Source organism: Lathyrus oleraceus, chromosome 5, assembly GCF_024323335.1.
Source record: "Lathyrus oleraceus cultivar Zhongwan6 chromosome 5, CAAS_Psat_ZW6_1.0, whole genome shotgun sequence".
NCBI classification, from domain to species: domain Eukaryota; kingdom Viridiplantae; phylum Streptophyta; class Magnoliopsida; order Fabales; family Fabaceae; genus Lathyrus; species Lathyrus oleraceus.
The window spans coordinates 54,011,394-54,083,482 of NC_066583.1; the positions used below are offsets into that span (position 1 = coordinate 54,011,394).

At 37.2% G+C, this 72,089-nt stretch overlaps 1 protein-coding gene across 2 annotated transcripts; it reads left to right on the forward strand.

The window, feature by feature from the left end:
• Positions 1 to 20,620: 20,620 nt before the first annotated feature.
• Positions 20,621 to 35,431, forward strand: LOC127084042 (uncharacterized). Of its 2 annotated transcripts, none has more exons than XM_051024413.1 (22): positions 20,621 to 21,832; positions 22,746 to 22,861; positions 23,494 to 23,702; positions 24,129 to 24,248; positions 24,431 to 24,559; positions 24,635 to 24,760; positions 26,147 to 26,202; positions 26,292 to 26,391; positions 26,483 to 26,600; positions 26,694 to 26,903; positions 26,996 to 27,332; positions 29,559 to 29,652; positions 31,519 to 31,627; positions 31,885 to 32,156; positions 32,300 to 32,427; positions 32,559 to 32,793; positions 33,362 to 33,550; positions 33,676 to 33,965; positions 34,129 to 34,336; positions 34,434 to 34,676; positions 34,818 to 34,906; positions 34,994 to 35,431. In XM_051024413.1, exons 1-22 carry the CDS (start codon positions 20,991 to 20,993, stop codon positions 35,139 to 35,141), a joined length of 4,368 nt encoding a protein of 1,455 aa, XP_050880370.1. In that variant the 5' UTR covers positions 20,621 to 20,990; the 3' UTR covers positions 35,142 to 35,431. The 2 variants fall into 2 exon arrangements, with proteins under 2 accessions (XP_050880370.1, XP_050880371.1); XM_051024414.1 differs by having other exon boundaries at positions 21,692 to 21,832; positions 22,741 to 22,861.
• The last annotated feature ends 36,658 nt before the right edge of the window (positions 35,432 to 72,089 follow it).

Genomic DNA, 72,089 nt, shown 5'->3' on the forward strand with positions numbered 1-72,089 from the left:
AAGCTTATGAGTGCTTAACAATTCTTACAACCAGTTAACACAATCCTACTCATAAATCAAGATGATATTTGAGAGGCTCACAAACAACACGTATACTCAAACCTTAATATAATCAACTATCTTCTTTTCTACGTGCTCAATTAGGTTTCAAGACATTCTATATATATCCATAGAATGAACTGGTTTTGGGCCTTGTACTCTACATGAACTAGCTGCACAACATTAGGTTATCAATCAAAAGTTTCCTAAAATGTCTTAACATTTAGAAAACATAATCTGTTAACCATAATTAGAATCTCTGATTCCTCAATCACAAATGTCACATGGGAATGATTAATATTCCTCGAATATTCTGAAATCAGTTAAACACACATGTTACTAAAAGTAAAACCTGTTTCAAACAAAATGTCACAACCACATGTTAGGACATCTTGTATAACATGTTTCAGCTAAGTTAGTTTTACCAAAATGTCTGCCAATAAAAAATACAAGGAATTAACACATTGTAACACCCCAACGATATTTGTCTAGAATAATATCATTATAGTGTTAAAATTTGGTATTGAGTACAAGCACACGCGTCAAAGTGACTTTGCAAAATATAAAACCGATAAGAATAACACAGTACTAATACATGTAATGTGAATGTCGATATAAAACTAATGTAGAAGCACAACGAATAACATCGAGAATGAGACATCGAAGCCAACGAGAATTCAAACCATCATAACTTTTTCCTTTAGCTATTGTCGAACTAGCTGAAAATATATAACATGAATGGTGTGGGATGATACATATCAGTGAAGCTCTTATTAAACCATAAGCCCACTCGGCTGTATAGAGTTCTCTATCCTTATTTCACTATTACTAACACTATACTCACACGCTATTTCGCAACACTAAGGAACAAAGCTTGTATAAGCTTCCCACAACACGTGAAATATGTTTTCCTAGTCACATTTGTTATGCATAATAATGAGAGTTACGTATATCAAAAGTTGAAGTCTTAATGAACCTTTGTCCTAACAAGTGTTTTGAATGTCCTTGACAAACGACTACTCGCTGCCCACTAAGGTAAGGTCTTCCGGATTTACCTGTCTTCCTATTTATGGGAACACATCCCCTAATGTAAGGTCTTTCAGGTTTACCTGTCTTATTTCTCTCGGGGTCTTACTCTCTCACGTATCGAACTACACTTCCAATAATGTGTAGGAAATAAATCCTTTCACATACTAATGTCAACATAAATAGAGTTTACAAATGGTTTTCCCCCTTCATGTCCACTAAGGTGGTATTCGTAACTTACCCCCCCCCCCTCTTATATTGGTATCATGTTAAATAAGGCGGTATCCAAAATCATCCTACCTATCCCTTATCGGGTATTTCCTCACGTACTCACCGCCCATATAGACAGGGTTTACAAATGACTTTCCACCTCCATGTCCATTAAGGTGGTATCCAAAATTACCATTCCCCCTTATATTGGGATCTTGTTAAACAAAGCAATCTAAAATCTTCCTACCCATCCCTTATCGGGTATTTCCTTACCGTCAAATTCTATATTTAATCATAGGGTTTCCTCACTTACTATTTATTATCCTTTAGGTAAGAACATACATATCATATAGATTTAACATCTTTATCCTACATGGCTTAACCTAGAGACCAGCTATATTATCATTATCAATCGAATGATCGACTCCTCATAATTCTCCTATAATGCTAAGCATCACTTACCCCGTACGCGTATCATGAGTTTCTGAATCTTTCGACCGGACTTGATCACTCATATTCTTTACATCCACAATCTTATCACACTTAGTTAATAAAATAGGTACGCACCTATATGGTTTCACTCATATCAACTTAGTCAACTTGGACAAGTTTTAGGCTAGCCTTACTTATCCATCAACACACACTACCAACAATACCTTTTATTGCTTATAATATTGCCAAGCTCGTAAGTTACGCATTCTATCATCATCACAATAGATTATGCCTATGAAATAAATACAAGGTAGTTCAGTTTCAATAATGATTAAACATGGCATGTAAAATCCCTACTAGCACAAACTATGGTGTTTCAACCCTAATTAAAACATAACATATCCTAGGATAAAGTATACTCAAGCATTTTCGCCATTCTGATCTCGTACTTTCCAAGTCGGCTCAAATTCCAAAAATAAAAGGAAACAAGGAAAATATATAGAGTACACATATCAAGGCATGCAATTAAGGCAAAAAGGAAATAAATTGGGCGATTGTTGTAGCTTGTTATAGCCGCCTACAAAACCTGTCATGGCCCGTAGTTATTTGATACCTTGTCACTATGCAGAATATAACTTGAGCTTCAAGAATCGGATTGATGCGTTATGATATGCGTTAGAAAGCTAAGAGAAAACGCTACAAGTTTCATGTTGATGTCAAAATCTGATTCGGAGTGAAGGATGATAGAATAATTCATTGAAGTTCCAGACTTAGTTAAAATAGTTAGTTTGGGTCGGTTTTTGTAATTTTCGGGTCGGATCCCATAAGGGCCCAAATTTCCCTTTTATTTTATAAGGATTTCCGCTGATACAGTAATTCTATTATGCATTTATAAAAATTAGAAGCTTTAGACGAATTCATGAAGAACTAATCACCTACGGTTGATCTACTGTAATCATACCTCCATCATACTTTGAGGTTTTCATATTTCCCAATTAAATCTATTTTCCTTTCAATTCTTCTCTTTGATAATCAAATGCTTAATTAGATTTCTCTTAGGGTTGATTGATTTATTTTGATGATTGTATGTTCATTTACCTTAATTCGCATTTGTGTTATCACGTTTGCTTAATTCACGATTGTTTTAACTCGTCTGCTTAATAAGGAAATTATGAATATATATCTTGTGGTGTCAATTGCGTTTGTTTGATTGATACTATAATCGAAGAGGAATAGAGACAACTTAGGAATTGAGAATTATTTTGATCGATGATAAGTTAGGAGACCGAACAGTAGATCAGTTTATTTCATAATCACTTTTTATAATCACTTGTTCTAAATCGAATCAAAACCCCTCTTATTTTGTTTTCTTATTTGGTTAATTTTCCAAGAGTCTTTGCGATATGATACTTGAGTATCTCTTATCGTTCTTAATTACTCGTTTTTGACTCATGTGTGACAACATATCAAATTGGTGTTGTTGCCGGGGACTCTTGTCGTTTTTAAGCAATATTAAAGTCTTAGGTGTTTCCCCTTACGTTTTGGCCCCTCTATTCTTGTAGTTTTGGCCAAATCGCGTGTATCCGTCAAACCCGGTTCGAAAACCCGGTTTCAGGATTTTTTTTCCATTTTGATATTTTCCCATGCCATTTCAGTAGAAAAAAAGCAGGCTTTGAAGTCCTTTACTCTTGGAAAGAGTTACGAGACACCACCCTTAAAACCTCAAATTTATTGTTTTTCTATTTTTATTGAATTCTTTTACTGTTTTCATAGTTTCAAAAAAATCTAAAAAAAATCTCAAAATTGTTAATTAATTTCATTAGATTAAATTTCGTGTTTTTGTATATATTTTTATATTTATTTTAATCGTTTTCTGTGTTTTCCAACTACTTTGCTATATAGGGACATTGTTGGTATTTTCACATTTGTTGTTGCATTGTTGAATTAGTTCCAGCTACTAGGTCTGGTTGTTATGACTTGTTTGATTTTGATCCTGAAGTTGAAAGATCCTTGCACACACGTTGTATAGCAATTCGGGCTACCATTAGTTCACCACTTGTTAACGATTCTGATTTTGACTCTTTGGTTGTGCATAACTTATATGATTCTCACCTTGCTTTTGATAATAACATGGCTGAACAAAGGACGTTAAAAGAGTTTGTTGCTCCTGATGTTAATTATAATGGTTTATGTATCGAATATGCTGATGTTGTCGTTCCTTTTAAATTGAAATCGGTTTAGTACACTTGTTGCCAAGGTTTAATGGTTTTGTAGGTGATGATCCGCATAAGCATCTAAAGGAATTCTAGGTTATTTTCTCTACACCTTTGAGACCTGAACGAATAACAGAAGATCATACCAAACTCAAAGCCTTTCCATTCTCACTACAAGGTGCTGCAAGAGACTCGTTGTACTATCTTGAGCCTAATTTTGTTACAACATGGGATGATTTAAACAAATTCTTCCTAGAAAGATACTTTCCTGCCTCCAAAGCTGCATCAATCAGAAATGATATATGTGGTATTAGATAGAGCAATGAATCATTAGTAGAATACTGGGGAAGATTCAAACAGTTAGTGTCCAATTGTCCTCAATACCAAATTACCGAACATTTACTTATCCAATACTTTTATGAGAGATTGCTACCAATGGATAAAAACATTTTACATGCTGCTAGTGGTGGAGCACTTGTTGATAAGACTTCAATTGCTGTCAAATCCTTGATTGAGAACATGTCACTAAACTTCCAACAGTCCACAACTAGGGATAATTATATGGTCCAAGCAAAAGATGTGAATGAGATTCAGGTTTCTTCTTCTAACAAAGCTCTAGAAACCAGAATTGATGAACTTACCTCTTTAGTGAAATAATTAATAGTAAGTAAAGCCCACACAACAAAGTTATGTGGTATTTATACTTCTACCAAAAATCCGACCGATACATGTCCCTTTCTGCAAGATGAGTTGGTCATTGAGTTGCCTTAAGCATTTGCATCAACCCTTTACAATCAAGGCAACAATCAGAACATGTACACCACTCCTGGCCTATCCACTAATATGTATCATCTCAACTTGAGAAACCACCCAAACCTTCGGTATGGGAATCCATAACCTATCCAACAAAAGTTGATGTTACCCCTGCCACCACCATATAACCCTTCCAAGTAACCACCTATGCATCTTCCGGACCTTCACTTAAGGATCTTGTCAAGCAAATGGTTGTGAATAATCTTTGGTTTCAACAACGAACAAATTCTAGTATTTAAACTTTACAAACACAAATTGGACAGTTTGCCACTTCAATGAATGCATGCAGCAAGCTCAAGGATTAAACCAACTACCTGCCCAAACAATAGTGAATCCAAAGGGCCTTAATGTGAGTGCAATTTCCTTGAGATCCTGAAAAGTTGCAGAACCAGCCCCAGAAAAAAATAGAAAAACTGTTAGTGCAACACCTGAAAATAAACCTGAACCTTCTGTTGTTGTTGAGGCTGAAAAAAGAGTATGTACCACCGATCCCTTTCCCACAAAGAGTTATGAAAAATAATAAAATTGATAAGGAAGACAAAGAGATATATATTTCAGATGTATTCAAAAAGGTGGCAGTGAATATTCCATTACTTGATGTGATTAAGCAAGTTCCTAAATACGCAAAATTTATGAAAGATTTGTGCACACACAAGATGAGGCTTACCGAAAATGAGAGAGTGAATTTGGGATGAAATGTTTCGACCCTTATTCAACCTAAACCTTCACCTACCAGTTCAACCCTCAATCAGGCCATGCCACAAAAATGCAAGGACCCATAAACTTTTGCTATCCCATGTACCATTTAAAATAGTAAATTCAAAAATTGCATGTTAGATTTAGGAGCTTCTATTAATGTTATGTATACTTCTATTTTTAGTAATATTGATCTTGGTCCTTTGCAGAATACATGTTTAATGATTCAGTTGACAAACAGAAGCAATACCCGTCCTGCTGGAGTAGTAGAAGATGTACTTATTCAAGTTAATGACTTGATTTTTTTTTGTAGATTTCTACATTCTTGACACGGAAGGAGACACTAAGTCAAGCAAGGCACCCATCATTTTAGGCAGACCATCCATGAAAATAACAAAAACAAAAATTAATGTTAATGATGGCACAATGGCTATGGAGTTTGGTGATACCATTGCTAAATTTAACATTTTTGATGTTATGAAACATTCCATGGAGGAACATTCTGTTTTTCACATTGGATTGCTTTTTGAGTTTGTTGTTCATACTTATTCTGACTTGTTTTCAACTTATTTCCCATCATTGTCTGACTTTGATAATACTTACTATTGTGATTCATGTACCGATATTAACCTTTCTTCTATTTGTGCTGAGATTGAGGTTGACTTGTAGGTTGACATTTTTCTTATAGATGAAGTTGTTTATGCAGCTGAATCTCTCGACATCCGGGATGCCCCAACCAAACCATCCATTGAACAACCACCTTCTCTTGAACCTAAACCACTTCATGAGGATTTATATTATTCATCAAAGCTTCAATTTGAGCAGTAAGAGAAATTATTGCAGGAACATAAGAAGGAGATTGGGTGGACCTTGATTGACATTCATGATATTAGCCCATAAATGAGTATGCATAGGGTCTCACTTGAATATGGAACAAAAGTAATGAGGCAACCTCTTAATCCTTTGATTCTTTATGTTATAAAAAATGAGATCACTTTCACGTGCCCATTCGACACTTTTACTTATCCAAGATCATTCTTTGATCCTGGAATAAAAGACGAAGACACTACTAAAAATTTCAAGAATAATGGACACTACCCAAAGCTACTACATAAGATCCCCACTTTGAAAGAAGAGACTGTAGAAAAGCTCTCTTTAGGAAAGGCTACTTATGTGACCATCTATCCACCTTGACTCCCTGATGCGTTCTTTTTTATCTCTCATTTCTCTTGTTTTATAATTATGTTCTTTCATTAAGGACAATGTGTGTTTTAAGTGTGGGGGAGGGAACATTTTACTTTATTTTATTTCATTAAGTTTCTTTGTTTTTATTTTTTTTCTTACATGATTTTTTTTCTTCATGTTTTTTGTATATGATTTTCGAGTTACAATTGTGAGTATTTTCTCCGTTCTCTTAACTAAAGACTTGTGGTGTGATGTAATTGATTCTTTTTATGCATTCTTAGTATGATATGTAGGACTAAACTTTAAATTATACGTTATTTGTGGTAGATCATTTAACCTTGTGAGAATTTGAGTCTTTTAATGGATAACATTAAAAAAATCCATCTTTTCTTTCTTGTGTGTTTCACTCATGTATGTTAGGCTCTAGAACTTGAATTGACTCTTGTTGAAACTTTTTGTTTACTTGTGTACATTGATATGATAAAGAAAACTTGTTTTTGTTTTGTTTATTTTTTTAGCCAGTTAGCCAAAAAGCCAACCCTGAATATATCATCCCTTGTTTAAAAATCCTTTGAGCCTATTATTCAATTCTTTGTTTAAAACTCATTACAAGTCAAAAAGTAAAAAACAATGGTATCACCCTATCCAAATGGTCGAAGGAGCCTTGTTTAAAATTTTGTGGGGTTGAATTATTATAGTCGTAATACTTCAAAGGTTGGCAGAAAAGAAAAATAGAAAAAGAAAAAGAAAAAAGAAAAGAAAAGAAGGATGTCAATACATATTCCTTCTAAAAATGAAAAAATGAGAAAAGAAAAGAGAAGTAACTGCAATGTTGTTGTGTGAAAATGAATGAAGTTTTTATTAATTCAACTCCCACAGTTTCTTTCAATTTTCTTTTGATATTTTGAATTTTAACCTTTACCCCTTAGGATTTACCTCACCCTTACCTTGACCAAATTACAACCCGAATAAAAGTCCTTTTGATCTTTGTGTGCATGTATTTCATCAAGTGTGGATGTTAGAGTCTTTTTAAGTTTATGGTAGTACTAATTTTCATGATATGTTTTAAGTGTAAAAAGTCAACCTAAACACTTGAGAGTTGAGTGAATTTATCTTGTGAGGATCTTACTACTTTTGATGTACTCTTTGGTAATTTGTTTACGTATTTGTTTTGAATGTTACAAAAAGTTACTTACTAATGTTATTTTCTTGAAACTTAGATTTAGAATTTTGCTTGCACTTTGTATCACGAGAACCTTTGGAATCACATGTTTTTTTTGCTCTTGTGTTTTTTCTTTTCTGTTTTGAGTTTTGAATTTATAATTTTGCTCGGAGTGCAAAAGTTCAAGTGTGGGGGAATTTGATCAGTGCATTTTAATGCATATTCTTCTACTATTGTACTTAGACAACTATATAGTTTATTATATTATTTTTACCCTTTTACTGTGTTTTTATATTTAAGTTTATTTCTGACTTTATTTTATTTTCGTACTTTATTTCCAGCTTAAACAATTATTTGATATCTTGTCACTGTGGATACCATAACTTGAGCTTCGAGAATCAGATTAATACATTCTGATATGCGTTGAAAAGTTAAGAGAAATAGCTATAAGTTTTGTGTTGAAGTCAAAAGATGATTCGGAGTGAAGGAGAGTCAAATAATTCGTTGAAGTTCCATACTTAACTAAAATAGTTAGTTTGAGCCGGTTTTTGTAATTTTCGGGTTAGATTCCATAAGAGCCCGAATTTTCCTTTTATTTTATAAGGATTCTGCTACAACCACACATATCAGCTTCTAGTCCGATATCAGTGCCCAAAAACCTCCCCAAATTCATCCCTACCACGGATTTTTCTCGAGGAGATCATTCCCAAGTGGCTATTACCAATTCCTATTGATGCTAATATGTTTGAATCAACTCACAACCATAACACACAATAGCTTTTCATACAACTCATAAACAAGAAGCAATCGAGTATGTAACATACACACAAGCAACAATTAATGAAATAATCCCCAATCCCAATCATGCATCACACCCTAATTGGTTATAATCCTAAATTGAAGCCTATAATGGAACCCCATCTTTAATTCAAACATGAGTTCTCTAAATTCTGCAGGTGAACATATTGATGATGCCTTGAAAGTCAACCCTAATGCTCAAAACTCTTCACATGTAATGAGTTTCCAAGCTTGCTCTAATTTGTGAGCAAAGTCCTTACCTTGAATAAAGTTTTGAATGATAGCAAATTGTGTGATCATTGACCAATTGTTGGCATGTGCATCAGTTTGCATGATTCATTTGTGTTTTTATCTCATACTAGTGTCTCATATCTATACATAAAGATCCACAGTGATACATCTATTAAAAGAACTCATAAAAACTATTTTGTATCAGTATGGATCAATACATGATCTTATGCATCGATCCATGAAATATATTGTAAACCACAAAACATTTTTGCTTCAGCATGCATCGATCCATACGAGTCATGTATCGATACATGGACAGGCAAATTGCTTTATGGATCGATCCACACGCATCTTGTATCGATACAAGCTTAGTTGAAATGCTTCATGTATCGATACATACGAGCCTTGCATCGATACATGCCTTCATTAATTCTCTAAAAAATTTCAATGTTACAGTATGAATCGATACATAACATCATGCATCAATACATAAGTCTGTTTTTAACCAACTAACAGCTTCTGTCCTTGTATATAAGAAATATTTTGGACAGCAGTGAAGGAAACGAATTCACAAGAGAAAAACAGTTGAACACAAGATTAAAGCAGTGTAAGAGCAATTGTTTTTGGAGCACATAGAAACCTGAAAGATACTTCATCTTCTTCATCTTCTCAATCACTTTTCTTCAAGAACATCAACACATAATCATTCTTGTTCTTCGGATTAAAGGATCATCGAGATAACGTTCAGTGGTACGATCAAGGATCTAGCTGAGGTGTTCAGTGGAACGATCGAGGATCTAGCTGAGTTGAAGATTGAAGGGGGTTTCGAGGAAAAACCAATTGGTTTGTCCTTCAAGAACTAGAGTGTTCTTGAGGGTTTGTCAGTCATGTTTGCAGAACAGATTCAGCCGCAGCGTTGCGTTTGGAGATCGGGGGATTTCGCAAACAGGTCGTGGAATCGGTGAATTGTTTGCAATTTCTTGCAGGAAATTCTTGATCGAGCTCAGATCAAGTGGAGGTTTCATACAAGAAGAAGTTCTTGGGATTTAGAATTCTGTCTTTGTATTGTAACCTTGTATCAACGAATTCGGCATTAATTGATAATCACAGTTCTCAATTTCATTTGAAATTGAGAGGGAGACGTACCCACACGCGAGGACGACGTGGGGAACTTCCTTACCAAATCTCTGCGTATCATATTCTCTCCTTATCTCTCTTTACGTTTTCAATAGTTTTGAAATTTCAGTTAGTGTGTTGTGGCTGTGTTCTTCGCGATACAATAGTGGCAAGAAAACTTTGTTAAATAAAGTCCACCATTGTTCATCACAAAATGCATACACACCAACTGTTTGACAAAACTATTTGCAGTGTTTCTTCCATTGGAAATAGGATCTAGTAATAAGTGCATTCAATTTAATTAGTTTCTGGTGTTGATTATCTTTGTCATTCTAATTCAAGTCCAGCATTATATTCGCGTGTCCGGTTTTCCAGCAGCGGTTCAGAATAGACGGAAGTCGATTCAGGACCGAATTTTTCCGCTAAGTTTCAATAACTCTGTTAAAACTTTAAATCCGTTAATTTTAAAGAGGTGATCTATTCACCCCCCCTCTTGATCACTAGCCACACCGTCTAACAAGTGGTATCAGAGCGCCGGTTCGCTGGTGCTCTGTGGCTGCCTGTAATAGTATGGATTCTGAACCAAAGGGGGCGTATAATAGAGTGCCTATTTTCAACGATGAAAATTACGGCTACTGGAAAGACTGCATGCGAGTTCATATAAATTCTGTGCATAGGCTAGTATGGGCTGCCATTGAAAATGGTCCTTTTCAAATTACAATGACAAATGCGGTTGGCGCCATAGTTCCTAAACCAGAAGCTGATTGGAATGAGAAAGATGAGAAAAAGTGGTCGTGTGATTGGAAAGCTCGAAATATACTAATTTCAGCACTTGGTGTTAATGAGTATTATCGAGTATCCCATTGCACGACAGCTAAAGAAATGTGGGATGCTTTAGAAGTTGCCCATGAGGGTACTACTGAAGTAAAACAGTCCCGCATTAACACTCTAAATCAAGAGTTTGAGCTCTTTCGCATGAAACAAGGAGAAACTATCTCCGACATGCAAAAGAGATTCACTCATCTCACTAATAGGTTGAATGCACTTGGAAAACCTATTTCCAATGAAATCGCTACTAATAAAATTCACAGGTGTCTTAGCAGGGAATGGCAACCTAAAGTAACAGCAATTAAGGAAGCCAACGATCTAACAAGACTTACGATTACAACTCTGTTTGGAAAGCTGGAAGAACATCAGCAAGCATTGGAAAGTCTTGAAAAATATGAGAACAAAAGTAAGAAGGAAAAGGAGAAGAAAAGAGACAAAGAGGGAGAGAAGAAGCCAATAGCTCTTGTGGCCTCTAGCTCTAAGTCCTCACGAAAAGAGCAAAGTGACAATGATTCTAGTAGTGGCAAAGATTCGGATGATGAAGAAATGAGACTGTTTGTAAGGAGATATAATAGATTCATTCGAAAGAATGGAGTCAAGCATTCCGACAAAAACCTCATGAAGTTTCGAAGACAATCTACAGATGCGAAACAGGAAGAGAATAAGAAGAGTAGAGAAAGAGGATCCTGTTTTAATTGTGGTAAATCTGGACATTATAAAACAGACTGTCCTATGAAATATAAGGATCAAAGAAAAGCCTCACCAAAAGGGTACAGCAAACAAAGAAGAGCTTACATTGCATGGGAAAGTGATAGTGACTCATCAAGCACACAAGTCTCAAGTGATAGTGATGAAACCGCAAATCTGTGCCTTATGGCTCACACCAAAAATCTGTCCTACCACAAGAAGAAAAGCAATGACAAAAAGGTAAAACAAGCGTATTACAATAGTTTCTCTTCTATGTCTTTTTCCGAACTGAAAATAGCTTTTGAAAAACTGCATAACGAAGCTGTAGATGCTTTTAAAAGACTATCTTTCGATAAACAAATTTTTTCATTTTTGGAAGGTAAAGTATACAAAGCTGAAAATGATTTAGAAGCGTTAAAAGCTAGTATCGCAGAAAATTCAAAAGATATTGACATTGATGGATATAGTAAAGTTAGGTATTGTGACGCTTGTCATATTTGGCAAAAAGAGGTAAACACTCTCAAGGTCAAATTAGAAAAAGCGTTACAACCTAAGGTTACTTACGCCGTTGACTCTAGGTTGTTTAAGAAGTCGTTAAATCCACCATATGCAAAATACTCTTTCATTCCAAAGGATTTAATGAACAAGAATAAACAACCACATCATCATGGTTTATGTCATTATTGTTGTCGTGCTGGCCATACCATTGAGAAATGCAAGTTTAGGAGATTTCTTGTCCCTAAAGGTATTTATCAATGGAAGCCAAAAGGCAACCATGTTAACACTTACCCACTTGGACCCAATGAAAATTGGGTACCAACTTCTCTCTTTTGATATTGTAGGATGAGTGCCTTGCTTCCGTAGATAGAAGATGGTTTCTTGACAGCGGCTGCTCAAGGCACATGACCGGTGACATATCGCTTTTCATAGACTTCAAAGCAAAGAAGAAGGGATATGTTACTTATGGAGACAATAACAAAGGAGCTATACTCGGCAAAGGTTGTGTAGGTAATCCCTCCACCACTACTATTTCTAATGTCCATCTAGTAGAGGGACTTAAACACAATTTGTTAAGCATAAGTCAATTATGTGACATGGGCTATAAAGTTTCCTTCACAAAAACTTGTTGCATAATTGAACATGCTGAACAGAACGTTGTGTTTAAGGGTGTAAGAGTAAACAACACCTATATGCTTGACCTTTTTGATGTATCTTTAACAAGTACTAAATGTCTAGTTACCTTGAATGATGATTCTTGGCTTTGGCATAGACGTTTAGCACATGTTAATTTCAATTTGCTTAATAAGGTTGTATCTAAGGATCTAGTAGTCGGTCTTCCAAAAATAAAATTTTCAAAAGACCACCTATGTGACGCGTGCCAAATGGGAAAACAAACAAGGGTCTCTTTCAAATCTAAAAATGTAATTTCAACTTCAAGACCCCTTGAGCTTCTCCATATGGATCTCTTTGGACCTTCTAGGACAAAGAGCTTAGGTGGAAATTATTATGGTTTTGTAATTGTTGACGACTACTCTAGATTTACTTGGACTATATTCCTTCATAGCAAAGATGAAACTTTTTCTGCTTTTAAGAATTTTGCAAATCTGTCCCAAAACAAAATGAATTCCAAAATAGTTACAATCCGTAGCGATCATGGTGGTGAATTTCAAAACTACCACTTTGATAAGTACTGTGACAAGTATGGTATTGAGCATAACTTTTCAGCTCCTCGAACTCCACAACAAAATGGCGTTGTGGAGCATAAAAATCGTGTTTTAGAGGAGTTGGCAAGAACAATGCTAAATGAGGGTGGATTACCAAAATACTTTTGGGCTGATGCAGTTAACACAGCCTGTTATGTTTTAGACAGGATCCTAATCCGTCCTATTCTAAATAAAACCCCTTATGAGCTTTTGAAAGGGAGAAAGCCAAACTTGTCACATCTTCACGTATTCGGTTGTAAGTGTTTTGTTTTGAATAATGGTAAAGAAAATATTGGGAAGTTTGATGCAAAAGCAGATGAAGGTATCTTTCTTGGATACTCACAATCAAGTAAAGCATATAGAGTGTATAATAAGCGTTTACTTACTGTTGAAGAATCTGTTCATGTTTCTTTTGATGAGTCTTATCCGAAAAATGTCGGAAAAGGTATTTCTTTTGATAATGCAGGTGTATCTACAGAAGACATACTCAAGGAAGCTGCTACGGAAACTGATCAGTCTAGAACAGCTGCCCATGAAAAGGATGAAGATACTAGTCATGAAGAAGATGAGGAAGAAAGGACAGCTGAAGTGAACGACCTTCCACCAGCTTGGAAATCCTCAAAAGACCATCCTATCGACAACATCTTGGGAGACATTTCAAAGGGAGTAATGACTCGTTCTAAGATAAGTAACTTTTGTTCTCACTTCGCTTTTGTATCCCAAGTAGAACCTAAAAATGCCAAAGAGGCCTTGATTGATGAATTTTGGCTAATGGCCATGCAAGAAGAGCTTAATCAATTTAAAAGAAATGACGTTTGGGAACTTGTCCCTCGTCCGCGAGATCATCATATCATAGGTACTAAATGGGTTTTTAGAAATAAACTTGATGAAAGCGGAGTGATAACTAGGAACAAGGCACGTTTAGTAGCACAAGGGTATAACCAAGAGGAGGGCATAGATTATGAGGAAACTTATGCTCCAGTTGCTCGCCTTGAAGCTATACGTCTCTTGCTTTCCTATGCGTGTTCTAATGATTTTAAGCTTTACCAAATGGACGTAAAGAGTGCGTTTCTAAATGGTGTCATAAATGAAGAGGTATATGTTTCACAACCTCCTGGTTTTGAGAATGCTGAAAATCCAGATCATGTTTACAAATTAAAACGAGCTTTGTATGGTCTTAAACAAGCCCCTCGGGTTTGGTATGAAAGGCTTAGCAAATTTCTAATTAATCATGGATATTCAAGAGGTAAAGTGGATAATACACTGTTCATTAAACACAAAGGAAAGCACATTCTTTTAGTTCAGGTTTATGTAGACGATATAATTTTTGGTTCAACTAACATACACTTGGTCGAAGAATTTTCAAAGGTTATGCAGGGTGAACTTGAGATGAGTCTTATGGGGGAGCTGACCTACTTCCTAGGACTTCAGATAAAGCAACTTGATGAAGGTACAGCAGTATGTCAAACAAAATACTGCAGAGAACTACTCAAGCGCTTTGGAATGAATGACTCAAAATCAATTGACACCCCTATGCCTACCAACGGGAACTTAGATAAAGATGAGCATGGTAAGAGTGTAGATGTCAAAAAGTTCAGAGGTATGATTGGATCTCTTCTGTATCTTTCTGCTTCTAGACCTGACATCTTGTTTAGTGTTTGTATGTGTGCACGGTATCAATCAAATCCTAAGGAATCGCACCTAAAAGCGGTTAAGCGTATATTTAGATACCTTCATGGCACATCTAAATATGGGCTTTGGTACTCCAAAGGAAGTGATTGTAGTTTAGTAGGTTTCTCCGATTCTGATTTTGATGGCTGCAAATCAGATAGGAAAAGCACAAGTGGTACGTGTCACCTGTTTTCAAACTCCTTGGTAAGTTGGCATAGCAAAAAGCAGGTATTTGTGGCTTTGTCAACTGCAGAGGCTGAATACGTTGCAGCCGGTAGTTGTTGCGCTCAGATTTTGTGGCTAAAACAACAACTACAAGACTTTAACATTCAACTCAAACGTATTCCAATAAAATGTGACAACACTAGTGCCATAAACCTTACTAAAAACCCTGTTTTACACTCTCGCACTAAACATATAGAGATTAGACATCACTTTCTTCGCGATCATGTTGAAAAAGAAGACGTTGTATTTGAGCATGTTGATTCTAAAAATCAGCTTGCTGATATTTTCACTAAACCCTTGGCAACGGAACCATTCTTCAACATTCGTCGCGAATTAGGGATATTAGATCTATCTCCACTGGTGTCTTAAGCTTGGTTGAATTTATTTATATTATGCTTCACCTTGGTTTATGAGACTTGCTTTAGATTCTACCTACTCCTCTCAAGGTTACACCAACAGAGGTAATATCACTCCTCTCTATATCTCATTTCGAACTATGTAATTATGTATGTTACAACAAAATTCTTACTATCGTTTATGTAAATATCTTTGCATATACTGTTTGAACATTCAAATCTGATTTGTGAATCATAATTGAGCATATTGCATAAAACTTGGTTAAAATGTGGTTTAGCATCATTATGCATCGATCCAAAACATGTATGCATCGATTCATGTCCTCAGGATTACAAATATTTCAAAATGGGTTCAGTATGCATCGATCCAACCATCGTATGTATCGATACATAGATCCTATACAAACGAAAATTCGTGATATGGATCGATCCATGGCAATATGCATCGATACATACTGTCTGCTACTTGAATTAAATGCATTTTTCTCTCTCTCATGGATCGACACATCAGCCACTTTATCACATCCTGTCACAAAACTTCATCTCAACCGTCACCACTCCTCCCAAAACCAGCGGCTAACCCTAATTTCCTTCCTCCTCACTCTCTCCAAAACCCTAAATTCAGTCCACCTTCCTTCAAACCCTCATCACCATGCCTCCAAGAACAATCCCAGCTAGAGCAAAGGGAAAAGGAAAAGCAAAGGAACCGGTTGGTACTTCTCAGCAGCTACCCAACATTCCTCCTAACGCCTTAGACTTGCTTCATCCCGCCATTGCTACTGAGTTTGAAGATTCTTTCAAGACAAGGTTAGTTATGAAACCCCATGTCTTTGATAAGAATGATGCTATTCATCTGCATCTCAGTGATGTGGTTGAACTCTTAAATGCACAAAGACTTGGGTCATTTATGTCTTCAAAGGATGACTATCATGAGGACTTCATCCGGGCATTTTATGCTGGTTTACACTCTGGTAGGGGATACATATTTAAGTGCTCCATCGGGGTCAGAACGTATACATTTGAAGCTGCTGATTGGGAAACAGTGTTTCAAATTCCGCTGCCGTCACTTAACTTCAAGTCCTGGCATGATCTGCATTTTGACACTGATTTTGACCTGAGGGAGTTTGCTTCATCTATCTTGAAACTGGACAGACCGCTGGGTGAGGATGAACATGTTACATCTGGCATGATAAAGAAAACTCCTCGCATACTCCATTGGATTATCTCGCACATTTTACGTCCGGCAACCAGCAGACACTCGAGGTTAGACAGGGCAAGTATTCATCTTCTACACATTCTTCAAAATAAGGTTCCGTTGAATTGGGCAAACTACTTTGTCAAGCGCCTCTTCTTGGTGCGTAACAGTACCAAAAATGTCGCTCTTGGTTATGCATCTCAAATCATGAGAATTCTTAAGTTTTGGAAAGTTGCAATACCATTAGTTCCCCTCCTATCTCCATCTGCTGCTCAAGAGTTTGACTCTTCCACCTTAGCTCATATGGGATATCGATGGGACAAGGACCGACAATGCTTCTATCTCTTCGAAAGGAAATCCAAAACTAGAATCTACAATTTTGATGTGCCCTCTGAACGCATTCATATCGTGGAAGATCAACATGATGAAGAAATGCCTGATGCACAAGAAGTAGATGCGCCGGCAGCTGGTGACAATGCTGGATGGGGCGATTGGGTGCCACAGAGATGGTCTCCAACAAACTATGTACCTGAACCAACGGCTCCTCCGTTATCCGGTGGTTCTTCATCCTCAACATCCACTGCACATCTCACTCAAATGCTTCAACAGATGGAGATTGCTAACAAAGAACGTCATGACGAGGCAAGATCCTGGCATGTACAACAAAGTGAGTGGCATAAGGAGCATCGTGAATGGCATGACGATCACACACGGATGTATCATAACCAACACTCCTGGCACACGGACTTGGTGAAATGGCACCAAGTCTTCTATAATGAAATGTCTGGTTTTATGGATGACTGCCGTGCAAATCCGGGTATCATGGACAGATTCCGAAGTGTTGAAGTTCAGAACCGATTCCGACACTACACATTCATGGGCCATAATCCAGATGAAATGCCTCCTCCTCCTCCTCCTCCGCCTAGCTTCAGAGATCCTGATAGAGATGATGAGGAGTCATGTGGTGGATATAATCCACATTGAACCATCCCCATTTCATCTCATTACATTTCATTGCATATTGCTCTAGTTTTGTTTCTCTGTCGATTTGGTTGTACTTTATATGTTTTGGTTTCTGTGTATCTTAAAACATCTTCTCCTAGTAACATGCCTATTACTTTCTGTTTACTTTCCGCCTTCGGTGTCTTTACCCCTATTTGTCATTCTTTGTGAGTGACTTGTTACAATTAAGCTTCCTTCTCTGTGATTGTTAGCTTTATTATCAATTTTGCTGTGTCTTGCTACTTACATATTGCCTTGATGAAACTGGTTCTTCTTTTTGATGTTGACAAAGGGGGAGAAAGCAGATGTTGACACAGCTGACAAAAATGCACAAACTCAGGGGGAGTATCACACATCTGGTCAAAAATTTGCCATCATCAAAAAGGGGGAGTTTGTGAGCAAAGTCCTTACCTTGAATAAAGTTTTGAATGATAGCAAATTGTGTGATCATTGACCAATTGTTGGCATGTGCATTAGTTTGCATGATTCATTTGTGTTTTTATCTCATACTAGTGTCTCATATCTATACATAAAGATCCACAGTGATACATCTATTAAAAGAACTCATAAAAACTATTTTGTATCAGTATGGATCAATACATGATCTTATGCATCGATCCATGAAATATATTATAAACCACAAAACATTTTTGCTTCAGCATGCATCGATCCATACGAGTCATGTATCGATACATGGACAGGCAAATTGCTCTATGGATCGATCCACACGCATCTTGTATCGATACAAGCTTAGTTGAAATGCTTCATGTATCGATACACACGAGCCTTGCATCGATACATGCCTTCATTAATTCTCTAAAAATTTTCAATGTTACAGTATGAATCGATACATAACATCATGCATCAATACATAAGTCTGTTTTTAACCAACTAACAGCTTCTGTCCTTGTATATAAGAAATATTTTGGACAGCAGTGAAGGAAACGAATTCACAAGAGAAAAATAGTTGAACACAAGATTAAAGCAGTGTAAGAGCAATTGTTTTTGGAGCACATAGAAACCTGAAAGATACTTCATCTTCTTCATCTTCTCAATCACTTTTCTTCAAGAACATCAACACATAATCATTCTTGTTCTTCGGATTAAAGGATCATCGAGATAACGTTTAGTGGTACGATCAAGGATCTAGCTGAGGTGTTCAGTGGAACGATCGAGGATCTAGCTGAGTTGAAGATTGAAGGGGGTTTCGAGGAAAAACCAATTGGTTTGTCCTTCAAGAACTGGAGTGTTCTTGAGGGTTTGTCAGTCACGTTTGCAGAACAGATTCAGCCGCAGCGTTGCGTTTGGAGATCGGGGGATTTCGCAAACAGGTCGTGGAACCGGTGAATTGTTTGCAATTTCTTGCAGGAAATTCTTGATCGAGCTCAGATCAAGTGGAGGTTTCATACAAGAAGAAGTTCTTGGGATTTAGAATTCTGTCTTTGTATTGTAACCTTGTATCAACGAATTCGGCATTAATTGATAATCACAGTTCTCAATTTCATTTGAAATTAAGAGGGAGACGTACCCACACGCGAGGACGACGTGGGGAACTTCCTTACCAAATCTCTGCGTATCATATTCTCTCCTTATCTCTCTTTACGTTTTCAATAGTTTTGAAATTTCAGTTAGTGTGTTGTGGCTGTGTTCTTCGCGATACAATAGTGGCAAGAAAACTTTGTTAAATGAAGTCCACCATTGTTCATCACAAAGTGCATACACACCAACTGTTTGACAAAACTATTTGCAGTGTTTCTTCCATTGGAAATAGGATCTAGTAATAAGTGCATTCAATTTAATTAGTTTCTGGTGTTGATTATCTTTGTCATTCTAATTCAAATCCAGCATTATATTCGCGTGTCCGGTTTTCCAGCAGCGGTTCAGAATAGACGGAAGTCGATTCAGGACCGAATTTTTCCGCTAAGTTTCAATAACTCTGTTAAAACTTTAAATCCGTTAATTTTAAAGAGGTGATCTATTCACCCCCCTCTCGATCACTAGCCACACCGTCTAACATAATTCCCTTTCTCTTAATCATGGATTCTGATATTAATGACGAGGAGATGATGATAATCTAAGTTGCCTCAATGCCTTTCTTCAAGAATGCAAGATAAATTCACACATGCAAGATGAGAGTGTGGTGATTGCTCCATTCTTCTTCCTCTCCTTCTTTCTTATGCGCTAACCCTTCTTTCCTCATCCCCACTCTTTATTTTATGGTTTCTACATAAGAGAAATTAGGAGAAATGAAATTTTTATTCTCCAATTTTGCCTTATATGCTTTCCTTCGAAATTACATCAATACCGTTGTTTTATTTAATTATTTACTAACCACGCCATTAAGAAAATTTGTCTAAAATTTTGGTTTAACTCTGCATTAGTATTCTCATTTAGTCTTAATTAAGTCCATCAATCCACATTAGTTCATTACTAGGTCAATGTAAAGTGATATACGTGATTAGAAAAATTAAAATATTAGAGATATGGTTGCGTAATTTGACAGAGATGACATTTGAGATTTCTAAGCATGGTTAGACCTTGTGAAAAAAAGCAATTCCGCATACTTTCAAGCCATACTTTCAAGCACATATTAAGATTTATTTATTAATATCTAAACTTTGAACAATTAAATACACATTTTTTTAAAAAATATTACTAATATTTTGGATTTAGCATTACAACACCGCTTCCAAAATTTTCGCAGATAAATCAAACACAACATCCGTCACGGCTGTCGACACCTTATTCGTCAGGTCAGGTGACGGTGGCTCATTCCATGCTTCTTGTCTTTTTCTGACACGCGCCTTACCCTGACCGCGGGCAGAGCGTAAAGTCCACGCAACGAATAACCTACCATTCATACCCTTACTCACTTTCACATTCCACATGTACTGTTTCGTAACTTTCATTCATTAATTATTTTGGTTAATTAGAAATGTGTGTCTCTGACGCTCCTTTAAAGCGGCGTGAGGTTCGGTAATTCTACAAGATAATTATCCCCTACGGTGAACTCCTCAGTAATTCTTACGATTCACCCAATCAAAATCATGAAACCAAGATCAAAATAGAAAAATGCCGAAGCTCACGTGAACCTTTCCGTATACGAGAAATCCCTTTTCTCCTTTAGCACCAGAATTAAATAAAGCTTACTCTACGAACATCGTGGTTCTTTCTTCTCTCTGATTCAATTCGATCTTTCTCCTCGTGCGTTTCTGAGATTGTAGATTTCTAGGGTTTTCAGTGAGATTGAATTTCCGTACGTATACAGAGATTAGGGTTTTTCATCCTCTTGGTTCTTCATGGTGACCGCGAGGTTTGTTGCATTGGTTTCTGAATCGAATTTCACTTCTGACATCCGAATCTCAGTTCCCTCAGTGTAATGACTTCTATTGCCGCCGGTGAATGGCTCGATTTTGTTTCCGGGGCCTCCGTTTCTTTGCTGTCTTCGCAGTTGCGGTTTTCGTCTTCGCGAGAGACTGTGTTTGCGATGAATCGAAGAGCAACGAGTTGGAGCGTGACTTTTCTATAACTGATTTCGATTGGAACCTTTTTCATCAGGATTACTCTCCGCCGGCTCCGCCTCCGCCACCGCCTCATCCACCATCGGTGTCGTGCGTGGACGATCTCGGCGGGGTTGGTTCTCTGGACACGACGTGTAATATTGCGAACGATGCAAACCTCACTCGCGACGTGTATGTAGCAGGGAAGGGAAATTTTAACATCCTACCTGGGGTGCGGTTTCATTGTGAGATTCCTGGGTGCATGATTACCGTCAATGTTACTGGTAATTTTAGTTTAGGTGACAACTCGTCTATTCTCGCCGGAGCTTTTGGGTTGGGAGCAGAGAATGCTGTTTTTGGGAATTTTTCCGTGGTGAACACGACGGCTATGGCCGGGCCGCCTCCGCCTCAGACGAGTGGAACTCCTCACGGGGCTACCGGTGGTGGTGGGGGCCATGGAGGGAGGGGTGCCAGCTGTCTGGTGGACACAACAAAGCTCCCTGAGGATTTTTGGGGAGGGGACGCCTATTCTTGGGCTTCGCTGCAGCAACCAGATAGTTTTGGGAGCAGCGGTGCGTCCACAAGCAAGGAGAGTGACTATGGTGGGTTGGGTGGGGGGATTGTGAGCATGGTTGTTTATAAAGTTATTGAGATGAATGCAACTCTTTTGGCTGATGGGGGTGATGGAGGGACCAAGGGTGGAGGTGGCTCCGGTGGCAGCATCTACATCAAGGGTTATAGAATGTAATAGTTATTTTTTTTGTGTGGCTCTTATTTGGTTATATCAAGCATAGTATTGATTACTATGAATTAGTTAATCATCTTTCTATTCTAGTAGTTACTATTGCTATATGATCTCTTGTTTGCAGTTTGGATATTCAATTTGGATTCGTCATCCTCGGCTCTTAGACGATTCCTCCGAACTTTTTACTTTTTAGCTTATTCTCATTCCATATATGTTTCTTTCTTATTTTAATCACGGTTTCAATTGCAGTTTTTCTTTTTGAAGTTAAGACACACGATCAGCGCTTTTGTTAACTTTTTGAATGCCATCACTGGATTTTGTGTGGTTAACCAGTGTTCTCGATGGCGGAGAGCCAAAATCCCGCCATACAGGCTGCTTTGTGAGCTGTTATAGCGGATATTATGGCGGAAAACCCACAATCGGCTGATATTTACTATTGCGGCGAGCCCCAAAACCGCCATGTATATCCGCCATTGCAGCCATGGCACCACTATTTGATAACACTGATTAACTGAGGGGACATAACTGATACAAATTACTGCATCTGTTTTCTTTGAAATCTTGTTTCCGAGCCTTTTTTCTTCTTGTTACCAATGGTATATGTAGTTTGCTCACTGCCATGTTCCATGATGCAGTTGTCTATGTATTACCTCAACTACTCATCATCACTGTTTTGATAAATTAGTACTAGCATATGCATTTTAACGTGTTGCCAGAGGCCTAAAACCATATCATGGTTTATGAATTTTCATTTCAAAGGACTTGATTTCTCTCTGTATTTTTGTGCCTAGATTTATTTAGCCAGCAATCAAATGTTTTAAATATTCTTGTGTTTGATTGCAATTAAAGCGACTTCTCATGAATCTAGACTTCATGATTTATCACTTATCTGTTTTTTATTTTAAAGAACAGGACTGGTAGTGGGATGATAAGTGCTTGTGGAGGTAATGGTTATGCAGGTGGAGGCGGTGGCAGAGTTTCAGTCGAAGTTTTCAGTAGGCATGATGAGCCCACAATTTATGTCCACGGTGAGGTTTTATGCTTTTGCACTAGTTAGATGTATCTAAACACACTTTGCAGAAGGTATTCCATCTAATTAAATTCTCACATATGCCAACTTTCTAATATATTAGGTGATAGAGTGCTTTGGCACCTCGTATGTGTGTTGGGGGGGGGGGGGGATCCTTATATTTGCATAACTAAGCGGGCTCACAGATGCCAAGTGATTATGCAGTTTGAATTATCAGAGAATTGTATTAGTTCTAATTAGTCAACCACAGGATCTAGTAGACTTTTTGCGAATGAATTGCTCTTTTGGTTGAATAATATAGTAAAGAATCATAATTTAGGAACTTCCACTATTTTATGATAAGACAAATGGTTATGATGAAAGATGAATCATTAACTTGGCATTGCAGAAGAAAGCATATATTGCTCTCTAGATTCTAGAACTAACTAGGATTTGGATATATCATCCAGTATCCTACTTTTTGGACAACTCTTGTAGGCAGGACAATAGATGAGTCCAGTTCTCTGGGCCTCTGGCCTCAGATTGGATGATTTTGAAGTTTTCACACGACTTTATTTTTGTGTTTTTCTATGATTTGGCTTCAAATTCATCATCAGTTATGTTGACCGCCAATTAATTTCCTTAATTCAGGTGGTAGTAGCTTTGCCTGTCCTGAAAATGCAGGGGCAGCCGGGACTCTTTATGATGCAGTTCCTCGAAGTCTTATAGTCGATAACTATAACATGACAACTGACACAGAGACACTTCTCTTGGATTTTCCTTATCAACCCCTTTTGACTAATGTTTATGTCCGTAACAAGGCTAGGGCTACCGTTCCATTGCTTTGGAGTCGTGTTCAGGTTTGTGTAATGCAGATTTATAAATTTTGAAATTCCTTTGTAAAATCAAGATGCGAGTACATGAACGTATATGATTACCTCCCCTATGAAAATTTTTAGCGAAGAAAAACAAGAATTCAGGCATTTGAATTAGTTGATTGAGGTGGAAAGCTTTGAAAAGGAGAATTTAATGCTCTTCTTTTCACTAGTTATGTCCTAAATTTTTTTCACTCCTGTCTCATCCAAATTGTTGAAGATTTGATGAGTTTTGTTTTTGTACTTCGTGTCCTTTCTTGCAAATACTTTCAGAAAACCGTAAACTTCCCGTCTTCCCTCCATATTTTGATGCATCATGCATATCTTATTTTTCATCAGTATTGAAGTTTTCTTTTGGGACGTGTGGGCATCAATTAAACTATTGCTTCCTTTTTATCCTTTGTTATATAGGTTCAAGGACAGATAAGTATATTGCAGGGTGGGGTACTGAGCTTTGGGCTGCCACACTATGCTTCTTCAGAGTTTGAGTTATTAGCTGAAGAGCTGTTGATGAGTGATTCTGTGATGAAGGTAGCTGGAATTTCCGAACGTTTGTTTAATAGATCTTGTTGATACATTTTTGAGCTCTAGTACAGCTATCCACAACATCTTTAAATTGCGATGTAAAACTAAGCATAAATGCCGATGATATCAAACATAGGTGGACTGTTTTCTTATATTACTTTAACCTTACACTTAATTTGCGTACAAAGGTATATGGAGCTTTACGCATGTCTGTAAAAATGTTCTTGATGTGGAACTCAAAAATGCTCATAGAATGTGGGGAAGATATAACAGTGGCAACATCTTTGCTTGAGGCTAGTAATTTGATTGTTCTCAGGGTATGTAACAACTCCTCCCCTATGCATTATATTCCATTTGTTACAGGTATATGTGACACAAAGTTTTGTTAACAGGGGTCTTCTGTGATACATTCTAATGCTAACCTTGGAGTTCATGGACAAGGTTTACTGAATTTATCAGGCCCAGGAGACTGGATTGAAGCACAGCGTTTGGTTTTATCCCTATTTTATAGTATTCATGTGAGACGATATTTTGTTTATGTTTGATCTTTTTAATAGTACACCCGCATAATTTCCTGCTTTATTCATCTGTTTAATGAATTAAGGGAACTCATTTATTTTCATTACACTTTCATTTCACCCAGCACACAGGTGCAACTCTACAGGGGCCTGAACCTCTGCTGATTTATTTTAAAAAATTCATACATACTACATATAATAGAGCATGGCTTGATAGCACTTTTCATGGTCTATGCAGTGGTCAATCTTTGCAATTAATGCCTATGAAAATAGTGTTTTGGGACATGTGATTCTATTACCGGACAAAGAAATCAAAGATAGAGAACCTGTCATTCTAATGCAGTCACAATGGTGTTATAAGGATGTGTTTAAAATACTACATAGAACTGAACATATATCACATCATTTGAGGTTGATTTTTTATAAAAAAACTGGTGCAAATCTGTTGTATATTTGAGTTTTTTTCACTTAGTTCATTCTTTATCAGCATTATATGTGCTTTCTCCTCTCCTCTGCAATTTTACCTCCTCAACCACATCCTATATCACTAATCCCAAGCCAACGGTGCTATTACTCACTAGTCTCCCCCCAGCTATTAAATCCTGGCTCTGCCCCTGTTGTCACCAATCTGGTTCTATAGATTTAAAGTTCATTGAATGTTATTTCTCGTTTTCTTCAGTTATTATTAGTTCAGATAGGCAAATGTTAGTATATTAGTAGATATGTTAGTATTTTTCTCCTTCACCAGAGTTTAAATCCCAGTCATTTAACTCTTGGCTCAAATCAGTTGATTAATTTAGTAGCATGACATGATACAAGGGAGTTTTTCTTCTGGTTAGAAACAAGTTCTGTAAAACTTAGCAGTTGGAGACAATCTTATCACACAGATAAATCGCCAGAAACCTTGATCTGAACACCAAACAGAAGCTATCGAGACAATCCTCTCACATACAGATCTAAGGTCAACAAACCACTACAAAGTTTTCAACCATCATGCTACAAATTTTTTCCCAAACCAATGGACACAAAGCTCATCATTATTAAATGTTTTTCCTCTCTATGCCTCCCAGAACATGTGTATAAATAATTCCTAGAAACGGCTAATTTGTTGTGCTTAAAGACCAATGAAAGAAGAAACTGTCAGAAAAATATCATACTGAGTTTTGGCCCCCTTGTTCCACACTCTGTACCCGGTGGACTGTTTTCCGTTTCTTTTGTACTCTTCCTAATGTTTTCCGTTCTCACTTCTCATGAATTTTGATTTGATTATTCTCAATTTTCTCTTCGCCATTATGATTTGTGGTAATTATATATGTTCTTGTATTTGGGTTGAGTTTTATTTGTTCTTACCTTTAAATTGAGTTTGCTTTTGACATTTCGTTATAGGTTGGGCCTGGATCTGTCTTGCGCGGTCCATTGGAGAATGCAACAACTGATGATGTGTATGTTTGGTTCTTGTCAAATCATTATTTGGTGACCTCTCATCTTAGTTTCTAGTTCTGCTGAATTTCTATGCTCTTATGATTGACAGTACTCCAAAACTTCACTGTGACAACAAAGAATGCCCGTATGAATTACTTCACCCTCCTGAAGATTGCAATGTGAACTCATCCTTGTCTTTTACACTTCAGGTACATGTTGAAGTTTTGATCACTTAAATTTTTTCGTTATGCTTGCACATATATTGTTTGAACTTAAGCATTCTCCATGTTGCTTTTCTAGATCTGCCGCGTTGAGGATGTCCTTGTTGAAGGCCTTATAAAAGGTTCTGTTGTTCATTTTCATAGGGCAAGGACAATAAGTATCGAATCTTCTGGAACAATATCTGCCTCTGGAATGGGTATGCTTCCTGGTTGGCAAAGTGGTTGTTGTCACTTTTTTCTCGACTATACATTTCTTACACTGATTTTGTTTAAAAATAATATTTTTGCAGGTTGTACTGGTGGTCTGGGTCATGGAAATATTCTAAGTAATGGTATTTGCAGTGGTGGTGGGCATGGCGGTAAAGGTGGAAAAGCATGTTCCAGCGACTATTGTGTTAAGGGTGGCATCTCATATGGAAATCCAGACTTGCCCTGTGAACTTGGTAGTGGAAGTGGAAATGGAAGCTCAACTGGTACCACAGCTGGGGGTGGTATCATAGGTAAGCTTATGTTTGAGCCAACACATTATTTTTTTAATAACAGATGTTAATTACTGTTATTCCCCTTAATTTTCTTTCCTGTGTCATATCAGTAATTGGATCATTAGAACACCCTTTGTCAAGTTTGTCAATCAAAGGTTCTGTAAATGCCGATGGAGAGGATTTTGATCCAGCAATTAGAAGGGGAAAATTTGTTATTTTTGATAATTTTACTGGAAGCCCTGGAGGTGGATCTGGTGGCACTATTCTATTGTTTCTCCATAGCCTTGCCATTGATGAATCAGCTATTCTTTCTAGCATTGGGGGATATAGCGGTATTAGTGGAGGTGGCGGTGGAGGCGGAGGAAGAATTCATTTTCATTGGTCTAACATTCCTACTGGAGATGTTTATCAGCCCATTGCTACTGTGAAAGGAGACATTCAGTCTGGGTATGTCTACAATAATCTTTTGTTGTAATTATAAGATTTATTTGAAGCTAAAAATGCTTTATATACCTGGCTGCGAGTAAGCCTGCAAAAAGACCTTTGTTGTGGTGCCTTAATAACGGTTCCTACTTACTTCCTATTTACTAGAGTATGATCTTGTAGAATGTTTTTTTTTTGTTTCTTTTTCCCCCTACCACTGTAGCTGCCTTCATTTTTCAAAAATAAATGGCCGCCAGCGTTTGTTGATATATTTGCTAGATTTTTGAAGCCAACAGTTTTAGTTGCCACTGAATTAGTTTTCTTTTGTTTTCTGTTTTGTATTTATCCTCTGCCTGTGCATATCCGAAGCAATAGATTTTCATTACTTGCCTTACCACGAAACAACATCTTAGATAGGCATCCTTCCAGAGCATGGTTGTCAAGATCGGATCTTGATAAAGATCGTTAGGATATGGAAAAAGTGTAAATCATAGGATCGTTAGGATATTTGCTATTGAATATTTCCTAGTTAACTCATTAACTTAATTATCAATAGCAAATATTCAATCCAAAAAAACATAATTTCCTCGAGCATAATATTCTAAACAACAAAAACATAATTGTCTCAAACATATTCTAATAAACATCATCTAAAACACCATCTTAACTCATATATTATCCAAAATATATCATTTAGCAGTGATAGGAAAGATGAGAAAAATAGAAGGATTTGATTTAAATTTATAGAAAAGATAGATGAAGGTTCATTCATGGTATAATTTATCGATACAGAATTTGTTCTCAGAGTTCCAATGGCTTTTGTGGCTGTGCAGCTTTCATGATCAGTATTTTTGCTCTTCTCAAAAACTCATTTAAAACATTCCAAGTCCCCAAACCCTAAAATATGTGAGCGCAGCCGTCAGGGTTTAATTACTGGGTCAGATTTTGGGCCATATCCAATTATTAATGACCGGGTTGAAATGGGTAAAAATAAAAAATGGATAGTTAGGACCTCACGATCCCATGATTTAACGATCTTCCTCTACGCTCTCAACGCTCCATCCAAATCCATGGTCTTTGTGTCACTTAAAGCGATGGATGGTTTCCGGCTCGTAAGATGTACGACCTTGGGAGTGCGATCACGACAACCATGTTCCAGAGGAATAATAGTTTTATGGGAAGGCTGCTAGTAAACGTTCTTTTTCCTGTCAGTAAAAGAAGTAAAATAATAATTTTTACAACCAGAACAATGATAAGACATCCTTAACTGCTGGAAATGCAAAAGTAAAGAAAGAAACTGGGAAGCAGCGTGGCTGACGATTATCTTTGCATATCAGAGATGGATGTTTCCTTTAAAACAACCATGGGAAGAACTTGTAAGTGAGAGTCAAATTATAACTGTTCTTGATAAAGATGTGTACATCCTGCTCCAGCCACACATGATAATGGCTCAGTTAGTAAGTACCTTTGACCTTTCTATTTTGCTAGGCCCTTTAAACCAAACCATAAAATACTGTGCTCTACTAAAAAAATCCTGAAATGTTCAAGTTAGGTAAATCTCAGCTTATTTTGTATTTATCGTTTTGAGTGTTAACATTTTATCTTGTTCTTGGGGGTCAGAGTTCAGTAAGATACCTTGTTTTTTCTTCACTTTGTTGAAAAGTTGAAACTTTTAGCTTTTATATATTTATCCCAAAAAAGTAATTTGTATACGATAATGATAATGTCTGGTAGAACTTGAGTTATTAGGGATTTGAAGAGTTAAACAAGAACAAGGAGGAGAGAAAGAAAGAACAAGAAAAGAGAAAGAACCAATGAATAACAGAGTTTTCTATTATTCTCTCAAAGGGAAACCCTTTTTCAATTGTAATAACAGTTTGTTACACTTTACAAAATGAGTGAATGAATATCAGTGCTGTCAATTCTTATTTATACCCTGCCTAGCCTTTCTAACATACACATTCTTATTGGGTAGCCTATATGGGCAATGTGGGATCCTAACAGTCTGTCTCCTGTCATGATCACAAATGCTTCTGGTGAGGAGTGGAATGCAACTATGTTCAGCCCCACGGGGTGATTGCTGCCCCCAAACTCCTGTGACTATAGCAAATCTCCTATTTTGCACATAACTATCATCATATTTCCTTGAAGTTTTTTATTTTGACCCTCTGGGTTTCATTTGCAGTTCTACACTTTTCATATATGTATAATGGTAATTTCTGAACTTCATTTTTTATCTGATTATTATAGGGGAGGGAAGGGTAAAGGCTTGGGTGGCTCTGGAGCAGATGGAACAATATCTGGGAAGGCTTGTCCCAAAGGACTCTACGGTACATTTTGTGAGGTATACAAATATATTTTCAAACTCCCCAATTATGTTATAATTCCATATTTAATTAATGTTCTAGCCAGTTTCTGTTCACGAGTTCTTTTGTGAATATGACCTTTATGAATGGTACCAAGTATAAAGTATTAGCCATTAGGGGCAGCACAATGTATATAACTACTTTCTAAATGTATAACGCTTGCACTAGAAATGACCACTCGGCTATATGCAAATGAACAGCCTACCCTTTTCTGAATTCCTTGCTAACCTTAAATATTCGTTACTCTCTTGTTACACTAACCAACGACTTCCCACTAAGTTCTTTAACTGTCTACGTATTTGATCCGTGCCATTGAGATTCGACAAAGTTTTATGTTGGTTGTCGACTGCCTAACACAAAATAACCCTCTCCTGTTACCGGGGCTTGGGACCGACTATGTTGAAAAACTAATATAGGCATGATTTAATCTTATGCTAATAACTTAAGGTGGTCAAGATCTCGATCTCGATCTTAAAATTGTATTATTCTGCGATCTCAGTCACCCCCAGCAATCTGAATCGAATGCAAAATCGTGTACTGTAGCAAGATTAAGCAAGATTGCTGCAAAATCGTAACCAAGTTGTTGAAAGAGCATGTAATAACTGATTCTGTGTGATCCAGGTCGTTTCTAACCACGATCTTCTGTTTTCTGGTTACCACCATCACAAGGCGTGAAGAAATGAGTAAAAAGAATTAAGAAATGAAGGATAAGGATGACAAGGTGCAGAGGCACACCAATTACGGTTTGATGGCGGTGACGGTATGCCTTTTGGAATGATGAAGTGTTAGATTTAGGGTTTAGAGAGTAGACATCTCGGCCTTAGGGTTTGTTTCAAATAATAGAATCTTACTACCTTTGTTATGGTCTTATGTTTTCCGATCTTGCTAGCCCCTCTCGATCTTACTACCCGCTCCCGTTCTTATGCAAGATCTCAATCCTAACAACTTTATAACTCCTCTTTTCATTGTCTCGACTTCCTCCTAGAGTATACTGTCCATTATTTTTCTGTTGACTGCACCCTGTTCCAAACATATAACAGTATGGCATTCCTAGTTGTCGTCGTCCAAGCAATGCATTGGCATACAACTGGTTAAACTAAACGACTAGTTAAAGCTGTACTTCAAAAATGTCTGTGCATGCTAGCAAGATTGGAAACAAGCTTAAAGATGTTGTGGCAGAAGGTTCCTTATGTGTGACTAATCAATTATAAACCAAATGCATGCCTAGGAACTAGTAACATGCTAGTAGTGATTGAAGTTGGGGGTTCTGGGTTTGACTGCAGATGACTAAGAAAGAAGTGGACTGCTGATTCTTGGGTGGAGAAAGATAAGATGGGAGGAGGAATGCTTAAAAAAGCCAAAGATCTATAATCACACACCTAGTTCCTAGCCAGCAACCTGTCTTTGCTTAGACCTCTTGTCACACTCACACATACTTTACACTTTGCAAACAAAGATATATCTTGTTTGACTTGTTTAGCTTTGATTTTGGAAGTTCAACGAGCCTTACTGTGATTTGTTTTATTTATTTATTATTTGCATAGTGTATTGGCAATACGTGTTTAAAAGACAAAAACTTGATTTATTTATTTTCGTGCACACATGTTGCAGTAGCCTATTCTGATTTGACTACTTTAAACTCACATTGTTAAGGGTACCCCCTACCCTGATTTGTTGCTGGTGAGCAACCTGATTGGCATCCCTTCATCCTGAGTGTCGTGGGTTACTATTAGGAGCTTTCTTTTCCCTCTGTCTGTGCTATATTCTTTTTCCATTTTTTTTGGCGACTATTAATGTTTCTGCTTATTTTATTTTACTCGGACTTTATTTTTGCATGGCTCCAGGAATGTCCAGCAGGCACTTACAAGAATGCTACTGGATCTGATAGTTCACTTTGTCAAGTTTGTCCGGTTCACGAGCTTCCTCATCGTGCTGTTTATATTTCGGTTAGAGGTAGATTTTAGAAATTAATAAATGATTAGTTAAGCACGCATGCCAGAGTCTTCAATATAATGCAATTTAAAAGTTATATTATGAAAGCTGAAGGATTGAGCCATAATTCTTGCATATTTTATGATTGTGGATTTGTATAATTTAATTGCTTATTATTTTCTTTTTTGAGTGGAGATGGGTAGTTGTGTGATTCTGATCCCGATTATAGTATATCTGGTATAACTATGCATAAATTGTATTCATGTCCTTATGTGCAGGCGGCATTACTGAAACCCCTTGCCCTTACCAATGCGTTTCAGACCGATATCACATGCCAGACTGTTTTACAGCTCTTGAAGAGTTAATTTACACATTTGGTGGACCTTGGTTATTTGGTCTTTTACTTACGGGTCTCTTGGTCCTCTTAGCTTTGGTGCTTAGTGTTGCAAGGATGAAATTTGTTGGTGTTGATGAACTACCAGGCCCAGCACCCACGCAACATGGTTCTCAAATAGATCATTCCTTCCCTTTCTTGGAGTCGCTGAATGAGGTTTCTGACTTTTAGTTCCTTTTTGGTTTCCTTGTTTTGATTTGTTAATAATCATGATGATCAGGCCCCTTACCGGTGGATATTTTGTTTTCTTTGAGGAATAAGTGTCAATGGCATAACCATGTTTGTTGTGCAATGACCAGGTCTTAGAGACAAATAGAGTTGAGGAGTCTCAGAGTCATGTTCATAGAATGTACTTCATTGGACCTAATACTTTCAGTGAACCCTGGCATCTGCCACATACACCTTCAGAACAAATACATGATATTGTGTAAGTAAATTTTTTTTGTTTGATCATTTGTGGATTCCTTGGTTGAAATTTATAGCTGTTATTTTTTTTATTTGATTAACTTATTTGATCATGATATTGAGGTGGAAATCTTTTATTATTTGATGTGGCAGCTATGAGAGTGCATTCAATACATTTGTGGATGAGATTAATGCTATAGCAGCTTATCAATGGTGGGAGGGAGTGATATTTAGCGCTCTCTCTGTTATTGGATATCCACTTGCATGCTCATGGCAACATTGGCGCAGGAGATTGAAGTTGCAACGATTGCGTGAATTTGTTCGATCAGAGTATGACCATGCTTGCCTTCGTTCTTGCCGATCACGAGCTCTCTATGAAGGGATAAAGGTTTGACATGTTGACATGCATGTTTAGCCTGTGGACAATGAAATATTTGAAATTCAATTTTTTCGTTTTTTTAGTTAGTTGTGTTGGTTTAGATGCATCTCTTGATCTGAATCTAAAGCGCGTATATGGTCAAATATAAACACCGCGTTTATTAAGTGTGGGTCACCGGATTCATGTTGAGTGAAGGGTTTGCTTTAAATCAATATCATGCAGCGTTGGTGGTATGATTACCATATCCAATGCCATTTATTTTATTGCATCACTGTTTTTGATAAAATGATATCACTTCTTGCTTAGACAGACAAGATTTATCATCGATACAAATCTATCAGGGCATGCTGATAGCCGATGCCATATTAACATTTTATTATTCTTTTTTGCCCTGCCTTATCTATTGATATCATATACAATCTTCAGGTTTTTGTTGTAATTTTGAATTCAAGAGTTTTTTTTATTATTAATAAAACTTCCTTTAGATAGCTATGCAGTTTTTAATATCAACTGAAGTCAAAGTAGATTAGGGTTTTTAATGTGTGTAGAATCTTAATTGACTCGTAAAATTATGTAGGTAAATGCGACTTCTGACTTGATGCTTGCGTATGTGGACTTCTTTCTTGGTGGGGATGAAAAGAGAACAGACCTGCCTCCTCGATTATATGAAAGGCTCCCAATGACATTGCTTTTTGGTGGTGATGGAAGTTATATGGCTCCATTTACCCTTCACAATGATAATATCCTTACTAGCCTTATGAGTCAGGTTTGTTTGTTTGATTTTGTGATCACAATGTTATGTATACAGACACACTTAGATACATGTATAACATGTTATGATTTGTTCCACTGTTGGGGAACTCATCCATACATGTTTAATCTTTTTCGCAGTCAGTTCAGCCTACGACATGGTATCGATTGGTTGCTGGGCTGAATGCACAATTGCGGTTAGTGCGCCATGGACGGCTAAGGGTAACATTACGACCCGTTGTCAGATGGCTTGAGACTCATGCCAATCCTGCTTTGAGCGTCCATGGTGTACGTGTTGATCTTGCATGGTTTGAGGCTACCAGTATTCGCTATGGCCAGTATGGGCTTGTGGTTTATGCTCTCGAAGAAGGAGTTTATCAGGACACTAGAGGAAGTATTGATGGAGCATTAAGAACTGAGGAAACATCACGGTAATTAATCCCTTATACTTATGACATGTTACCAAATTGTTTTCCAACAATCTTAATGAGAAACAGTGAACATGATGTGCTGATAAATGACTTAGAGATTTGTGGTCTGGCTTTCTGTATGATACATGATTTTTTTAATGCTTTGGTTTATATTGGTTTTCAGAGTTCCGACTGTTAAAAGGGAACATCACTCGGGGCTTGCAAGTAGAGCTGACTTAAGTCCTGGTGGAAGAATTGAGAACAATTGTTTGAGGCGAAAGATACAAGGAGTTTCTTTAGATGTAAACAATTTGCAAATGCTTGACGAGAAGAGAGATATCTTTTATCTTCTCTCTTTTATACTTCAGAATACAAAACCTGTTGGGCATCAGGTATATCTTGTAATGATGATTTTGCAGACTAAGCTGTTTTGGTGCTTGCATTATTTGAGAACTGACTTTCCCCTTTCCTTTATTATGGTGACTGCAGGATCTTGTTGGTTTAGTGATCTCAATGTTGCTTCTAGGAGATTTTAGTTTAGTATTACTTACCCTGCTTCAGTTGTACTCAATTTCTTTGGTGGATGTATTTCTTGTATTGTTTATATTACCTTTTGGCATTCTTCTCCCATTTCCTGTTGGAATCAATGCTCTATTTAGTCATGGACCAAGGCGTTCTGCAGGCCTTGCACGTCTCTATGCTCTGTGGAACCTTACGTCCTTTATAAATGTTGTGAGTTTTCTATCAAATTTTAACTGATTGGTATTTTTTTCCCCGTCAGACAAATGGATTTTTCCGCTTACTAGGGTGAAATACAATTATATGGGTTTTATTTTTTTAATTTGTGACTTTGTGTTACTTTCTTATCACCAGGTGGTTGCATTTCTATGTGGATATATTCATTACAACTCTCAATCCTCTTCCAGCAAAAGACAACCCAGCATTCAGCCTTGGAATATCATGTAAGGGTATTCCTAGCTTCAATAAGATATGCTTTATTTGGGAATATCTGCCTAGTTATTTATTTATTTAACTGATTTGGTGTGCAGGGATGACAATGAATGGTGGATTTTTCCAGCCGGACTGGTTTTGTGTAAGTTATTCCAATCTCAACTCATTAATTGGCATGTTGCCAATCTGGAAATTCAAGACCGTTCCTTGTATAGTAACGATTTTGAGCTGTTCTGGCAGTCATGATGGTATGTTCACAGCATATATTCAACATTAACTTTTCCCCCATTCCTCTTTTTGATCCATCATATGTTCGATTTGAGTACGTCTAGAATAGGTCAAAGATTGACACATAGAGATGATAGAAAAACTTGAGGTGGGGCAAAATAGAACTACAAAACCCAAAGTAGATGTTGTAGAGGTAATTGTTACTGTAACACCTAAAGATCAATAGTTTTTCTAAAAATTAAACCATTTTCGCCTTGAATTATCTAATTTGTAAGTATCAATCAAGCAATTAAGTACTCTTCAGAATATATTTTGCACTAGTGAGGATTTGGGCGTAGGCTTATTATTTTGATTCAAATTACGTTTTTGTAATTTATGTTTCCGTTAAAATAATATTGGAAATGATAAAAGGATGTAGGGCTGATATAATTTAGCGGTCGTGTCTCTGTCTCGAATCTGTATTTAAAAAGGCCTCGGTTAATTGCTTTGTTTATTTTCTGTGCTATCAGCTTTTAATCTATTTAAGTTACTACAATGTTCACGAATCTTGTGTTATAATTATGAGATGATAATGCATGCTAATTGGTATAAATTTTGTTAAATTCCAAGAAAAGTCAGGATATTTTGTTTACATTTTTGTCGCAACTAATAGTTGAGTTGAAACAAGGTGTTAGCATTTGACTGAACAAAATCTCATCTCAGAAAAATAATGATAGATTGATAGTATCTTTGATATGAATTGTAGTAGTTTTCTGGCCATGCTACTGATTTCCGTATTTTGTTGCACGTCAAGTAAGACAACAATAGCCGAGTGAATCTTTATACTATTAGTACTTTGTTTTATGAATAAACATGTATTATTTATACATTATAAGTATAAATTGATACACAGCTTTTGTAATGTATAATACCTGTAATGTATAAATAATCAAAACATAATGTCGTAACTTTTATACCATCAATTTTAAAAAGTTGTCAAAAAACAGTTATTTGTTAATGGTTTACCTAAGCAGTTCCTGACTTTGATCAAGGTCTTTTCTTAAAAAGTAGACATTTTCAATATCATAAGTTACTTTTGTAAGTAGGCAATAAGGAAAATATTATTTTTAAACTAAAAATATGAGTAGGCAACATACTAGGGTGAGGTATATAATCTATGGACCCTGTTGGTTTTGAGAATTCAGACATCTCCAGATTAAACCTGGCACCCTTATAGTTTAATAATTCTAAAACTGTTCCTAAAAAAATTTGAAACAATTTCTTGTACGAAATTTTTATAAGGAATATCGGAATTTCTGGTACATTAAATTTCTATTAGTGTATTTATGATTTTTGATATATTGGAAATTCTAAAATTTATGAACTTAAAACGTTTATTGAAAATTTTAAATGTTTCATTTTATACAGAAAATTTGAACAAAAATGAAATTTCGGTAGTTCATATATAATTTTAAGAAAAACTTGTTTCTTGACATTACGGTGTAAAAATGAAATGTTTCTTAACATTTCGGTAGTTTATATTTAACAAAAGGTGTGATACTTACATTTTAAAATTTTTGGTGTAAAATCTTTTTTGAACTTTTTTAGATGAAAACGTAAAAAAATCTGATTTTTACACAAGGTTGGTAAAAGTAGGAGTCTGTAAGTTAATTAAATTATATTATTAAATTAGATTACATTAAAAAATTGAATTATTTAAGTCAAATAATTTTAATTTCATTTAAAAATGGTTCATAATCCGTTTTTTTTTATAAACTGTTTTAATTATATAAATAATTTTTTATAATCTATTTTATTTTATAAACTGTTTTAATTATATAAATAACTTTTTTTAATAAAAAAAGAACAATTGTTGAGTGAAAATAAAAAAATTAAAATTAAAAAATATTTATAATTATGAAAAAAAGAAGAGTTTGTATTGAAAATTTAAATTTAAATTATAAAAAAATATAGTTTTTTTTAGAAATAAAATCTGAAAAAAAATATTTTGTATTCTATAAAATTATTTTATTTTATTTTTTAAAATAAATATTCATTAAAAAAATATAATTTAATTTGAAAGAAAAAAAATATTTTTCAGAAAAATAAAAACTTATTGTGTTTTAAATAAAAAAATTCTGGAAATATATTTTATTTTTGAAAAATAAAAATTTTGGAATAAAATTTTTTTTATGAAATTTTTTCTCCTAAAATTTTAAAATTTATTATTCTAAAACTTTTTGAATTGAAAACAAATATATTTTTTATTTTGAACTTTTTATTTTCCCAAATAAAACTATTATGACTTTTTTTCTGAAAAATTAAAATTAAAACATTTTAAAAAATAATTATTTTTTGTCCGAAATTATAAATTGGTTTATAATTATAGATTGATTTTAAACTCGTTTATAAACAAAAATTGATTATAAATTATATTTTTATTGAAATAGTTATTATAAACTGAATTTAATTATAAATGTGGGTTTTTTTTACTATAATTCATGTACATTTAGTTAAAAGTGCTCTAAATAATTGTTTTCTAAGTACTCCGTATTACTTATTGTCTTGTACGGAATACTGGATTTTATGATGGTGTATTATCAGGTTTAAATTTAAACACAAATTACATATTTGTAATATATATTTTTAAAACTCTTAGAAGTATCAAATTGTAAGTGGTAGCAACACTGGTGTATGTTGTCGGTAAGGGTGGATAGTGGATAATGACGAAAAATCTCAACCCATCCTTTACCTGTGAGAAAAAGAAAATAGCGAGCTTGTCATAGTTTTACCAACAATACACTCACAAAGAAAGAGTGAACTGATGCGACTGTGGTGAGTTCAACTGATCTCTTTCATTATTGGTTGCGACATATTTCCACTACAAGAAAAATGTTAAAATCTCTCAAATTATTATTGATTATGATGGATGATAGAGTAATCAAGTCATGTATAGAAAATACATTTATAGATATACAAAGATATTTTCTCTGATTCTATTTATAAGAAAAATAAGATATACTATTTATTTTAAGTTAGAAAATTATTTTATCTTCTAGATCATTCACATTAATTGACCAACCTAGAAAAATAATATAATTTTAGAATTTTTAAATCCTTTAGACAATATAATTAGACTTCACCAACTCTTACAAACAACATAAGAATCCCATTCGAATCAACTACAACCCTATGCTTACACAAACTCTTTCTAGTAGGGATTTTATCTTGCAAATTTTTTCAAGAGAACATATCCACTTTAGGCGAAGTCTAACTAACTCAGATAATAGAGATAATCAAATCCTCACTAAGCGAAGGGAGACCAGTGGAAAGATTTTGCTGCAAAAGGGCAGAATAAGTCGAACCTATCGAAAATACCCCATTGTTAGCATGTCATTACTACCACTTATCCCCATATAGGGAGAGAGATGATCCTTAAATAATGTTAAAATAACAACCACCTCACGCTCATACAAAAAAACTCCCCCCATCCAAACCAAAACCCCGTCCTTCTACAGACTGATCCCGATGGTTAGAGATCATTAATAGTCAAAGGAACCTATGTTTGAGGGAAATGGATCCAATCCAAATAAAGTCAGGTGGATACCATTTCTCACTCTTTTAATTAAATGGCCATAAACTTATATGAGGAATCATTTGCTTTAAATTCAAGATGAGACATACATTTCCATCAAAAGGATGTAAAATGGAAACAAGAGGACCTAGCTCTCATCAATGAGGAAATAACATGAGTTCCATATGTAGCAAATATGATATCACTCCAAAAATGAGAGAAGCACCTATGATTATTCTCCTTCCGCATTTTCCCAAAAGAGATAAGTTAATCAATCAGAGGTCCTGAACACCCAGATCACACATCCTCTTAGGTTTGATTAATCTAGAAAATCTTATAATCACTCCACACGCCATACCCAAAGAACCTTCTTTAGGTCCTGAATATCTTCTTTCAAACCTTTAAATACATCTTAAAAAAATAAGACTAATTAGCGAATCCCACGTAGCTTGAAGGCAGAGATTATGCCCCACTAATAAACCGATGTATCGGAAAGGAAGAATATCTTGCATACATTGAAGAAAATTACTAGTTAGGTCCAAAAATATTGGACCCACACTGAACCCCATAAGACTACTAGTTAGAGGAAAGTGTAGGTTAGTTAAAATAGCAAATTCCTAGTCTCAAGACTGACTTATGTTAGCTTGAGTGTACCAAAAACCTGCTATAACAGATCAATTATTTGGCATGTATAAAAGCAAATAGTTGCTATCTTTGTAACTAATTAATTCAGAAATAAAAAGTTAGTTGTAAATGAAAAAGTTAAAGAGTAATTTCCATTTCTATCATGGTATCAGAGCGCTAGGTTCAAACTAGGTCAGATCTATGGCTACGATTTTGCCTTCCCCACAGTCTCTTCTTTCTTTCGCTCAGATCTTCATTGCTCTAGCGCCGGTGATCTCGAGCTCTGTGTATGATTCTCATCGTCTTCAATTTTTGCTTAAGGTTACGCATAAACTTGATGAAAATAATTTTCATATTTGGCGTCAATAGATCGAACCCTACATTAATGCTCATTATCTCACTGATTTAGTTGTTTGCACTCGAATTCCTCCACAACTCTTGGATGATGATGCACGTAGTATTGGAATTATGAGTTCTAATTATTCGCCTTGGCTTCAGAAGGATCAAATGTTTTTATCATGGCTTTCGTGAACACTTTCAAATGAGATCCTATCGCGTATGCTAGTTTTCTCCCATGCACATCAACTTTGGGATCACTTGTACAATTATTTCCAGTGCCAAACTCGTGCAATAGCAAGATAACTTTGAGTTAAACTTCACGCCATAACTCTTGATACATCATCTGTTAAGTAATTTATTCTCAAAGTTCGAACAATTGTTGACTCCTTAGCTTCAATTGGAGATTTAATTCACGCTTCTCACCATATAAATATCATACATGAGTTTGCTCGTGTTTTAATTATGATCGAGAGAAAGTTTGGATTGATAGACTTGGATGAAGCTAAGATACTTCTCTTGGAATATGAACTTAGCCTTGCAAAATTCAAAAAGAAATCATCCCCAGACTTGGTTTTTCTCAACCTCACACATATTGCACCAAATTCTGCCACCTATGAGGAAACAAGTCCTAACAACACAAATTCTTCACCATATCAACCTCCTTCACACAACCATGAGCGTGGTATTCATGGATTTTGTGGAAGTGGAGGCACACACATAGATCGTTTTGGAAGAGGTAGGGGAAGATGTTTCTCAAATTCCATACAATGTCAAGTATGATCCAAATTAGGTCACACTACTCAATTGTTGGTACAACTTGAGTCAAAATTACCAACCGCCTGTATTGAATACCAACCTATACACTCCTTATTCATGACCTTACCCTAATAATAACTATGATGTTTTTCCTCCAAATATGTGGACCATACCTCCTCTACCTTGAAGGCATATTCCTTCCTTCAATAATCCTCCAAGTTCCTTTGTTGAAATGCCATACCTTCTACATCTACTTCTAAAATTTTGTTTCCAAATTTTGGAGCTTCTTTCCACATCATAGTAATGCTAAAAATATTCAACAGATTACTCCTTTAAAAGGCCATGATCAGATTTACATAGACCATGAACAAGGTTTGCAAATTCATTCAACTGGCTCTTGTATTCCCCCCTCATTTTTTAACCCTCACACACCTTACACATTACACAATCTCTTTGCAATTACTTTCATAACCAAGAATCTCATAGGTGCCAATCAGTTTACACATGACAAAAATGTTTACTTTCTGTTCTCATCTAATTAATGCCTTGTTAAATCTCAGGTCTCTAATTCCACATTGCTTGAAGGATTTGTGGGGAGTGATGACCTCCATGAATTTTCATCCATATCTGTCTTTATCAATGATAAAATGCCTCACCCTCCATCCTCTTAAGTGTGTCTAAATAAACCTAATTGTAGTGTTAATTATGTTTTTCTTAAGTATAGGGATTTTAATGTGTGGCATCTAAGGTTAGGTAATCCTAATACCCATTCCCGAAAACTTGTATTACATGATTGTACCATTTCCTTTAGTAATAAAGATAACACTTTCTTTTGTTAAACTTGTTGTATGGGTAAAAGTCGTAAATTACATTCTAATGCTTATCAAACCACATACTCTCATCCCTTGGAACTCATATATATTGACTTGTGGAGGCATTCACCTAAAACTTCTACCTTAGGCTTCAAGTACTATATGTCCTTTTAGATGCCTTTGTAAATCTATGCTCTTACAAGTATAAAATTAATAAGGAAACAATAGTTTTTTTTTTCCTTTATCATGTACTCAAGGTCCAATTTAGTCCCTTAAGTTTTAAAAATCCACTTTGATCCCTTAACTTTGCAGACTGAGTCACGTTAGTCTTTTTCGTCAATTCTGTTAGTCAAAGTCAAACAATAAGGATATGTAGCGTTGACGTGGAAGCGACATGGCTTAAATAATATTTAGTGACCAATTAAGCGACTAAAAAATGATCACTGACAATATTTTATGGACTTTAATTCCTATCTTCATCTTCATCCTCAAATTTATTCTATGTTTTTCTATATTTGTTTTCAAGCTTTAAAGTTGAAGGATTTTCGTATAAGACACACCAATATATTACCATAAAATAAAATCAAGGTCCAAAAATTCACTTTGTATGACACACCAACAACTTGCAAAGAGAAGCCCAAAATTTCATTTTAATTTTTCTTTGACATTGGGTTTCAATAAATGTTGAAAGGCTTAAATAATTTTTTCGTCTTTGTAAGTTGGCGTGTTTTTGTTTTTAGTTCCTAAATCTTTTTTTTTAGAAATAGTCCCTGAAAGTTAAAGTTAAGATCATTTTTCTATTAGTACATCAATGAAAATTCGCAGGAAAATTCGAAGGAAACCTGTAGATTTTAAATCTGCAGGAAAATTTGAAGGAAAATCCACAGGAAACCTACAGATTTTCCTGCGAATTTTAATTTGAAGGACTTAAAACAAAAATATTTAGTATTTAGGGATTATTTCAAAAAAAGAAGATTTAGGGATTAAAAACAAAAACAAACTAACTTACTGAGACGAAAAGACTATTTAGCGACCATTTTTCCGTCGCTAAAACGGTCCTAAATGTTTATGTTACACGTTATTTGCCACCTAAGCAGAAATTAACGACGTTACTACCATTTCGACGAAAATGATTAACTTGATATATTTTGAAAAGTTAGGGGATCAAAATGGCTCTTTTAAAAGTTAATGAACCAAACTGGACCCCGAGTACAAGTTAAGGCATGAAAAATAGTATTTTGCCAATTAATAATTTCGCAAAAGATCCTCTATGAAGTTTTAATGATGATGACTGTTAAGGGCTAATTTGTGTAAATAACTTATAGTATTTTGTGGCCCTTTTCATTTGATCTCAATGGAATTTCTTGTTAGCACCCTTAGTTTTAAGTGTAAATATGTAGTTTTTAACATTATCATCTAAATAACTTTTATTTGATTATTTTTATGCAAATTTGTAGGTTTCAAAGTCTATTGGAAGCATGAGAAACATAAAGGCACCAAGAAAGACCCAAAGTTTCAAAATTGAAGTTTCCAAGTTTTTCAAAGCAGGCTAAGCACGGTCCTAACGCACTTAGAAAGCGAAGGACAAGAGGAAATTGGGAAATTCGCGCTAGGAGTGCGCTAGAAGCGCGTTTAACACGAATCAAGGCGGTTTAAGTTATTTTTTGCTGACCCCGCTAAGTGCGCTCTGATGGGGCTTAGCGCGATTTCACTTTTTGGCCCATGCTATATATACATTTGGCTAGATATTTTGGATCATATTCATACCAACTTTATTCCAAAGACATTTTCAGATCAAAAATCATCAAGAACTCAGAATGAAGATTTTGAAGCATCAATCTTCGAGTTTTTCGACGTTGATGCTTATGAATCTCTTCTTGTTATTGAAGAAGCTACCATGGTTATAGGTAACTAAACCTTCTTGTATCAAGATTAGATATAATCAATCTTAACTTGTATGTATTTCTTTTAATCTTTTGCATGTGAAAAACTTGATAATCAATGTAGATGATAATCTTTGCTTTTATTGAATATTTGTGGTTTAAAACATTGTTGAGAAAAATCTTTTAAGTCTTGACCTAAGTTTATCATTATCAAAGACCAAATCTAGACATAGAAGTGGACTTTGATATTCACTTTGTATCAGATCATTAATGTTATTTGTATTGTTTAATAGGTTGAGACATCGTCGATTAAACAATACGGTAAAAATCACAATACCGTCTTAGACATAAGCGGTATAGATGAGCGATATGTGGTTATGTTGATTATAAATGAAGTTCACATGCTTGATTAATTGAATACATACAAAATATGTTGATGAACTCTAGTCTTGATATATCTTTTAAAATTTTAATCTTTCTAAACTTTTATCATTGCTACAAACTCTTATGAATGTTACTTTCACCAACCCAAAATCATTCGGAACCCTTGCTTAAGACATAATGAACTGTAGAACAACGGTAATATCTCATCAATCCTTGTGGAGACGATAAAACAAATACTCACCAAAAATTACCAATCAACAACGACGTCAACAATTATGTTGTTGAAGTCGGTGGCAATATATTTTAACTCTCTGATGATGACAACTCAACTAAAAAAATGTATCAAGTCTCATCAAGAAAAGTGACTCAAGATTGAAATGCTTATATGATCGTTACATCTGGAAAAGAATCTTGAAGCCTCAAAGTAATGAAAGAGAGGAAGTATGAAGGCTCTTCAGGTTGTGTCTGTCTGAATAACCAGAGTTTTCTAAAAGTAAGGAAGTAACTCCTAAGTTCTAGGCAACCCAGACACACACGCTTAAAAAAATAATTTCTAAACTTTTTATATATTAAAAATGTTTTTAAGACTGAGCCAAGTGATTAACAAACCGTCCACTATGTTTTAGAAGATTTTTTGAACTACCAAATTGTTTAGGGACTAAAGCCAATTGATTGGATTTTTTTTGAACTAACCAATCGATTAGAGCATTAAGACAGTCGATTGGAGAATGGAGAAACGTTTAACCAAAAGAATATGACAATATCTTAATGACCTATAATGACTATGCATCCTTTCTTTCCTTTTAAAATATCATAAATGATTATATTTAGGGCTTCCAACCGATTGAAGCAAGATGCCAATCGATTGGCTTATCAATTCCACCCATGGATCATTTCCTTTTCTAGTTTTTCCTTCTCCTATATAAAGGAGGGTTGCTTCCTCTTAATTTTATGACACTTTCCAAAGCTTTACATTTTCTTTGTAATTTATCTCTCTATTTTCTCTCTATCTCTCCAGAAATATTTCTTCTTCACTTAAGATGCCTTGGTGATTTTGAGTTAAATTTTACTTGTGTGGAAAAGTTTGTAAGTGGTCGCGTTGTTATTTTAATCCTTGAGAGTGAGATACTCTTGGAAAATTGAGTTTGGTTCGTGACATAAACTAGTCATAAAATCTTTGTTTTTATTTATGGATTTTTGTCGGAAAAAGTTCTATATTGATAATTGAGATAAGCCTGAAAATCTCCAAAATGGTTAGTTAGTTTAGCCAAGGGTAAAAGCTATCTTTGGTTGGTCATAAATCTGTAAAAATACCTGGATAAAATTGTATTAAGGTTCGTTGACGCAACCTATAAAAGCTTAAAGTTTGTAGTCAAAATCTCAAGAAGATATCTTGGGGACATGACTAGGCAAACACTGAATCGAACCTGGATAACTCTCTAAAGCTTATCCTCTTTAATTTATGCTATTCATTTTTACTTCTTTTTTTATTTTCGCTTCTATTTTCTCTATTCACAAGAAATTACTAACACGATTTTAAGTATAATTGAGAAAACCATTAAAGTAATCGCGAACATTAAATACCATAATTCACCCCCCCCACACACACATCTCGTGCTTGAAGTTACTTGTCCAACAAGTGGAATCAAAGTCTAACACCTGTAAAAGAATAATCTTCCTAGGAGGAAAAATGACTTCAAGCTATTCACTAAACAAACCCCCATTCTTTAATTGAGAAAAATATAGTTTGTAGAGATAGAAAATGAATTTTTTCATAGAAGGGATGGATCATGGTATTTGGAATGCTGTGAAGGAAAGTATGTCTATTCCAACACACAAAGTCAATGGTGTTGTAGAAAAAAAACCTGAAAAGGATTGGATCAAAGATGATAAAGAAAATGTGTATTGCAATTTGAAAGCGAAAGTTGTCATCATTATCGCTCTCGGTCTTGATGATTTTTTGCAAGTTTATCACTGTGAGACTGCAAAAGAAATGTGGGAAATCCTCCAAATTACCCACGAAGGAACTACTGAAGTAAAGAGGGCAAGTTTGGGCACATTAACCCATGAGTATAAACTCTTTATAACCTAAAGAGATCATTAATCAACTACAAATGCGATTTACCATATTGTGAGTCATATGAGAACTATGGAAAAACATTTTCAAATGAGGAACTAGTTGTAAAAATTCTTAGATACCTAAACTGTAGTCGACAACCCAAAGTCATTATGATTTAAGAATCTATGGATTTAGCGACTATGGACACACACACTCTTTTTGGAAAATTGCATGAACACGAGATGGAACTAAAATGACATACTTATGACGAAGAAGATGACAAGAAAAAGAAGAAAAGTATCGCACTAAAAGCCACAAGCATTAAAGACATGAAGTCAAAAGATAAATAGTGTTAAAGTAAAAGTAATAAATTCTTGGAATTTATGTTTCATAAATTCAAAGAATAACTAAAGCACAGAAAACAAACTTCAAGGCTCCAAAAGTAAAGTGAATAAAGTTCCTCTTTCATAAAGGAAGAGATTTATTTGCATAATAGCAACAAGACAAAATCATTGAATCTTTGATTTTTGTTAAGATCCCTAATCTTATCATTTAGTTGTTATTGTTAATTAAAGCTTTATTATATAAGTTACTTAGTATTAAGTAAGTTGTGTAACAAAGGTAATAGAGTATGTTAAATTTCTCTACATGCATGGTATATAAAAACCTTAATGTAAAATCCTTTTAATATATTTTTTAAAAAAGATCATGACTATGGAAGAATTTATACATATTACCTTTGGTGAACTAACCCCTAGTAGTTAGAAGTAGAGGTTGTTAATTTTGCAGTTATCACTTAAAAAAAATCCTTGGAAGATGAAAAAATGTGAAAGAAAAATATCAAAGACAAGAAGAAGTTTGAAGTCCAAATGGAGAGATTCAAGTTAAAGAAGTCAACTTAAGACAATCAATATTTGGCTTAAGAATGAATGACCATTAAGGACCATCCCATTCATAATTTTAATGGATATATTTATAAGTAAATTGAATCTCAAAACTCCCTTAGAAAGTTACGTAACCATGTGAATTTGGTTTCACAAATTGAGCCAAAGGAAATTGATGAAGCTATCATCAAAGAACATTATACAAGAAAGGTAAAATCAATTTGAGAGAAACAACTTTTAGGAACTCGTCCCTAAATCTAATTAAGTGATTGGAACCTTAGTGGATCTTTCGCAATAATCTTGATGTGTTTTGAAATGTTTTGAGAAATAAAATAATACTTGTTACAGAAGGTTATAATAAATAAGAAGGCATATATTTCAATGAAACTTATGCCCTTGCAACTCGGTTAGAAGCCATAAGGATGATTCTATCCTTCTCATGCATTATATATTTTATTCCAAATAGATGTAAAAAGTGTGTTTTTGAATGACTAAATTTTGAAGGAATTGTGTGTTGATCATCCTTCCATTTTTAGAACTTAGTTATGTTTTCAAAATGAAAAAGGCTCTCTACGGTCTAAAATAAGCTCCTCTAGATTGATTTGATAGTATGAGCATTTTTCTGCTTGAAGTCAATTTTCAAAGAAGGAAGGATGATACAACTCTTGTTCAAACCAAACATATATTTTTCTTATGCATGATATCTTTATCGATTCGATGCTACTAACGAATCCTCGTGAAAGGATATTTCTTATATGACGCTAATTGATATCGAAAGATGGGAGAATATTTTATACTATATTAATATACAGGAAGAAGTTGTTACCTTATGACGCTTGTCAACCTTGATGGATTTAACCAAGACGTGATTGTGTTTTTCAATGGAATTGTCCAAGGTGATGATGTTGATGGTTTAGAAAGCTTCAAAGACTTTTGAGTTTTATTCGAGAAAGAATCAATGGGAAGAATTTCTCGAAAGCTTACCTACCAGGTGATTTCAAAGTTGGATGCTACCTTTCGTGGGGGATAAATAACATCTTAAATCCTTTTTTAAGCTTTACTTTGCATGACTCATGTCTATCTCTATGAGTAATTGTTTCCTTTTACATGGGATTTATGTGCTTTATTTATCTTTTTTATTATGCCAAAGGGGGAGAAGTATATTCTCAGTAGTAGTAAAGTATAACCTCTACTTAATTAAGGGGGAGTTTAACTACTCCAGTTATATATATATATATATATATATATATATATATATATATATATATATATATATATATATATATATATATATATATATATATATATATATATATATATATATATATATATATATATATATATATACGATTTTCTTTTACCACCTCCCTGGGATGTGTTCTCATCATAAAAAGGGGGAGAATTTGGATCCATGGGCTTATAAGTATAAAATTCATAATCCCATAAGATATCCTCTCTGAAGCTTTGATGACGACAACGTCAATAGTTGCATTTTTGAAGTCGGTGGCAATAGCTTTCGACTCTCTAATGATGGCAACTCAACTAGAAAAACATCTCAAGCCTCATCAAGAAAAGATATCGAGGTTGAAGTGCTTATATGATCCTTACATTTAGAAAATAATATTTAAGCCTTAGATTAATGAAAGAGAGGAGACATGAAAGCTCTCCAAATTGTGTCTGTCTGAGTGGCTAGAGTTTTGTAAAAGTAAGGAAGTAGCTCCTAAGTTCTAAGGCAAATATGCACACTTAAAAATATTTTTCTAAATTTTTTATATCTTAAAAATATTTTCCAGACTGGGCCAAATGATTACGAAACAGTCCACTATCTTTTAAAAGATTTTTTAAACTACCCAATCGATTGGGGGCTTAAGTCAATCAATTGGATTTTTTTTGAACCAGTAAATCAATTGAATCATTAGTCAATCGGCTGGAGAAGGGATACGTATTTAACCAAACAACTATGACAAAATTTTAATAACCTACAATGACTTTGGATCTGTTTTTTCCTTTAAACTATCCTAAACGATTATGTTTAGGGCTTCCAATCGATTGAACAAAATGCTAATCGATTGGCTCATCAACTCCGCCCATGGATCATTTCCTTTTCTGGTTTTTCCTTCTTCTATAAAAAGGAGGGTAACCTCATTTTCATTTTACGATCAAAGCTTTACATGTTATTTGGAATTTATCTCTCTATTTTCTCTTTATCCCTCTCTAGAAATATTTCTTCTCCACTTAAGTTGCCTTGATACTTTTGAGTGAAATTTTACTTATGAGAAAAAAACTTGTAAGTGATCATGCTATTTTTTTAATCCTTGGGAGTGATATACTCTTGGGAAATTGATTTTGGTTCGTGAGATAAACCAGACATAAAATATATTTTTTTGTTTTTTGGAACTTGTCGGGAAAAGTTTTGTTTTGATTATTGAGATAAGCCTAAGAATCTCTAAAACGAGTTGTTAGTTTAGCCTGAGGTAAAAGATATATTTGGCTGGGGATAATCATGTAAAAGTATTAAGATCAAATTGTATTAAGGCTCGTAGTATAACCTTTAAAAACTCAAATTTTATAGTCAAAATCTCAAGAATATCTCTTAGGGACCTGACTAGGTTAACATTCGGTCAAACCAGTATAACTCTTTGGCGCAATCTCTCTAACCCTTATCCTCTTTAATTTTAGCTATTTATTTTTATAATTTTTTTATTTATGATGTTATTTACTCTATTCGAAAGAAATTACTAACATAATTTTAAGTATAATTGAGAAACCACTCAAGTAATCACGAATTTTAAATACCACAATTCACCCCTTTCTTGTGCTTGAAGTAAATTATCCAACAACCTTCTCTGAATTCACATGGATATATTTTCTAAAAACTAAAGCTGAAGTTATCACCATTTTTAAACAATTCAAAACTATGGTGGAAATCTAACATGGTGTCCCCATTAAGGCACTACATTCTGATTGAGGAGGGGAATTCACGCCCTTTACCAAATTTTTAAATGACTCATATGGTTATTTTACCTCGCGCCTATCACCAAAATGGAGTTGTTAAGGGGAAACATAGGCACCTAGTTAATATATAACATGCCACCTTGTTGTTGGACAAGTGACTTAAAGCACAAGAGAATGTGAATTATGGTATTTAAAATTCGTGATTACTTTTATATTTTTCTCGATTAAGATTGTATTAGTAGTTCTTTTAAGAGTATATAGCATATAAAAATTAATAGCATAAATAAAAGTGCACAAGAGAGTTTCTAGGTTTGACCGAAGATTGGCCTAGTACGGTTCCCAAGAGGTCTTGAGATTTTGACTATAACTTTGAACTTTTATAGGTGATGCCCACGAACCTTTATACAATTTGATCTTGATATTTTTATAGGCTTACCCCAACCAAACTAAACTTTACCACAGGCTAAGCTAACAAATCCTCTTAGATATTTTCAGGTTGATCTCAATAACCAAAAACATAACGTTTTCCAGCAAAGGTCAATAAACCAAAACAAAGATTTTAAGACTGGTTTATCACATGAACCAAACTCAACTCTCTAAATAATGTCACACTCTCAAGAATTAAAGAAACAATATGACCATCTTCACTTACAAGCACTAAGGCAATTTTAAGTGAAAGAAATATTTTCTAGAGAGAGAAGGAGAAAGAACATAGATGTATAATTCCAAAAAAATGTAAATCATTGGAAAATCGCATGGAATAAAGACGAGACAATCCTCCTTTACGTAGGAGTTGGAAAATAAGAAAATGAAATAATCCATGGGCTGAACTTATGAGCCAATCGATTGGCATAAAACTCCAATTGATTGTCCAAGCCATTTTTAATCGATTATCATGCCCAAATAATAAATATTGGATATAGAGTTGTTTCAAGTCCTTAATGTGTTGTCCTAATCGATTGTCCCCTCTCCAATCAATTGACTTAATGCTCCAATCAATTGATTGGCTCAGAAAAGTTTTTTCAATCAATTCGAACAAGTTACCAATTGATTGGTTTGTTTAAAAGATGCTTGAACAACTTCTTAATCACTTGACTTGGCTTATAAAATAATTTTAAAGTTAAAAAATTTGAAAAATATATTTTAAGGTGTGTGTGTGTGCGCGCGCGTGTGTGTGTGTGTGTTTATATGTGATTGAATAAGTGACTCTGTGTGTGTGTGTGTGTATGTGTGTGTGTGTGATTGAGTGATTGAGTATGTGTGTGTGTGTATGTGTGTGTGTGTGTTTGTGTGTGTATGTGTGTGTGTGTGTGTGTATGTGTGTGTGTGTGTGTGTGTATGTGTGTGTGTATGTGTGTATGTATGTGCGTGTATGTGTGTGTGTGTGTCGTGTGTGTGTTTCACACTTTATCTGACGCTTCAGGATTCTTTGTTAGATTTCTTCTGATAATATGAGAACTTTAATCTTTAGTCTCCTTTTGTTTATGAAGCATATGATATATCTCTATTTAGATCACCACCATCAAGGTTGGAAGCTAATGCCACTGAGTTTAATCATCCTTGTCGTCATCAAAACTTCAGATGGATCTTCTGCGGGATTTTTAACTTTATATCTACAAGCATATAAATCCATATTCTCCCCCTTTTTGGTGATGACAACACATATCTCAGGAAGGTGGTAAAAGAAATAACAAATATGTGTTTAGAGTGATTAAACTCCCCTTCAATTAAATAGATATTATACTCTACTCCCCTTGAGGGTATACTTCTCCCCCTTTGTCGAAATAAAAAAGGTGGATAAAACTATGTAATGCGAGAAGGAAGATATGCAAACATAAGCGCATAAATCACATGGTGTCAAACATGTAAGATTGTTTAGTCCATGCATGATTCGTTTAATAATCCTAATTCGATTCTTATGAAAAATAAGTTTTCTTTAGGAAGGGGTTTAGCAAAAATACCTATGAGTTGATTAGATAAAGTTACAAATTCAAGTAGACATTCCCCTTTTTCAACATAATCTCTAATAAAGTGGTGCCTAACTCTAATGTGTTTAGCTCAAGAGTGAATAATTGGGTTTTTTGTAAGGTTTATGGTGCTAGTGTTATCGCATCTTGTTGGGATAACTCCAAGATTTATACACTAGTCATTGGTTTATAGTTTCATCCAAATAAGTTGAGCGCAACAACTACCTGCAACAACATATTCTACCTCAGCCGTGGATAACACGAGACTTGCTTGTTTCTTGCTATGCCATAAGACAAGCGAGTTCTAGTGTAACGAATACGTATTACTGGTATTTTTCCTATCCAATATGCACACAGCAAAACCGGAGTCAGAGTATCCAACTAAGCCATTATCCTCTTCTTTGGGGTACCATAAACCCATTTTGTTGCGTGCCAGAGAGGTGTCTCATAATGCGTTTGAATGTGCTAAGTGTGATTCTTTAGGGAATACTTGAAAACATGCACACATACATACAAGAAACATTATATCAAGACGTGATGCAGTTAGATAGAGAAGATAACCTATCATACTTCAATACTTGTTTTCTTCAACTGATTTTCCATCTTTGTCTTTGTCAAGATTGCACGAGGTTGACATTGTGGTTACTATTATCTTTTAATCCTCCATATCAAATATTTTTAATAGTTCTTTACAGTATTTGGCTTGGTTGATGAAGGTTCCATTCTTATTTTGATGGATTTGAAGTCCTATAAAGTATTTGAGCTCCCCCATCATTGACATTTCAAACTCATTCTGGATAATCTCAGAAAATTCCTTGCACAGCAACTCACTAAGGTAAAAATATGTTTGTATAAATATTATTGTCTAGCCAAGGCACAAAAGTCTAGCTAGTATTATAGGGGAAATAAAAAAAGAAGAAAAAAACAAGCTTCGGCACTCTATGTCGACGCACCTGGATCGCTCCTGAATTTCCCTTTTAGAGCAGCCTTGAAGGGGTCTAACTCTTTGACAATAATAGGGATGGCGGGAAAAAATCCCCTTGTATGTTCCACGAATTGATCACGGACCTTTTAGATGCCCAAGAGTGCTTATTTGAGCTATCAAATATGGGCATCTTTCACTCTTTTTTGTCGAAAAAGTGTTCGAAACCGCCCTTGCTTTTGTTGATTTGCAATACTATGTGAAATGATCTTGGTACCTTTAATTTGTGTGTTATTGTGCAAGAATTAGGCATGAAAGAGTAGGAAACTAAGGCACAAGAAAGATGGCAAAGGAACCAAGAAAGAAAGAAAACATAAGCAAGCTCGCTAGGCGAGTAAGGTAGCGATGTACTCGCTAGGCGAGCACGCAGCGAGATGCCAGCGAACACTCCCAGACTTGGACAGAACCAAAAAAGATCAACACTCGCTAGGCGAGCATCCAGCAAGCAAGCAGCGAGCAATTCCAGTAGCAAAACCATCAAAACTCGCTGTGGCGAGGGAAGTAGCTAAGTACTCGCTAGGCGAACATCCAGCGAGCAGGTAGAGAGCAATTCCAGTAGCAAAATCATCAAGACTCACTGAAGCGAATGAGAGAAGCGAAGGCTTCGCCTAGCGAAGGATTGTTCGCCTAGCGAACAGTGCAAACTTGTCTGGGATGATTCCTCTGGACGCAGGCTATTCTGTTGGCTTATTTTGGGGCTCGCTAGGCGAACCATTCTGCTCGCCTAGCGATCATGACAGATCAGATACCAGTACTATAAGTAGCATGGGCTACTTTTTGGAAAGGACACTTAGATATTTTTCATCATCTTTTTACTTGTTTTCTTGCTAGAGGTGATTTTTGTGCCCTAGAAACCCCATTTTCTCATTCTTCATCTTCTCTTGACAATATTTTGCAAAAAGAAGGTGGATTCCCATCCAATCTCGATTCTTCGACTCGGATGTTGATCAACCTTCTTCCGAAACTTGTTGCTCAAGCTACCATGGAAATAAGTGGCTAAGTCTTTCATTTTGTCAAGGTTAGATGTAAATGATCATAAGCTTTGTATGTATATGGGTTGATCTTCATTTGTAAACTCTTTGATGATGAATGTATGGTGAAAACCTTGTTTTATTGATAACTCTTTGTGTTGGTTTATGATTGAAAGGTGTTTTCCAACTCTTGACCTAGGTTTTCATCCATCCTTGTTCTTTAGCTAGAGATAGTATTGAATGAGTTTGTTCACTAAAAAAGTTAAACCTAAAAGTTGTCATTTTGATAGATTGTGTGAGAAATCAACAATGGATCAAAATGGGAAAAACCACAATGTGTGTTAGAAATAAACACATTGGGAGGACTTTGTGAATGTGTTTATCATCTAATGGAGTTTATGAGTTTTGTTTGATCGAACATATGCATGCAAAGTGATCGTCGAACCCTAACTTTGACAATCTTTCTCAAATCGTAAAACCAAAACTTTTACCGCAATTTCTTACTTTTTATGCAAGCTACCGTAACCGAAAACTAAAACCCCCTTGTTACTATAAGTTAAGAACTTAACAACTGTCGAACAACGACAATATCACATAATCCCTGTGGAGACGATAACAAACCCCGATACTCTATCCATGTACCAACAAAATGGCGCCGTTGCCGGGGATTGTGAATTGATATTGCGAGCATCGCAATAGTTGCTGAATTTTTAACTTCCGAATTTTTGACTTGTGCTTGTTAATTTGTTTGGTTTAGTGTGCAACTTTTGTTTTATGCGAGGGCAGGTTCCTGAGGACCAACTTCTTTTTTATCCTGAGATCGAAAGAACGGCAAGGAGACTGAATAGCAGAACGAGATGAAGGAGGTAACAAGCTAGACAACGATAAGAACAAGGAGAAAGTTCTTCTACAACACACCCACCACCTTTCACACCTATCATGGATCTGTAACACCTCAAAATTTGCCCTCCTCTCTTGGGACTATCATTATCATATTGCATATCATTTTAGGTCATTAGGAATTGCATGTTGCATATCATGTGGTTACATGTGCAAGTCATCCTCTCAAGTCTTGTTCAGAAGATGAGGAAGTCAAAGTGCAAGCCTAGGGTTTATTGACTGATCATTGGCCATCTGAGGATTGGGCTGTGAATTAGGGTTTCATGATTCTCAATGGACATTGATCTTCATCTTGATTGCAGTGGTACATCATCATCATCATGGTTGGGTATCATCAGGAGATTGAAGAAGATTCCTTGAGATTAGGGTTTTGACCACTGGTCAACCCTAATCAGTTGCATTGGGCCAATCAGGGCATAATCAGGAGATGGGGTCTATGATGGATATGGGGTTCATTCTTTAGTTGTATGGAGCTTATTGAGGCTAGGGTTTCACCCTTGAGCCATTTCAGTTGAAGATTGGAGCTCAGATTGATCTATGCTTGGCAAGATTCATCTGTCAGTTGAAAAGTCAACTATGGTCAACTGTACATGATCTGATGGATTTGGAGGTGGAAATGAGTTGGATACACTTCATTCATGTTGAAACAAGTGTTATTTGACATCTCAAAGCTTAAGAATGAAGAAAATCAAGTCAGAACAAAAACTGCCAAAAATAGAAAGTGACTTGTAATGGAAGTTTCCAAAAATGGAAAGTTTTTGACCTCAAAGCCACGTGTCCAAGGAAGCTTCAAATGAAAAATTGTTCAACATGAAAGTTGTAGATCTTGTTCTCACCTTTCCAAAAAGTCCAAGAACTTGAAATTCCCATGTATGGTTGGAAAGTTATGGCTCAGTGAATTTCAAAAATGACCCATAATCAGGAGGCCATAACTTCCACATGGATTGTCCAAATTGGAAGTTCTTTATATGCACAAACTCCATTTGACATGTACTTTCATGGTGCATAATTGGATTTTTCCAAAAGTGGTCAATGCAGAAAGTCAATTTTCAACTGGACAGTTAAAAGGGACCAGGGGCAAAATTGTCCAACTTGTGAAATAATTGGAATTTTTGAGTGGGGATTTTTGCAACACCTCATAAATGGCATTTGAAATTTGTTGGAATCATCATTTCATGGCAAAGGCTTGTAATTTGAGATTTGACTTGAAAAATGAAAGTGCAAAAATGGACAAAGTGGCATTACATAGTGAATTTGAAAATTACACATCCAATGCGAGTGGGACAAGTTGCAACAGCTCACACATGTCATTTAGAGAGTGTGTGAGCTGTCAAAGAGGTGGCAATGAGCTGGCTTGTGGAATTCCAATTTTGCCCCTAAGCTTAAAATTAGCATTTTCACTAACATGTTCAATTTGGCTAATTACATGTTTAAGCTTGGATTAAGCACACATATATATTCTTAATCACCCAATAATCATAACAGAAAATCACAATTCCCCAAAACAGATCTGAAATTCTCCAAATTCATCACATTCTCTCAAGAACACAAGAACTTCAATTGACCAAAACTCTCCCAATTCTTGCTCAATTTGCGAAATTCTTTTTGGTCCAATCTCCATTCATCATCCTCTACATCTGTTTCATCAAATTGAAGTGAGAAGGTGTCCCAATCGCAACTGTCATGCTTGAGCTCAACAATGGAGTTTTCACCATTCTTGCATTTGGATCGTGTTTAAGCCAATTTAACTTCTCCAATCATCTCCTTGGATGTTAATCTGCACCTGTTTTCATGATTTGAAGCTTGAAGCTCGCGGATTCCTTGCTGCCTTCGCTTTAAGGTGCGAATTCGAATCTCTTTATTTCTTGAATTGAGATATGGTTTGTGTAGTTCATTCATTGCTGAGCGTGCTGCAATTCGTAGTTTTCGATTTGGTTGATTGTAGAATGAGATATCATGATTTTTAGTTTTGAATGTGAAACTTTATTCGATCGATCCGTAAGCTGTGTTAAGAATTAGATGAAATTGATTACGTATTTGAGATCCTCACATTCAAACCTTTCCAACGGTTATTAGTTTGTTAATTTTGGTGATGAAATGAGCAAAGTCGAAGCTGCCGTTGATGAACGTGTTAATAGCGCGCGAGAGAGACGATGCATTTCTGGGAAAATAGGCCATTGGATCCGTGTTTCGTTTTGAAATTTTGAGTAGCATGTTTACCGCGTTACTATTCAAGCTATTTACAGGAATGCCATTGGAACATTTAGTTAATTAATTTAATTCATAAAATTCTTAAAAAATCACCATGACCTTTAAAAATTCACCAAAAATCGTAGAAAATTCATAAAAAATGATTAAATAATCAGAAAAATGTGAGGATTTTTTCTATGACTTCCTAATTCCCTGTAGGATTTATTTGACTCATTTTTGGAAGTTGTGCATGGTAGAAATTAGGTTTGACTTAGGCTTGTTTCACATATGTCATATTTTGATACCTTGTACCATTTTGATTGTGAAACGCACATGCTTATAAATAAATTCTTGAAATTTTTTGTGATGATTGTTGACTGGATGCTGTTTATTTCCATGTAAATTTCATGAGTTTTTGATACCTGATCATTGAGATATGAATTTTGGAACTTAGGTGTGACAATTTGTGTCACACCTCATCATGTCAATTTGCTGGATTTTTTTTGAGTGATCTATACTTGTTAGAATGATGTGAAATTTTGCATGATGGTTCATTAACATGTTAAGATGCTATGTGAATTTTTGTGGAATTTTACATTGCATTTTCAAATTGATTGTGATTTTTCATTTCTGTTAGCCAAATATGCAAGTCCATGTGGTACATGTTTGTAATTTTGATGTGAAATGCTCATATGGTATTGGATAATCATGAAATTTGGCATGCTTGTAATAGACACATGATGTGACATCCCTGTTTTGGTCCCATCCATTTCTTTACTGTTTTCATTGAGTTATGAATTTTTGAAGTGGAAGCATGTGTTGATGTTGTGAATTGGAGCATGTAATTGTGTCTGTTTTTGTTGATTTTCATTGACATAGTTACCTTTGTCCAATTAGGCTAAAATTTGACATGCTAGACCTGGGTTAGGTCCTGTTTAGGTGTAATTTATTTGAGATTTTTTGGATTTGTTTTGATGTGGATTTGAATGCAATAGTTCTGTTTGCATGTTTGGTGCTTCATTTGAACTAGTTTGGATTGTTTTGTGCATAAAAGGAACATGATGAATGATATAAACATGAGACCAATGGTGTTTGCTCTTGTTTGACATTAATTTGAGTTTGGTTTGGGAATACCTTGCTGTTTAGGATTTTTTTCTTGCTTTGGACCCTAGGCTTGGCCTAGTGGTCTTGTTGCTAATATTTGCTTGATTTTTCAGGATCAAAAGCATAATGCACATGGAGAATGAATCAAGTTAAATGCAATTGATGTTGTTTGATGTTTGTACACTAACATAACATTGTTTTGTAGGGTGTGAAGTTTGGGATTGAGCTTTGAGCTTGCTTTGTTGTGCATTGATCTGTATAGATTAACTGATTGAACTTTTGCTGTTTAGTTTGTCTGGCTGAGTACTAACTGTGTTTGACTGTTTCCAGGTACTTTTAGTTGCTCAGTTCCTTGTGAACTTTTGCTTTGCTTTGCTTAAGCAACTTGCATTGAGGTATAACTTCCTAACTTCATGTAGTCTGGAGACCCGGCTGTTACCGGGCCGGGCAAATAAATGTCTGAAGTCCTCCTTAAGAGGCGATGATTGTGATTGTTTAATTTTGTGCCTAAGCAGGTGAAAGTCCTCTAAAGAGGCAATTGGTGGAAGTTAGGGATAAGCAATCTATCCCCCACTATTCTGTGAGTCTTCTCCTTGCTCCCATTACATGGTTGTAGCATTGAGATCATAAGCCCAAGATCCGTGCAGTGCACATTGTGTCAGAGTCATCGAGTATAGAAGGGTTCCCCTATTCTGGACCCATGCTCATTTGTCAGAAGCTCTCCCTGGTTAGGGATAAGAGCTGTGAGGTCTCATCCTCACTTCATCCTTTCATCTGCTTCACCTTAGCCTCGTAATGGCAAGGTTAAGAGCAAACCCAGCCCGTACAGACGACTCGCTTCGGCAGTCAAACCTATTGATTGAGCCCCCTTGTTTGGCTATAGTGCGTGCTATGTGGATATCTGATTGACATGCTTGTTTGAGATGCTTGTTCTCATTTGATGTATGCTTATATTCTGTATGCTTGTGTGCTTGCTTCTTTCCTGGATAGGAGTAGTTTGCTTATGCAAGTAGGATAGAAAACTGAACTTAGGGATGACTGTGCATGACAACACTAGGCTCGAGTCCAGCTCCCTAGTAGTGTGTCTTTCCCTGGTTTCTGGCTAGCAATTCAGTCCCTTTCAGGGGAACTACATCGCCCTGATCCTTGTTCCGGACGAGGTATGTAGGCAGGTGGTCGTGCGAGACCTCTCCGGGCAACCTTTTTCTTTTTTGCGTGTGTTTACTTGTTATCTGATTGTGTTTTGGTCCGAATGCCGACGTAAGCCCAGTGATTGGCCGTCGGGCTCCACGTTTGCCGTTTTGGTTGTGTTTTGGTCCGGATGCCGACGTAAGCCCAGTGATTGGCCGTCGGGCTCCACGTTTGCCGTTTTGGTTGTGTTTTGGTTTGGATGCCGACGTAAGCCCAGTGATTGGCTGTCGGGCTCCACGTTTGCCGTTTTGAGTGTGTTTTGGTTCGGATGCCGACGTAATTCCATCCAGTGGTTGTCGGGCTCCATGTTTGCCACCCTTGTCTGTTTGTGCGTTTTGTGTTGTTTGGCGTGCGTAGGCCGAACTACAGTGGCTCTGATTCTTGTTCCAGACAAGATATGTAGGCATAAGGTGCGATACCTTATCGAGCTCCCTTCTCTTAACCCCACCGGCGTTCCCTGTGTGTGTGTGATGTTTAGCAACCTTTTCTTTATTCTAGGACGTGGATCCCTTCGAGTACGACGGACGTGAGGGGTGCTAATACCTTCCCCTTGCGTAACCGACTCCCGAACCTTTTCTCTCTGGTCGCGAGACCATGTCTTTCCAGGTTTCTCTGAGCGTTTCCTTTCCCTATCTTGGGATAAATAACGTTTAGTGGCGGCTCTGTGTGTTTTTATTTTTAGGCTCGCCGGTTGATTTTTCGCAGGATGCGACAGCTGGCGACTCTGCTGGGGAAACGAGATGTAGACCTATGCTGGTCCATCGTCCCTAAGCGAGTCTTTCCTAGCGTTCTAGGATTAGTTTAGGTTGCTTGTTGTGTTATTTATTGCATTTATTATTCTAACCATTGTATATATTTGCATTAATGTCTGCATGCATCATACTATCATGCTGTTGTCGTCCTCTTTGCAGGTGGTTCCTCTGTGTGGGGTGGGTGTTCTGAGTGGGGCTAAAACCCAGGCCCGAGTATACACCTAGGATTAGTGTGGTCTCATGTCGCCTCTTTCATGTTAAGTCAACATGTGCCTGGCGGCGTGATGTACCACAAGCCGGACGAGGCTCATTTGATAGTGCTCTTCTCTGTGGATATTCCGCTTTGTTAGAGTCACTTCATTTGAGTTGTTGACTCTGGTGACCGATCATTCCCGGATCTTTGGTTTAGACGATCTTAAGGGAGCTACAATGGCACACCCGAAAGGGCAAACCCATTGAGTATCTCCGCCCGATTGTCAAGACTATTATCCGCCTTAGGATGACTTGTTTAGAATTTACCTGTGAGGGGAGGGTGATTCTTTCAGATGCATGTTCAGATGGTGACTCAAATGGTGACTTGTTGTTCCGTGGATCAGAGTCATATTTATAAGTCGGATTTATGGCCGTTTATTGCCGAGACGCCGGAGTGCTGTCCGTGATTTATCAGTGGGGATCCGTTTATTTCAGGATTCCCCGGGCCGAGATATTTATCAGTGGGGATCCGTTTATTTCAGGATTCCCTGGGCCGATTCAGAGGATTGTGAATGTCTGCTCAGAGGATGATGATGATGATGATGTATCTGTCTTCCGTTTATTTCGGAACCTGTGGGTCAGATTGGTGGTTACTTACTCCTTCAGATGGTCATGATCAGTCCAGAGATCAGATTCAGTGCAGATTATCAGATGGCTTGGAGGATGGCACAATGCATTGCATACATCTGCATCATTCTCATTTTGCATTCATCTACATCAAACTCACGTCTAGCCATATGGGGAGTATTATTGATTGAGAATCTGGTTGAGAGACATCTTGAATTTCAGAATATGGATGTCAAAATGTTGTCTGTCTCGATGAAATCAGAATCAAAGGACAGAAGCTTCCTCATATGGATAGACGTTGCATTCATGCATATTAACCTGTTTGCTGTTTTGCAGGAATCATTGCTCGTGCTCGTAGAACTGTACCTTTGCACTCAACCCGACCTCACAGATACTTCACCAGACGCAACACTCCTAGGCTGATGGATCTTCCGAGTACTGATCTCCTTGAGCTGAAGGACAAGATGATTGAGCTGATCAACATCATGCAGGGTTTTGCAGTTGGTCAGAAAGCTTTAGCCGATAAGGTTGAGAAGCTTGAGCGGGCTTCTGCAGCTAACAGTGTTGTTAACCTGGATGGTGTCTCCAACCAGGGGCGGGTTGGTTCCAGAGACGATGAAAAAAAAGCAACCGTAGGTATGGTGAACAACAATGCCGGTTTTGGTACTGCTGGTGGTCAGCCTGGGCCCGGTCTGGGGCAGAATCTGAAGGATAATTTTGTGCCTCCATTCTATGGCTTCGATGAAGATAGGGAGGAAGATAGAGAGGCTGATCAATTCTCCATGCACAATGAGCCATTCGGTCAATATGGTGCTCAGCCACAAAGCAAAGAAATTCAGTTACTGGCAGAGAAGGTAAGGGCTCTGGAAAGCCATGCTACTCCCGGATTTGTCAACATGTCGAATATGGGATTGGTTGAGGGGATTGTGATCCCACAAAAGTTCAAGGCGCCTGCATTTGACAAATACAATGGGAGTTCCTGCCCGGAAACTCATCTTCAGGCCTTTGTCCGCAAGATCTCTGCGTACACTACAGATCAAAAGCTTTGGGATGTATTTCTTCCAAGACAGTCTGTCTGGAGGCTCTCTGGAATGGTACACCAAGCTAAAATCTTCGGATATCAAAAGCTGGCAGGATCTTGGTGACGCTTTCTTTAAACAGTATCAGTTCAACGCTGATATGGCTCCGAGTCGTACCCAGCTGCAGGGTATGTCTCAGAAGAATAACGAGGGGTTTAAAGAATATGCCCAAAGATGGAGGGAGTTGGCTGCCAGAGTGCAACCTCCGCTAGTGGACAGAGAGATGTCTGATCTCTTCATGGGTACCCTGCAAGGGGTTTTTGCTGAGAGAATGGTGGGTTGTCCGGTAACCAACTTTGCTGACATTGTGGTGGCTGGAGAAAGAATCGAAAGTTGGCTAAAAATGGGGAAGATTCAGGGTAATGCTTCGTCATCAGCATCGAAGAAGCCATTCGGAAATGGCCAAAGGAAGAATGAGGGTGAATCAAGTGCTGTGTATGCCCAGAGAGAACACGGTAGGGATCGTTACTACCAACACACTGCTGCTGTAACTATCCATGCTGGTAATCAGTCAGTACGACAGCAACGTCAGCCGCCTCAACAGAGAGCTGGGAATCAGGTAAGAGGAAAAGGGGTTGATCGCCATTTTGATAAGCCGCCTGTGACATACGCAGTTCTGTTCAAAAAGCTGATGGATCTTGGGTTGGTTCAGCCGAGGGCGATGGTTCCGATGAGATCAGATCAGAGGCCTCCTAACTATGATGAGAACGCCCAGTGTGATTTTCATTCTGGAACACCGGGGCATAACATTGAGGGCTGTAGAGCATTCAAGAATGTTGTCCAGGATCTGGTAGACTCCAAGGCTATCAATTTTGCGCCATCACCGAATGTTAATGCCAATCCCATGCCGGCACATGGTCAGGCAATGGTGAGTGCAATTGCTGAAGATTCAGATCACGCCTATACAGTGGGTAAAGAAACTGACAGTGACTGCAAGTTTGATGGTTGGATAACGCCGTGCGTACCAGGAAACTGGAAGGCCTAAGAAGATCAGCACTGTTACTCAGCCTGAAGAGTAATGTTTCTTGTTTTCAGTTTTATTTGCATGAAAGCCATACGTGTTGCCCGACACGTAATGGTTCATTGTAAGGGCCACCTCATGTTCATAATTTGCATTTTCTGCATCATTAATAAATGGATGTTTTTCAGTCAAAAGCGGTGTTCCCTGTTTTTCATTTATTTTTGCAGTTTAAAAACAAATAAAATGGCAATGTTTATTTTCATTTTTCCTTTTTGTGATTTGTCTCGTCCCAACTTCAAAAATAATTCTCCGGATCTCATTGACAACAATTTGGTTACACCTCATATGACTTCGACAATCCGAGCAATCTTGCTGAAGAAGAATACGAAGAAGATTGTGATCTGCTGGAATTAGCCAGGTTGTTGAAACAAGAGGAGAAGTTGACTCATCCGCACGTGAAGCGGGTTGAGATTGTTATTCCCAGCACCGCCGAGGTCAGGAAGGAAATAGGAAAATGAGGCCGCTTCAGAGGCGAATCGAGAGCAGAATGGTAGCCTTGTTGAAGGAGCACGTGGATACCTTCACCTGGTCATGTCAGGATATGCCAGGGTCGGATACCGGTGTCGTTGTGCGCAAGCTACCATGGAAAGAAGACTGTCCTCTAAAGGAGCAGAACGCCGGTGCTACTTATCAGAGAGCCAGGGTGACTTTGTTTCATGATATGATTCATCATGAGATCAAATGCTATGTTATGACATGATAGCAAAGTCCCAAACAAGAGAGGGGCATCTGGCTGACCGGGGCAAGTCGGTGGACCAGTTGAGACAATTCAAACCGAGGTTGGATTCAAGTAAGTGCACTTTCAGAGTGCGGGCCGGTAAGCTGTAGGGTTCGTTGTAAGGGAGGAATCGAGGTTCATCCTGCTAAAAAAAAATAATAATAATAAGAAATGCCTGAACCGAGAATGGAAATAGAGGTTCGTGGTCTCCTGGGTAGATTGAACTACCTGTCATGGTTCACATCTCACTTAACAGCCACGTGGGAGCCCATTCAAGAAAAAAAGAGATCAAACGGTCAGGTGAAATAATGATTGCCAAGGGGCATTGAAAGAATAAAAAAAAATAATAAGGAGCAGGAGCCTCTGATTCTGATGCCTCCCTATGGAGAGAGACTGTTAATCTGTACTTGACAGCCTTCGAGGGGTCTACGAGGTGTATTGGGTCAGCATGACGCGTCTTGTCGAAAAGAGCATGCAATTTACCTAAGCAAAAAGTTTACCGACTGTGAAACAATACATTCACTGTTCGAGAAAACTTGATGAACTTTGGCATAGGCTGCTTGCCGACTGAGACAGTTTATGCTGGTTCATACTACTTTGTGGATTTCCGAGATGGATCCGATCAAGTATGGGTTTGAGAATACAGCATCGACCGGACGGGTTGTGAAAAGGCAAAAGAATATTGACTGATCAGTATACTCTCAGAAAGCAATCAAGGGGTGTATTGTCTGATTACATAGCCCAGCAACTCGTGGAGGATGATCAACCGATGAAGTTTGAATTCCCTGATGAGGACATCTCGAGGTGCTCTAATCGAAAGATTGAGAGTGACCGATCCCGGAGGAGGGGCCTGACCCTGAATCCGAACAGATTCTGATGTCTGATGGGGAGGTTAAGGTGAATGAGCTTTTGTTGCCCGGATAACGTTTGAATGCACCGATGGTGTGGTCGAGTAGGAAACTGGTACCCTGGGTATTGAACCTCGGTGCGCCTACTGGGGCAACTCCTTTCTCATTGGTATGGGATGGAGGCTGTGTTACCTGTTGAGGTTCAAATTCCCTCTTTGAGAGTCCTGATGGACGTAACATTACAAGAGGCTGAATGGGTAAGGACCCGGTATGAAGAGTTGAGCCTGATTGAAGAAAGGAGGCTGGCAGCCATCTGTCATGGGCAGTTGTACCAGCAAAGGATGAAGCGTGCCTTTGACAAGAAGGTGCGACCTCGGGTATATCACGTAGGTGATATGGTGCTGAAAAGGATCCTTCCTCCTCAAAACGATCGTAGGGGCAAATGGACACCGCATTATGAAGGTCCGTTCGTGGTCAAGAAGGTTTTCTCTGGCGGAGCCTTGTTGTTAACGACCATGGATGGCGAGGATTTTCCATCCCCTGTGAATGCGGACGCAGTTAAAAAATACTTCGTATGAATTGACCCGCTGGACGAAAAGAATAAAATAGTCCAGGCAAAAATGGGCATCCCGGCGAACCAAAAACAGAAAGAAAAGGTTCGGGCAAAAATTAGGGATAAAATGAAAAAAGGTACACCCGGCAAGTCGAAAACCTGAAAAGGCGACTTGGGCAAAAAAGGGTATCCCGGTGGACTGAAAACCCGAAAGGGCGGTCCAGGCAAAAGAGGGATTGAAACGAACAACTGCGTCTGGCATGATCGTTTGCGTTTGGTTAAAGCATCATGGATAATACTCGGTAGGGATTAATCAGAAGCGTCTTGTTCAGAAGGCAGAAAGCATGGAGAGTCTGAGGACATATGGGGTGTAACCGAGTTGGAACTCGATGAGATCACGGGTTTCACATTGCCATTAGGATAGATTTTTCCTTTTGTGCAATTACCTCTTTTCAGGAATTGTTTCCTTTTGTATTGCTCATTTGAGCCACACTTTTCCAATCAATAAAATGCATATTCAGTCAGATAATTTTGTTTTTGTTTTTCATAACCGCTTTGATTGCAAAAACATCCAATATTTTTGATAAAGAATCTTGCATTTTAAGACATACAGGTTCCTTCCAATGCATGTTTATAAGATTGAAAGCTTGAAATCTCATTCGGAAGGTTGGGTGACCCAAGTGTTGAAATCTTGACACGCCTGGGGCACGGTTTTATCTGACGATCTGTTTTGCAGGAACTGTTAGGTATTTTTTCACTCACTTGCAGGTTGTGAACCGGAAGCTTTGTAATAGATCCCCAGAGAGTCCGACCAGGGACGAATGGATATGAAAGAATGACGAAGACGTTGAGACGTACGACGTTCCTTGATGATAATCAAGAAGACTCTTCAAAGTCGGAAGACTGGAAAGTTTGTAGAAATTCCCCGCAGAGTCTGGTCAGGGACAGATGAATGGGTAAAAGAGAGGACGGAGAGACGACGAGAGATGTCCGACGACCTTTGAAATTAACCAAGAAGACTCTTCAAAATCGAGAAATTGAAATTTCTGTATAATTCCAGGAGTACGTTCTCGTCGAGCGCGGAACGAGTTGGAATACAAGATGATGGAGCAGAAAAGGTCCAGACGAGTCTGGGAATTCTCAAAAGTGGAAAGCCGATACGAGTATTGGAGGTGGATACCATGGTTCGATGAGTCGACGGGTGTTCTGTACTTACTTTTCTCATGTCCCAGCTAAGTCCCCAAGCAGAGTCATAGGACTAGCTCCCCAGCAGATACAAGGTCTGTGGACTTCTCCAGCCGAGTCAGGATGGTTATCCCGGACAGGTTAAGACGGTGTTTCCTCAGCAGCCAGGCCAGAAGGTTGTTATTCCCCGAGTGGAGCGGGTCTTTTTTCGAAGAAATATATCTCCAGCGGTGTTCATCCCACCAGTGGATTGAACAAGTTCCCGTAGTGGACGGATTTTGCATGCCCAGCTGAGTAGGTTCTACCTATGGATGACATGGGTTGTCCCCAGCGGAGTGGTATGCGTTTCCCTAGCAGGGTCAGGATGGTTGCCCAGCAGGTGATAGAGTGATGCATTCCCAGTTGAGTCTGGAGATTGCTGTTTTCCCCAGCGGAGTATCTGTGAGCATTTCCCCAGTAAAGTCAGCAGGTGTCTGTGAGGGTTTTCCCGAAGCGGAGTCGGGATTGATATCCCTAGCAAGTCAAGATTGTTGTATCCCCACAGAGTGTTGGTGGTGCTTGTCCCCAGCGGCTTCTCGAGTGGATTGGGTGCAAAGAAGGTTCTTCCCCAGCAAGGGTTGCCTTTTCCCAGCAGCAGTGATTCCCCAGCAGGGTGGAGTTGGAGTAATGGCGAGTTCCTCAGCAGAGTGTCTCGTATTCCCCAAAGGAGTCCCTTGAGGGGGGTATTTCTTTTTATGCATTCATCATGAAAAAATAGCATGGCATATTGCATAGAAAAATAAATAATCGCGTAGCATTTCCATAAGTATGGAGCATTACGCAGAAAAAATCGATCATTCATCATTGCAAGCATAAGCTAGTCTCAAACCGTGGTTACTGTTCGAGAAGTGGTTTTGCCCAAAGGTGAAGAGGTGTTACTCCGAGGAGTTCAGCATCGTGATTGAATCGAAGATATTCCCCAGTAGTGCGATACTGGAAGAGTAATTGTTTTCCGTCAAGCCGAGATGGGAAATGTTTGGCGTTCAGCGCAATTCAAGCCGTGGTTACCGCTTGAAGCTTTGGTGCACCAAGTGGTGAGGATGTTACTCTGAGGAGTCTAGCATCATGACGTCAGATCAGCAGTGTTCCCTAGTAGTGCGATATTGGAGGAAATGTTTCCGTCGGACGGAGATGGAAATAAAACCAGAGGACGTTACGCGATCAGCGCGATTTCGGGGTTCAAATGGAGAAAAGGAAATGCTGAGGTATTTTCTGGGGTTCAAATGGAGATGGAGTTGAAGATTATATCCGGGATGAGGTCCTTAGGATTATCTTCCGTTCATGTGTCACCTTAGACTCAGGCTGAGGCCAATGGAGGTCGTTATAGGTGTCTTCTGAGGAAGAGATACACATGCTACCTTCCTTTTGTGAAGGTATACCCTCTGACATGTCGCCCTCAGAGTGGTTTGGTGTTATTTCCGACGTTGCCAGCGGAATTATCACGGAGAAAAGGATATGCTGAGGCATTTTCCTGGGGTTCAAATGGAGAAAAGGAAATACTGAGGTATTTTCTGGGGTTCAAATGGAGAAAAGGAGATGTTGCGGCATTTTCTGGAGAACGGGGTTCATATTGGCGATCGCGAGTCATCGTCAGGCGACTGGGGTTCAAACTGGAGAATGGGGTTCATTATTTGGCAAACAGGAGAATGGGGTTCAAATGCAGAGATCCGAGGATCATTCGCGCAAGAGAAAATTTCGGGGTTCAAGAAAATGAAAAAGAAAGAAAGAATTTTGGGGTTCAAGAAAAGGAAAAAAGAAGAAAGAATAATAATCCCGAGTGGATGTGGTTTTTAAACCATGGTTATCCCTGAGTTACCATTTATTTTGGTACCCAGGTCGACGTTTTGAGTTTGTTTCTTCGCCGATGATGACAGGCGCTGTTAATTATTATCCCGTCAAAGTGCAAATTGTTCGTCTGTTTCTTGGTATTCAATCACTTTTCATCCTGATCATCCAAAAGCCGAGGCTATTCGTATCGACAGGTTCACAGTGGATTGAATAGGGGCAGCTGTAACACCTCAAAATTTGCCCTCCTCTCTTGGGACTATCATTATCATATTGCATATCATTTTAGGTCATTAGGAATTGCATGTTGCATATCATGTGGTTACATGTGCAAGTCATCCTCTCAAGTCTTGTTCAGAAGATGAGGAAGTCAAAGTGCAAGCCTAGGGTTTATTGACTGATCATTGGCCATCTGAGGATTGAGCTGTGAATTAGGGTTTCATGATTCTCAATGGACATTGATCTTCATCTTGATTGCAGTGGTACATCATCATCATCATGGTTGGGTATCATCAGGAGATTGAAGAAGATTCCTTGAGATTAGGGTTTTGACCACTGGTCAACCCTAATCAGTTGCATTGGGCCAATCAGGGCATAATCAGGAGATGGGGTCTATGATGGATATGGGGTTCATTCTTTGGTTGTATGGAGCTTATTGAGGCTAGGGTTTCACCCTTGAGCCATTTCAGTTGAAGATTGGAGCTCAGATTGATCTATGCTTGGCAAAATTCATCTGTCAGTTGAAAAGTCAACTGTGGTCAACTGTACATGATCTGATGGATTTGGAGGTGGAAATGAGTTGGATACACTTCATTCATGTTGAAACAAGTGTTATTTGACATCTCAAAGCTTAAGAATGAAGAAAATCAATTCAGAACAAAAACTGCCAAAAATAGAAAGTGACTTGTAATGGAAGTTTCCAAAAATGGAAAGTTTTTGACCTCAAAGCCACGTGTCCAAGGAAGCTTCAAATGAAAAATTGTTCAACATGAAAGTTGTAGATCTTGTTCTCACCTTTCCAAAAAGTCCAAGAACTTGAAATTCCCATGTATGGTTGGAAAGTTATGGCTCAGTGAATTTCAAAAATGACCCATAATCAGGAGGCCATAACTTCCACATGGATTGTCCAAATTGGAAGTTCTTTATATGCACAAACTCCATTTGACATGTACTTTCATGGTGCATAATTGGATTTTTCCAAAAGTGGTCAATGCAGAAAGTCAATTTTCAACTGGACAGTTAAAAGGGACCAGGGGCAAAATTGTCCAACTTGTGAAATAATTGGAATTTTTGAGTGGGGATTTTTGCAACACCTCATAAATGGCATTTGAAATTTGTTGGAATCATCATTTCATGGCAAAGGCTTGTAATTTGAGATTTGACTTGAAAAATGAAAGTGCAAAAATGGACAAAGTGGCATTACATAGTGAATTTGAAAATTACACATCCAATGAGAGTGGGACAAGTTGCAACAGCTCACACATGTCATTTAGAGAGTGTGTGAGCTGTCAAAGAGGTGGCAATGAGCTGGCTTGTGTGTCATACGGTGAACTGGACTTTTTGTGGTTTTAATCGCAATGTCGCGGTTAGCAAGAGTCGCCACCGACTTTTCTTTTATCCCATAAGGAAAGGCGGAAAAGAACAGGAAAGACCTTAATTTAGGTTCTTAGGTTCGGGAGGTACTTTATACAAAGGGAAGGTATTAGCACCCTTTGTATCCATGGTTATCCATGGGCTCTTAATTGCTCAATCATTTATGTTTTCCTTGTTTGAAAAAAAGTGGTTGAGAAATGTATGAAAAATGTTTTGAAAGCGAGAATTTAACTTTGTAATGATTCTTGCATAAATGTATACAAAGTGGTTATCCCGTATAGTTTTTTGAAAGTAGTTTAGAAAAATATAACTCGGCAATGATCCTAGTACGGATGTATGCTAAGTGGTGATTTTCTAAAAAAAGGATGTTTGAAAGGTGTGAGGTGTGAAAAATATTTTTTATTATGAATGAGCAATTAAGGTTACACCTGTCCGAGGTCTTTCCGGGCATTTCCTATCCTTATGAGGGTAAAACTGTCCTTACTATTGAGAAGTAAGTAGTTTTATCCTGGGGATGTAGAAGGGTCATCGTAGGGTCATCGATAGGTCATTGAAGGCAACAGTTGTGAGGATACCTTAGCATTCGAAGGGACTTTCATCATTTAACCGTAGGCTATACCGAAGGGTCATCGAGGGACGAAATCGTATTTCCGAAGGCAACATCCGAGGGACTATGATGATTTTACCGAAGGGTCTTTGCTAAGGATATCCCCATATTCGCGGGACATGACCGTAATATCGAAATTGTGGGGTAATAAAGAGAGGTCCGATATCATTTATTTAAAGTCCATGTTTTAAGTTCATTAGGTAATTAAGTCCATACTAAAATCAATGCATTCAAATTAATACATTAAAATTAATACATTAAAATTAAGACATTAAAATGAACACATCAAAATTAATTAGGCCACTTAGGGCGAGTCTCCACAAGGGTATCCCACAAATAAAGTGGGAGACCTAAACAACAATCTTTTCCCGGGACATATGAACCTTTGCAAAATTCAGCAAACGGGTTAGAATACCAAATCAGGGTGCAATCGAGAGTTGCACCAAAGTAATAGGTAAACAAAGCATGGTTATGATAAAACAGGTCAGATGGGCAAAGATCAAAATAGGCCGAAGAACAACGGCATCCATTACAACAATTCAAAGTATCCAGGCATACTTAAGTTACATGCAAAGCCTCAAATATATTTATGAATCTCAATTATGATATCACATGTGAATTAGGAACATAAAGCGATAATAGTAACGCAAACCTGTTTGCAATTGAGTCGCAACCTTGAATTGGCCGATCGGATAGAATTGAGCGGAGGTGACCTTGCTGCCGCCGTAAGATTAGATTCGGTAAAAAGGCACACAATAGTTTCCGTTGTAGAAACTATTGTGCGAAAAGAATCAACTAAATACCAAAAGGGAACCCGGAATTGCAAAAGAAATAGTGTAGCACTTGTAAAACACAATGCCTAAGCTGCTGGAAAAGAAGAAAAAATGCAAAGGCGAAAACGGCAAAGGAAAAAGAATCTCGGAAAAAACCCCCCTTTTAGGTTTTCAAGGCAGCTATTTATATTGTTGTCATTAGGTCATGCCTGCTGCCAAAAAAAAGTCTTCAACACGTACGTGGATATAGGGCCCAACGGATCTTCAAGTCTCCGAAGCGTTGCCTGCGCCCACAAAGTAGGGGAATGGTGTGACGTTCGTCACACCATGTGTGACGCCCGTCACAGGGGTAGGCGTGACGCTCGTCACAGCCTCTGTGACGCTCGTCACAGACGCCACACACGTGTTCTTGTACTTTGGGTTGGGCTTTGCTGTTTGGTTCGTTTTCTTTTCTTTTTGCACCCCTTTTCCTCCGCTTCCAAATAAACCACTTTCATATTATCACTAGGTGAGCGTGTAGCGAGTAGGCCATTTTGGGTCATTCGCGAGCTGGGCCTTTGTTCCTTTAAGTGTCATAAAAATGAGTCGGAGCGCCCTGAAATGTCTTGAAATATTAATGGGCAAATTTTGGGGTATGACAGCTGCCCCTGTTCAATATTCTTGAACCGAGAGAGTAGAATGGTATGTGCACCATTCGTGGTCTGGAGGTGGAAGATTATTGAACACTAGAATGCCCCGAAAATTTGCGCTTGTCAATTGGTCTTGATGGAGATGGGCTTAAAGATGCCATCCAGGAAGTTTGATGATTGGAGCTTCAGGCTGTGTCGTACGTTAGACGATATCTGAAGACATGGATGTCATACCGGGTCATACGCTAGATCGTATAGTGAATCATCCATCATGCTGTTGACTTTGCTGGGGAGTCAGAGTATGCTATATACTGCTGGGGATAAGGGATCAGAATGGGTCATACACTGGACCGTATCTGAATACCAGAGTGAGCTGTTCGTTAGGCAGATGACTTTGATGGGGATGAAAGATCAGAACGGATCGTACGCTAGATCGGTTCTGAGTTGCAGAATGAGCCGTCCGTTAGGCTGAATCTGCTTGAAGAGGGAGTAGTCGTATACCAGACTACCATTCAGGAATGTACCTGTCCGAAGGTAGCACCTGAGCAAGGGAATAGCCGTATACCAGACTACCATTCAGGAATGTACCTGTCCGAAGGTAGCACCTGAGCAAGGGAGTAGCCGTATACCAGACTACCATTCAGGAATGTACCTGTCCGAAGGTAGCACCTGAGCAAGGGAGTAGTCGTAAACCAGACTACCATTCAGGAATGTACCTGTCCGAAGGTAGCACCTGAGCAAGGAAGTAGCCGTATACCAGACTACCATTCAGGAATGTACCTGTCCGAAGGTAGCACCTGAGCAAGGAAGTAGTCGTATACCAGACTACCATTCAGGAATGTACCTGTCCGAAGGTAGCACCTGAGCAAGGAAGTAGTCGCATACCAGACTACCATTCAGGAATGTACCTGTCCGAAGGTAGCACCTGAGCAGATAAAGGTCTAACTTGGTCGTACATTAAACCTTATCTGAGTTGTCCGAGGACTTGACGGTCTAACTTGGTCGTACATT

Excerpts from the sequence above, each read along its gene's own strand:
- LOC127084042 (XM_051024413.1), top strand. The coding sequence starts at position 20,991 with ATGGCTCGATTTTGTTTCCGGGGCCTCCGTTTCTTTGCTGTCTTCGCA. Across the intron at positions 24,249-24,430 it reads TGAGTGATTCTGTGATGAAG|GTATATGGAGCTTTACGCAT; the intron begins GTAGCTGGAATT and ends TTGCGTACAAAG. Across the intron at positions 33,966-34,128 it reads AGAACTGAGGAAACATCACG|AGTTCCGACTGTTAAAAGGG; the intron begins GTAATTAATCCC and ends ATTGGTTTTCAG.